At 51.9% G+C, this 70,711-nt stretch overlaps 1 protein-coding gene, 1 non-coding gene and 1 pseudogene across 4 annotated transcripts in view; all 3 read left to right on the top strand.

Moving 5' to 3' along the window:
- The first annotated feature begins 30,693 nt into the window (after positions 1-30,693).
- LOC138466444 (5.8S ribosomal RNA) lies at positions 30,694-30,844 on the top strand. The gene has a single exon (XR_011267965.1). It is a non-coding gene; the product is annotated as a 5.8S ribosomal RNA (ribosomal RNA).
- A 478-nt stretch (positions 30,845-31,322) lies between these two features.
- LOC138462395 (28S ribosomal RNA) lies at positions 31,323-35,746 on the top strand (annotated as a pseudogene).
- Positions 35,747-62,059: 26,313 nt separating this feature from the next.
- MSTO1 (misato mitochondrial distribution and morphology regulator 1) overlaps positions 62,060-70,711 on the top strand; it is a 1,020,943-nt gene continuing 1,012,291 nt past the window's right edge. For 2 of the 3 annotated variants that reach the window (XM_069649984.1, XM_069649989.1), the window contains exon 1: positions 62,061-62,249. In XM_069649984.1, the coding sequence (XP_069506085.1) occupies positions 62,166-62,249 (84 nt within the window). In that variant the 5' untranslated portion in view covers positions 62,061-62,165. Of the gene's footprint in view, positions 62,250-70,711 lie in introns of all 3 variants that reach the window. The other variant, XM_069649995.1, reaches the window with a different exon arrangement.

Below are 70,711 nucleotides of genomic sequence, written 5' to 3'. Positions count from 1 at the left end.
AGAGAGAGATGGGGCACAGTGGGTCTGGATGGTGGCATTGGGTCATCTAGGTGTGGTTTGGGAAGTGGGATGGGGCATCTTGGTGTGGCTCTGGAGGGAGGTGGTGGGGTCACATTGGTGTGGCTCTGGAGTGAGTTGGTGGGGGCACATTGGTGTGGATCTGGGCAGAGGGATGGTGCACATGGGTGTGTTTCTGGAGGGAGAGATGGGGCACTGTCGGTCTGGAGGGTGGCATGGGTCACCTAGGCGTGGGTTGGGCAGCGGGATGGGCCATCTTGGTGTGGCTCTGGAGGGAGGTGGTGGGGGCACATTGGTGTGGCTCTGGGTGGAGGGATGGTGCACATGGGTGTGTTTCTGGAGGGGGAGATGGGGCACAGTGGGTCTGGAGGGTGGCATGGGTCATCTAGGTGTGGGTTGGGAAGTTGGAAGGGGCATCTTGGTGTCGCTCTGGAGGGAGGTGGTGGAGGCACATTGGTTGGCTCTGGCGGGAGGTGGTGGGGGCACATTGGTGTGGCTCTGGAGGGAGGTGGTGGGGGCACATGGATGTGTTTCTGGAGGGAGAGATGGGGCACAGTGGTTCTGGAGGGTGGCATTGAGTCATCTAGGTGTGGTTTGGGAAGTGGGACGGGGCATCTTGGTGTGGCTCTGGAGGGAGATGGTGGTGGCACATTGGTGTGGATCTGGGTGGAGGGATGGTGCACATGGGTGCGTTTCTGTAGGGAGAGATCGGGCATAGTGGGTCTGGAGAGTGGCATGAGTCATCTAGGTGTGGGTTGGGAAGTGGACGGGGCATCTTGGTGTGGCTCTGGAGGGAGGTGGTTGGGGCACATTGGTGTGGCTCTGGGTGGAGGGATGGTGCACATGGGTGTGTTTCTGGAGGGAGAGATGGGGCACAGTGGGTCTGGAGGGTGGCATGGGTCATCTAGGTGTGGGTTGGGAAGTTGGAAGGCACATCTTGGTGGGGCTCTGGAGGGAGGTGGTGGAGGCACATTGGTTGGCTCTGGCGGGAGGTGGTGGGGGCACATTGGTGTGGCTCTGGAGGGAGGTGGTGGGGGCACATTGGTGTGGATCTGGGCAGAGGGATGGTCCACATGGGTGTGTTTCTGGAGGGAGAGATGGGGCACAGTGCGTCTGGAGGGTGGCATGGGCCATCTAAGTGTGGTTTGGGAAGTTGGACGGGGCATTTAGGTGTCGCTCTCGAGGGAGGCGGTGGGGACACATTGGTGTGGATCTGGGCCGAGGGATGGTGCACATGCGTGTGTTTCTGGAGGGGGAGATGGGGCACAGTGGATCTAGAGGGTGGCATGGGTCATCTAGGTGTGGGTTGGGAAGTGGGACGGGGCATCTTGGTGTGGCTCTGGAGGGAGGTGGTGGGGGCACATTGGTGTGGCTCTGAAGGGAGGTGGTGGGGGCACAATGGTGTGGCTCTGGGCGGAGGGATCGTGCACATGCGTGTGTTTCTGGAGGGAGAGATGGGGCACAGTGGGTCTGGAGGGTGATATGGGTCATCTAGGTGTGGGTTGGGAAGTTGGAAGGAGCATCTTGGTGTGGCTGTGGAGGGAGGTGGTGGAGGCACATTGGTTGGCTCTGGCGGGGGGTGGTGGGGGCACATTGGTGTGGCTCTGGACGGAGGTGTTGGGGGCACATGGGTGTGTTTCTGGAGGGAGAGTTGGGGCACAGTGGGTCTGGAGGGTGGCATGGGTCATCTAGGTGTGGGTTGGGAAGTGGGACAGGGCATCTTGGTGTGGCTCTGGCGGGAGGTGGTGGGGGCACATTGTTGTGGCTCTGGAGGGAGGTGTTGGGGGCACATGGGTGTGTTTCTGGAGGGAGAGATGTGGCACAATGGGTCTGGAGGGTGGCATGGGTCATCTAGGTGTGGGTTGGGAAGTTGGAAGGGGCATCTTGGTGTGGCTCTGGAGGGAGGTGGTGGTGGCACATTGGTGTGGATCTGGGTGGAGGGATGGTGCATATGGGTGCGTTTCTGTAGGGAGAGATGGGGCACAGTGGGTCTGGAGGGTGGCATGAGTCATCTAGGTGTGGGTTGGGAAGTGGACGGGGCATCTTGGTGTGGCTCTGGAGGGAGGTGGTGGGGGCACATTGGTGTGGCTCTGGGTGGAGGGATGGTGCACATGGGTGTGTTTCTGGAGGGAGAGATGGGGCAGAGTGGGTCTGGAGGGTGGCATGGGTCATCTAGGTGTGGGTTGGGAAGTTGGAAGGGGCATCTTGGTGGGGCTCTGGAGTGGAGGGAGGTGGTGGAGGCACATTGGTTGGCTCTGGCGGGAGGTGGTGGGGGCACATTGGTGTGGCTCTGGAGGGAGGTGGTTTGGGTACATGGGTGTGTTTCTGGAGGGAGAGATGGGGCGCAGTGGGTCTGGAGGGTGGCATGGGTCATCTAGGTGTGGGTTGGGAAGTTGTATGGGGCATCTTGGTGTGGCTTAGGAGGGAGGTGGTGGGGGCACATTGGTGTGGACCTAGGCAGAGGGATGGTGCACATGGGTGTGTTTCTGGAGGGAGAGATGGGGCACAGTGGGTCTAGAGGGTGGCATGGGTCATCTAGGTGTGGGTTGGGAAGTGGGACGGGGCATCTTGGTGTGGCTCTGGAGGGAGGTGGTGGGGGCACATTGTGTGGCTCTGGAGGGAGGTGGTGGGGGCACATTGGTGTGGATCTGGGCAGAGGGATGGTGCACATGGGTGTGTTTCTGGAGGGAGAGATGGGCACAGAGGTTCTGGAGGGTGGCATGGGTCATCTAGGTGTGCGTTGGGAAGTTGGACGGGGCATCTTGTTGTTGCTCTGGAGGGAGGTGGTGGGGGCACATTGGTGTGGCTCTGGAGGGAGGGGGCGGGGCACATTGGTGTGGACCTAGGCAGAGGGATGGTGCACATGGGTGTGTTTCTGGAGGAAGAGATGGGGCACAGTGGGTCTGGAGGGTGGCATGGGTCATCTAGGTGTGGGTTGGGAAGTTGGACGGGGCATCTTGGTGTGGCTCTGGAGGGAGGTGATGGGGGCACATGGGTGTGTTTCTGGAGGGAGAGTTGGTGCACAGTGGGCCTGGAGGGTGGCATGGGTCATCTAGGTGTGGGTTGGGAAGTGGGACAGGGAATCTTGGTGTGGCTCTGGAGGGAGATGGTGGGGGGACATTGGTGTGGCTCTGGAGGGCGGTTGTGGGGGCACATTGATGTGGATCTGGGCAGAGGGATGGTGCACATGGCTGTGTTTCTGGAGGGAGAGATGGGGCACAGTGCGTCTGGAGGGTGGCTTGGGTCATCTAGGTGTGGGTTGGGAAGTGGGACAGGGCATCTTGGTGTGGCTCTGGCGGGAGGTGGTGGGGGCACATTGTTGTGGCTCTGGAGGGAGGTGTTGGGGGCACATGGGTGTGTTTCTGGAGGGAGAGATGGGGCACAGTGGGTCTGGAGGGTGGCATGGGTCATCTAGGTGTGGGTTGGGAAGTTGGAAGGGACATCTTGGTGTGGCTCTGGAGGGAGGTGGTGGTGGCACATTGGTGTGGATCTGGGTGGAGGGATGGTGCACATGGGTGTGTTTCTGGACTGAGAGATGGGCACAGAGGGTCTGGAGGGTGGCATGGGTCATCTAGATGTGGGTTGGGAAGTTGGACGGGACATCTTGGTGTGGCTCTGGAGGGAGGTGGTGGGGCACATTGATGTGGATCTGGGCAGAGGGATGGTGCACATGGGTGTGTTTCTGGAGGGAGAGATGGTGCTCAGTGGGTCTGGAGGGTTGCATGGGTCATCTAGGTGTGGGTTGGGAAGTGGGACGGGGCATCTTGGTGTGGCTCTGGAGGGAGGTGGTGGGGGCACATTGTGTAGCTCTGGAGGGAGGTGGTGGGGGCACATTGGTGTGGATCTGGGCAGAGGGATGTGCACATGGGTGTGTTTCTGGAGAGAGAGATGGGCACAGAGGGTCTGGAGGGTGGCATGGGTCATCTAGGTGTGTGTTGGGAAGTTGGACGGGGCATGTTGTTGCTCTGGAGGGAGGTGGTGGGGGCACATTGGTGTGGCTCTGGAGGGAGGGGGCGGGGCACATTGGTGTGGACCTAGGCAGAGGGATGTTGCACATGGGTGTGTTTCTGGAGGGAGAGATGGGGCACAGTGGGTCTGGAGGGTGGCATGGGTCATCTAGGTGTGGGTTGGGAAGTTGGACAGGGCATCTTGGTGTGGCTCTGGAGGGAGGTGATGGGGGCACATGGGTGTGTTTCTGGAGGGAGAGTTGGGGCACAGTGGGTCTGGAGGGTGGCATGGGTCATCTAGGTGTGGGTTGGGAAGTGGGACAGGGCATCTTGGTGTGGCTCTGGAGGGAGGTGGTGGGGGCACATTTGTGTGGATCTGGGCCGAGGGATGGTGCACATGGGTGTGTTTCTGGAGGGAGAGATGGGGCACAGTGGGTCTAGAGGGTGGCATGGGTCATCTAGGTGTGGATGCGGAAGTGGGACGGGGCATCTTGGTGTGGCTCTGGAGGGGGGTGGTGGGGGCACATTGGTGTGGCTCTGGGCGGAGGGATGGTGCACATGGGTGTGTTTCTGGAGGGAGAGATGGGGCACAGTGGGTCTGGAGGGTGACATGGGTCATCTAGGTGTGGGTTGGGAAGTTGGACGGGGCATCTTGGTGTGGCTCTGGAGGGAGGTGGTGGGGCACATTGGTGTGGATCTGGGCAGAAGGATGGTGCACATGGGTGTGTTTCTGGAGGGAGAGATGGGGCACAGTGGGTCTGGAGGGAGGCATGGGTCATCTAGGTGTGGGTTGGGAAGTGGGATGGGGCATCTTGGCATGGCTCTGGAGGGGGTGGTGGGGCACATTGGTGTGGCTCTGGAGAGAGGTGGTGGGGCACATTGGTGTGGATCTGGCAGAGGGATGGTCCACATGGGTGTGTTTCTAGAGGGAGAGATGGGGCACAGTGGGTCTGGAGGGTGGTATGGGTCATCTAGGTGTGGGTTGGGAAGTGGGACGGGGCATCTTGGTGTGGCTCTGGAGGGAGGTGATGGGGTCACATGGGTGTGTTTCTGGAGGGAGAGATGGGGCACAGTGGGTCTGGGGGGGTGGCAAGGGTCATCTAGGTGTGGGTTGGGAAGTGGGACAGGGCATCTTGGTGTGGCTCTGGAGGGAGGTGGTGGGGGCACATTGGTGTGGCTCTGGAGGGAGGTGATGGGGGCACATTGGTGTGGATCTGGGCAGAGGGATGGTGCACATGGGTGTGTTTCTGGAGGGAGAGATGGGGCATTGTCGGTCTGGAGGGTGGCATGTGTCACCTAGGTGTGGGTTGGGAAGTGGGACGGGGCATCTTGGTGTGGCTCTGGAGGGAGGTGGTGAGGGCACATTGGTGTGGCTCTTGGTGGAGGGATGGTGCACATGGGTATTTTTCTGGAGGGAGAGATGGGGCACAGTGGGTCTGGAGGGTGGCATGGGTCATCCAGATGTGGGTTGGGAAGTTGGAAGGGGCATCTTGGTGTGGCTATGGAGGGAGGTGGTGGAGGCACATTGGTTGGCACTGGTGGGAGGTGGTGGGGGCACATTGGTGTGGCTCTGGAGGGAGGTGGTGGGGGCACATGGGTGTGTTTCTGGGGGGAGAGATGGGGCACAGTGGGTCTGGAGGGTGGCTTTGGGTCATCTAGGTGTGGGTTGGGAAGTGGGACGGGCATCTTGGTGTGGCTGTGGAGGGAGGTGGTGGTGGCACATTGGTGTGGATCTGGGTGGAGAGATGGTGCACATGGGTGCGTTTCTGTAGGGAGAGATGGGGCACAGTGGGTCTGGAAGGTGGCATGAGTCATCTAGATGTGGGTTGGGAAGTGGACGGGGCATCTTGGTGTGGCTCTGGAGGGAGGTGGTGGGGGCACATACGTGTGGCTCTGGGTGGAGGAATGGTGCACATGGGTGTGTTTCTGGAGGGAGAGATGGGGCACAGTGGGTCTGGAGGGTGGTATGGGTCATCTAGGTGTGGGTTGGGAAGTTGGAAGGGGCATTTTGGTGTGGCTCTGGAGGGAGGTGGTGGAGGCCCATTGGTTGGCTCTGGTGGGAGGTGGTGGGGGCACATTGGTGTGGCTCTGGAGGGAGGTGGTGGGGATACATGGGTGTGTTTCTGGCGGAAGAGACGGGCGCAGTGGGTCTGGAGGGTGGCATAGGTCATCTAGGTGTGGGTTGGGAAGTTGGACAGGGCATCTTGGTGTGGCTCTGGAGGGAGGTGGTGAGGGCACATTGGTGTGGATCTGGGCAGAGGGATGGTCCACATGGGTGTGTTTCTGGAGGGAGAGATGGGGCACAGTGCGTCTGGAGGGTGGCATGGGCCATCTAGGTGTGGGTTGGGAAGTTGGACGGGGCATCTTGGTGTGGCTCTGGAGGGAGGTGATGGGGCACATGGGTATGTTTCTGGAGAGAGAGATGGGGCACAGTGGGTCTGGAGGGTGGCATGGGTCATCTAGGTGTGCGTTGGGAAGTGGGACTGGGCATCTTGGTGTGGCTCTGGAGGGAGGTGGTGGGGTCACATTGGTGTGGCTCTGGAGGGAGTTGGTGGGGGCACACTGGTGTGGATCTGGGCAGAGGGATGGTGCACATGGGTGTGTTTCTGGAGGGAGAGATGGGGCACTGTCGGTCTGGAGGGTGGCATGGGTCACCTAGGTGTGGGTTGGGCAGCGGGACGGGGCATCTTGGTGTGGCTCTGGAGGGAGGTGGTGGGGGCACATTGGTGTGGCTCTGGGTGGAGGGATGGTGCACATGGGTGTGTTTCTGGAGGGAGAGATGGGGCACAGTGGGTCTGGAGGGTGGCATGGGTCATCTAGGTGTGGGTTGGGAAGTTGGAAGGGGCATCTTGGTGTCGCTCTGGAGGGAGGTGGTGGAGGCACATTGGTTGGCTCTGGCGGGAGGTGGTGGGGGCACATTGGTGTGGCTCTGGAGGGAGTTGGTGGGGGCACATGGGTGTGTTTCTGGAGGGAGAGATGGGGCACAGTGGTTCTGGAGGGTGGCATTGGGTCATCTAGGTGTGGTTTGGGAAGTGGGACGGGGCATCATGGTGTGGCTCTGGAGGGAGGTGTGGGGGCACATTGGTGTGGCTCTGGAGGGAGTTGGTGGGGGCACATTGGTGTGGATCTGGGCAGAGGGATGGTGCACATGGGTGTGTTTCTGGAGGGAGAGATGGGGCACTGTCGGTCTGGAGGGTGGCATGGGTCACCTAGGTGTGGGTTGGGCAGCGGGACGGGGCATCTTGGTGTGGCTCTGGAGGGAGGTGGTGGGGGCACATTGGTGTGGCTCTGGGTGGAGGGATGGTGCACATGGGTGTGTTTCTGGAGGGAGAGATGGGGCACAGTGGGTCTGGAGGGTGGCATGGGTCATCTAGGTGTGGGTTGGGAAGTTGGAAGGGGCATCTTGGTGTCGCTCTGGAGGGAGGTGGTGGAGGCACATTGGTTGGCTCTGGCGGGAGGTGGTGGGGGCACATTGGTGTGGCTCTGGAGGGAGGTGGAGGGGGCACATGGATGTGTTTCTGGAGGGAGAGATGGGGCACAGTGGTTCTGGAGGGTGGCATTGGGTCATCTAGGTGTGGTTTGGGAAGTGGGACGGGGCATCTTGGTGTGGCTCTGGAGGGAGGTGGTGGCAGCACATTGGTGTGGATCTGGGTGGAGGGATGGTGCACATGGGTGCGTTTCTGTAGGGAGAGATCGGGCATAGTGGGTCTGGAGGGTGGCATGAGTCACCTAGGTGTGGGTTGGGAAGTGGACGGGGCATCTTGGTGTGGCTCTGGAGGGAGGTGGTGGGGGCACATTGGTGTGGCTCTGGGTGGAGGGATGGTGCACATGGGTGTGTTTCTGGAGGGAGAGATGGGGCACAGTGGGTCTGGAGGGTGGCATGGGTCATCTAGGTGTGGGTTGGGAAGTTGGAAGGGGCATCTTGGTGGGGCTCTGGAGGGAGGTGGTGGAGGCACATTGGTTGGATCTGGCGGGAGGTGGTGGGGGCACATTGGTGTGGCTCTGGAGGGAGGTGGTGGGGGCACATTGGTGTGGATCTGGGCAGAGGGATGGTCCACATGGGTGTGTTTCTGGAGGGAGAGATGGGGCACAGTGCGCCTGGAGGGTGGCATGGGCCATCTAGGTGTGGGTTGGGAAGTTGGACGGGGCATTTAGGTGTTGCTCTGGAGGGAGGAGGTGGGGGCTCATTGGTATGGATCTGGGCCGAGGTATGGTGCACATGGGTGTGTTTCTGGAGGGAGAGATGGGGCACAGTGGGTCTAGAGGGTGGCATGGGTCATCTAGGTGTGGGTTGGGAAGTGGGACGGGGCATCTTGGTGTGGCTCTGGAGGGAGGTGGTGGGGGCACATTGGTGTGGCTCTGGAGGGAGGTGGTGGGGGCACAATGGTGTGGCTCTGGACGGAGGGGTGGTGCACATGAGTGTGTTTCTGGAGGGAGAGATGGGGCACTGTGGGTCTGGAGGGTGATATGGGTCATCTAGGTGTGGGTTCGGAAGTTGGAAGGGGCATCTTGGTGTGGCTCTGGAGGGAGGTGGTGGAGGCACATTGGTTGGCTCTTGCGGGAGGTGGTGGGGGCACATTGGTGTGGCTCTGGACGGAGGTGGTGGGGGCACATGGGTGTGTTTCTGGAGGGAGAGATGGGGCACAGTGGGTCTGGAGGGTGGCATGGGTAATCTAGGTGTGGGTTGGGAAGTTGGATGGGGCATCTTGGTGTGGCTCTAGAGACAGGTGGTGGGGGCACATTGGTGTGGTACTGGGCAGAGGGATGGTCCACATGGGTGTGTTTCTGGAGGGAGTGATGGGGCACAGTGCATCAGGAGGGTGGCATGGTTCATCTAGGTGTGGGTTGGGAAGTAGATGGGGCATCTTGGTGTGGCTCTGAAGGGAGGTGATGGGGGCACATGGGTGTGTTTCTGGAGGGAGAGATGGGGCGCAGTGGGTCTGGAGGGTGGCATGGGTCATCTAGGTGTGGGTTGGGAAGTGAGACAGGGCATCTTGGTGTGGCTCTGGAGGAAGGTGGTGTGGGCACATTGGTGTGGCTCTCGAGGGAGGTTGTGGGGGCACATTGGTGTTGCTCTGGGCGGAGGGATGGTGCACATGGGTGTGTTTCTGGAGGGAGAGATGGGGCACAGTGGGTCTGGAGGGTGACATGGATCATCTAGGTGTGGGTTGGGTAGTTGGACGGGCATCTTGGTGTGGCTCTGGAGGGAGGTGGTGGGGCACATTGGTGTGGATCTGGGCAGAGGGATGGCGCACATGGGTGTGTTTCTGGAGGGAGAGATGGGGCACAGTGGGTCTGGAGCATGGCATGGTCATCTAGGTGTGGGTTGGGAAGTGGGACGGGCATCTTGGTGTGGCTCTGGAGGGAGGTGGTGGGGGCACATTGGTGCAGATCTGGGCAGAGGGATGGTGCACATGGGTGTGTTTCTGAAGGGAGAGGTGGTGCTCAGTGGGTCTGGAGGGTTGCATGGGTCATCTAGGTGTGGGTTGGGAAGTGGGACGGGGCATCTTGGTGTGGCTCTGGAGGGAGGTGGTGGGGGCACATTGTGTGGCTCTGGAGGGAGGTGGTGGGGGCACATTGGTGTGGATCTGGGCAGAGGGATGTGCACATGGGTGTGTTTCTGCAGGGAGAGATGGGCACAGAGGGTCTGGAGGGTGGCATGGGTCATCTAGATGTGGGTTGGAAAGTTGGACGGGACATCTTGGCGTGGCTCTGGAGGGAGGTGGTGGGGCACATTGATGTGGATCTGGGCAGAGAGATGGTGCACATGGGTGTGTTTCTGGAATGAGAGATGGTGCTCAGTGGGTCTGGAGGGTTGCATGGGTCATCTAGGTGTGGGTTGGGAAGTGGGACGGGGCATCTTGGTGTGGCTCTGGAGGGAGGTGGTGGGGGCACATTGTGTGGCTCTGGAGGGAGGTGGTGGGGGCACATTGGTGTGGATCTGGGCAGAGGGATGGTGCACATGGGTGTGTTTCTGGAGGGAGAGATGGGCACAGAGGGTCTGGAGGGTGGCATGGGTCATCTAGGTGTGGGTTGGGAAGTTGGACGGGCATCTTGTTGTTGCTCTGGAGGGAGGTGGTGGGGGCACATTGGTGTGGCTCTGGAGGGAGGGGGCGGGGCACATTGGCAGAGGGATGGTGCACATGGGTGTGTTTCTGGAGGGAGAGATGGGGCACAGTGGGTCTGGAGGGTGGCATGGGTCATCTAGGTGTGTGTTGGGAAGTGGGACGGGGCACCTTGGTGTGGCTCTGGAGGGAGGTGATGGGGGCACATGGGTGTGTTTCTGGAGGGAGAGTTGGTGCACAGTGGGTCTGGAGGGTGGCATGGGTCATCTAGGTGTGGGTTGGGAAGTGGGACAGGGAATCTTGGTGTGGCTCTGGAGGGAGGTGGTGGGGGGACATTGGTGTGGTTCTGGCGGGAGGTGGTGGGGGCACATTGTTGTGGCTCTGGAGGGAGGTGTTGGGGGCACATGGGTGTGTTTCTGGAGGGAGAGATGGGGCACAGTGGGTCTGGAGGGTGGCATGGGTCATCTAGGTGTGGGTTGGGAAGTTGGAAGGGGCATCTTGCTGTGGCTCTGGAGGGAGGTGGTGCTGGCACATTGGTGTGGATCTGGGTGGAAGGATGGTGCACATGGGTGTGTTTCTGGAGGGAGAGATGGGGCACAGTGGGTCTGGAGGGTGGCATGGGTCATCTAGATGTGGGTTGGGAAATTGGACGGGACATCTTGGTGTGGCTCTGGAGGGAGGTGGTGGGGCACATTGATGTGGATCTGGGCAGAGGGATGGTGCACATGGGTGTGTTTCTGGAGGGAGAGATGGTGCTCAGTGGGTCTGGAGGGTTGCATGGGTCATCTAGGTGTGGGTTGGGAAGTGGGACGGGGCATCTTGGTGTGGCTCTGGAGGGAGGTGGTGGGGGCACATTGTGTAGCTCTGGAGGGAGGTGGTGGGGGCACATTGGTGTGGATCTGGGCAGAGGGATGGTGCACATGGGTGTGTTTCTGGAGGGAGAGATGGGCACAGAGGGTCTGGAGGGTGGCATGGGTCATCTAGGTGTGTGTTGGGAAGTTGGACGGGGCATCTTGTTGCTCTGGAGGGAGGTGGTGGGGCACATTGGTGTGGCTCTGGAGGGAGGGGGCGGAGCACATTGGTGTGGACCTAGGCAGAGGGATGGTGCACATGGGTGTGTTTCTGGAGGGAGAGATGGGGCACAGTGGGTCTGGAGGGTGGCATGGGTCATCTAGATGTGGGTTGGGAAGTTGGACGGGACATCTTGGTGTGGCTCTGGAGGGAGGTGGTGGGGGCACATTGTTGTGGCTCTGGAGGGAGGTGTTGGGTGCACATGGGTGTGTTTCTGGAGGGAGAGATGGTGCATATGGGTGCGTTTCTGTAGGGAGAGATGGGGCACAGTGGGTCTGGAGGGTGGCATGGGTCATTTAGGTGTGGGTTGGGAAGTTGGAAGGGGCATCTTGGTGTGGCTCTGGAGGGAGGTGGTGGTGGCACATTGGTGTGGATCTGGGTGGAGGGATGGTGCATATGGGTGCGTTTCTGTAGGGAGAGATGGGGCACAGTGGGTCTGGAGGGTGGCATGAGTCATCTAGGTGTGGGTTGGGAAGTGGACGGGGCATCTTGGTGTGGCTCTGGAGGGAGGTGGCGGGGGCACATTGGTGTGGCTCTGGGTGGAGGGATGGTGCACATGGGTGTGTTTCTGGAGGGAGAGATGGGGCAGAGTGGATCTGGAGGGTGGCATGGGTCATCTAGGTGTGGGTTGGGAAGTTGGAAGGGGCATCTTGGTGGGGCTCTGGAGTGGAGGGAGGTGGTGGAGGCACATTGTTTGGCTCTGGCGGGAGGTGGTGGGGGCACATTGGTGTGGCTCTGGAGGGAGATGGGGCGCAGTGGGTCTGGAGGGTGGCATGGGTCATCTAGGTGTGGGTTGAGAAGTTGGACGGGGCATCTTGGTGTGGCTTAGGAGGGAGGTGGTGGGGGCACATTGGTGTGGATCTGGGCAGAGGGATGGTCCACATGGGTGTGTTTCTGGAGGGAGAGATGAGGCACAGTGCGTCTGGAGGGTGGCATGGGCCATCTAGGTGTGGGTTGGGAAATTGGACGGGGCATTTAGGTGTCGCTCTGGAGGGAGGTGGTGGGGACACATTGGTGTGGATCTGGGCCGAGTGTTGGTGCACATGGGTGTGTTTCTGGAGGGGGAGATGGGGCACAGTGGGTCTAGAGGGTGGCATGGGTCATCTAGGTGTGGGTTGGAAAGTGGGACGGGGCATCTTGGTGTGGCTCTGGAGGGAGGTGGTGGGGGCACATTGGTGTGGCTCTGAAGGGAGGTGGTAGGGGCACAATGGTGTGGCTCTGGACGGAGGGATGGTGCAAATGGGTGTGTTTCTGGAGGGAGAGATGGGGCACAGTGGGTCTGGAGGGTGATATGGGTCATCTAGGTGTGGGTTGGGAAGTTGGAAGGAGCATCTTGGTGTGCCTCTGGAGGGAGGTGGTGGAGGCACATTGGTTGGCTCTGGCGGGGGGGTGGTGGGGGCACATTGGTGTGGCTCTGGACGGAGGTGGTGGGGGCACATGGGTGTGTTTCTGGAGGGACAGTTGGGGCACAGTGGGTCTGGAGGGTGGCATCGGTCATCTAGGTGTGGGTTGGGAAGTGGTACAGGGCATCTTGGTGTGGCTCTGGCGGGAGGTGGTGGGGGCACATTGTTGTGGCTCTGGAGGGAGGTGTTGGGGGCACATGGGTGTGTTTCTGGAGGGAGAGATGTGGCACAGTGGGTCTGGAGGGTGGCATGGGTCATCTAGGTGTGGGTTGGGAAGTTGGAAGGGTCATCTTGGTGTGGCTCTGGAGGGAGGTGGTGGTGGCACATTGGTGTGGATCTGGGTGGAGGGATGGTGCATATGGGTGCGTTTCTGTAGGGAGAGATGGGGCACAGTGGGTCTGGAGGGTGGCATGAGTCATCTAGGTGTGGGTTGGGAAGTGGACGGGGCATCTTGATGTGGCTCTGGAGGGAGGTGGTGAGGGCACATTGGTGTGGCTCTGGGTGGAGGGATGGTGCACATGGGTGTGTTTCTGGAGGGAGAGATGGGGCAGAGTGGGTCTGGAGGGTGGCATGGGTCATCTAGGTGTGGGTTGGGAAGTTGGAAGGGTCATCTTGGTGGGGCTCTGGAGTGGAGGGAAGTGGTGGAGGCACATTGGTTGGCTCTGGCGGGAGGTGGTGGGGGCACATTGGTGTGGCTCTGGAGGGAGGTGGTTTGGGTACATGGGTGTGTTTCTGGAGGGAGAGATGGGGCGCAGTCGGTCTGGAGGGTGGCATGGGTCATCTAGGTGTGGGTTGGGAAGTTGTACGGGGCATCTTGGTGTGGCTTAGGAGGGAGGTGGTGGGGGCACATTGGTGTGGACCTAGGCAGAGGGATGGTGCACATGGGTGTGTTTCTGGAGGGAGAGATGGGGCACAGTGGGTCTAGAGGGTGGCATGGGTCATCTAGGTGTGGGTTGGGAAGTGGGACGGGGCATCTTGGTGTGGCTCTGGAGGGAGGTGGTGGGGGCACATTGGTGTGGCTCTGGAGGGAGGTGGTAGCGGCACAATGGTGTGGCTCTGGATGGAGGGATGGTGCACATGGGTGTGTTTCTGGAGGGAGAGATGGGGCACTGTGGGTCTGGAGGGTGATATGGGTCATCTAGGTGTGGGCTCGGAAGTTGGAAGGGGCATCTTGGTGTGGCTCTGGAGGGAGGTGGTGGAGGCACATTGGTTGGCTCTGGCGGGAGGTGGTGGGGGCACATTGGTGTGGCTCTGGAGGGAGGTGGTGGGGGCACATGGGTGTGTTTCTGGAGGGAGAGATGGGGCACAGTGGGTCTGGAGGGTGGCATGGGTAATCTAGGTGTGGGTTGGGAAGTTGGATGGGGCATCTTGGTGTGGCTCTAGAGACAGGTGGTGGGGGCACATTGGTGTGGATCTGGGCAGAGGGATGGTCCACATGGGTGTGTTTCTGAAGGGAGTGATGGGACACAGTGCATCGGGAGGGTGGCATGGTTCATCTAGGTGTGGGTTGGGAAGTAGATGGGGCATCTTGGTGTGGCTCTGAAGGGAGGTGATGGGGGCACATGGGTGTGTTTCTGGAGGGAGAGATGGGGCACAGTGTGTCTGGAGGGTGGCATGGGTCATCTAGGTGTGGGTTGGGAAGTGGGACAGGGCATCTTGGTGTGGCTCTGGAGGAAGGTGGTGTGGGCACATTGGTGTGGCTCTCGAGGGAGGTTGTGGGGGCACATTGGTGTGGCTCTGGGCGGAGGGATGGTGCACATGGGTGTGTTTCTGGAGGGAGAGATGGGGCACAGTGGGTCTGGAGGGTGACATGGGTCATCTAGGTGTGGGTTGGGAAGTTGGACGGGCATCTTGGTGTGGCTCTGGAGGGAGGTGGTGGGGCACATTGGTGTGGATCTGGGCAGAGGGATGGCGCACATGGGTGTGTTTCTGGAGGGAGAGATGGGGCACAGTGGGTCTGGAGCGTGGCATGGTCATCTAGGTGTGGGTTGGGAAGTGGGACGTGCATCTTGGTGTGGCTCTGGAGGGAGGTGGTGGGGGCACATTGGTGCAGATCTGGGCAGAGGGATGGTGCACATGGGTGTGTTTCTGAAGGGAGAGATGGTGCTCAGTGGGTCTGGAGGGTTGCATGGGTCATCTAGGTGTGGGTTGGGAAGTGGGACGGGGCATCTTGGTGTGGCTCTGGAGGGAGGTGGTGGGGGCACATTGTGTGGCTCTGGAGGGAGGTGGTGGGGGCACATTGGTGTGGATCTGGGCAGAGGGATGTGCACATGGGTGTGTTTCTGGAGGGAGAGATGGGCACAGAGGGTCTGGAGGGTGGCATGGGTCATCTAGATGTGGGTTGTAAAGTTGGACGGGACATCTTGGTGTGGCTCTGGAGGGAGGTGGTGGGGCACATTGATGTGGATCTGGGCAGAGGGATGGTGCACATGGGTGTGTTTCTGGAATGAGAGATGGTGCTCAGTGCGTCTGGAGGGTTGCATGGGTCATCTAGGTGTGGGTTGGGAAGTGGGACGGGGCATCTTGGTGTGGCTCTGGAGGGAGGTGGTGGGGGCACATTGTGTGGCTCTGGAGGGAGGTGGTGGGGGCACATTGGTGTGGATCTGGGCAGAGGGATGGTGCACATGGGTGTGTTTCTGGAGGGAGAGATGGGCACAGAGGTTCTGGAGGGTGGCATGGGTCATCTAGGTGTGGGTTGGGAAGTTGGACGGGGCATCTTGTTGTTGCTCTGGAGTGAGGTGGTGGGGGCACATTGGTGTGGCTCTGGAGGGAGGGGGCAGGGCACATTGGTGTGGACCTAGGCAGAGGGATGGTGCACATGGGTGTGTTTCTGGAGGGAGAGATGGGGCACAGTGAGTCTGGAGGGTGGCATGGGTCATCTAGGTGTGGGTTGGGAAGTTGGACGGGGCATCTTGGTGTGGCTCTGGAGGGAGGTGATGGGGGCACATGGGTGTGTTTCTGGAGGGAGAGTTGGTGCACAGTGGCTCTGGAGGGTGGCATGGGTCATCTAGGTGTGGGTTGGGAAGTGGGACAGGGAATCTTGGTGTGGCTCTGGAGGGAGGTGGTGGGGGGACATTGGTGTGGCTCTGGAGGGAGGTTGTGGGGGCACATTGATGTGGATCTGGGCAGAGGGATGGTGCACATGGCTGTGTTTCTGGAGGGAGAGATGGGGCACAGTGGGTCTGGAGGGTGGCATGGGTCATCTAGGTGTGGGTTGGGAAGTGGGACAGGGCATCTTGGTGTGGCTCTGGCGGGAGGTGGTGGGGGCACATTGTTGTGGCTCTGGAGGGAGGTGTTGGGGGCACATGGGTGTGTTTCTGGAGGGAGAGATGGGGCACAGTGGGTCTGGAGGGTGGCATGGGTCATCTAGGTGTGGGTTGGGAAGTTGGAAGGGGCATCTTGGTGGGGCTCTGGAGGGAGGTGGAGGAGGCACATTGGTTGGCTCTGGCGGGAGGTTGTGGGGGCACATTGGTGTGGCTCTGGAGGGAGGTGGTGGGGGCACATGGGTGTGTTTCTGGAAGGAGAGATGGGGCACAGTGGGTCTGCAGGGTGGCATTGGGTCATCTAGGTGTGGGTTGGGAAGTGGGACGGGGCATCTTGGTGTGGCTCTGGAGGGAGGTGGTGGTGGCACATTGGTGTGGATCTGGGTGGAGGGATGGTGCACATGGGTGCGTTTCTGTAGGGAGAGATGGGGCATAAAGGGTCTGGAGGGTGGCATGGACCATCTAGGTGTGGGTTGGGAAGTGGACGGGGCATCTTGGTGTGGCTCTGGAGGGAGGTGGTGGGGGCACATTGGTGTGGCTCTTGGTGGAGGGATGGTGCACATGGGTGTGTTTCTGGAGGGAGAGATGGGGCACAGTGGGTCTGGAGGGTGGCATGGGTCAACTAGGTGTGGGTTGGGAAGTGGGATGGGGCATCTTGGTGTGGCTCTGGAGGGAGGTGGTGGGGGCACATTGGTGTGGCTCTGAAGGGAGATGGTGGGGGCACAAAGGTGTGGCTCTGGGCGGAGGGATGGTGCACATGGGTGTGTTTCTGGATGGAGAGATGGGGCACAGTGGGTCTGGAGGGTGACATGGGTCATCTAGGTGTGGGTTGGGAAGTTGGACGTGACATCTTGGTGTGGCTCTGGAGGGAGGTGGTGGGGCACATTGGTGTGGATCTGGGCAGAGGGATGGTGCACATGGATGTGTTTCTGGAGGGAGAGATGGTGCTCAGTGTGTCTGGAGGGTTGCATGGGTCATCTAGATGTGCGTTGCGAAGTGGGACGGGGCATCTTGGTGTGGCTCTGGAGGGAGGTGGTGGGGGCACATTGGTGTGGCTCTGGAGGGAGGTGGTGGGGGCACATTGGTGTGGATCTGGGCAGATGGATGGTGCACATGGGTGTGTTTCTGGAGAGAGAGATGGGCACAGTGGGTCTAGAGGGCGGCATGGGTTGGGTTGGAAAGTTGGACGGGGCATCTTGTTGTTGCTCTGGAGGGAGGTGGTGGGGGCACATTGGTGTGGCTCTGGAGGGAGGGGGCGGGGCACATTGGTGTGGACCTAGGCAGAGGGATGGTGCACATTGGTGTGTTTCTGGAGGGAGAGATGGGGCACAGTGGGTCTGGAGGGTGGCATGGGTCATCTAGGTGTGGGTTGGGAAGTTGGACGGGGCATCTTGGTGTGGCTCCGGAGGGAGGTGATGGGGGCACATGGGTGTGTTTCTGGAGGGAGAGATGGGGCACAGTGGGTCTGGAGGGTGACATGGGCCATCTAGGTGTGGTTTGGGAAGTGGGACAGGGCATCTTGGTGTGGCTCTGGAGGCAGGTGGTGGGGGCACATTGGTGTGGCCCTGGGGGGAGGTGGTGGGGGCACATTGGTGTGGATATGGGCAGAGGGATGGTGCACATGGCTGTGTTTCTGGAGGGAGAGATGGGGCACAGTGGGTCTGGAGGGTGGCATGGGTCATCTAGGTGTGGGTTGGGAAGTGGGACAGGGCATCTCGGTGTGTCTCTGGACGGAGGTGGTGGTGGCACATTGGTGTGGATCTGGGTGGAGGGATGGTGCATATGGGTGTGTTTCTGTAGGGAGAGATGGGGCACAGTGGGTCTGGAGTGTGGCATGAGTCATCTAGGTGTGGGTTGGGAAGTGGACGGGGCATCTTGGTGTGGCTCTGGAGGGAGGTGGTGGGGGCACATTGGTGTGGCTCTGGGTGGAGGGATGGTGCACATGGGTGTGTTTCTGGACGGAGAGATGGGGCACAGTGGGTCTGAAGGGTGGCATAGGTCATATAGGTGTGGGTTGGGAAGTTGGAAGGGGCATCTTGGTGGGGCTCTGGAGTAGAGGGAGGTGGTAGAGGCACATTGGTTGGCTCTGGCGGGAGGTGGTTGGGGCACATTGGTATGGCTCTGGTGGGAGATGGTTGGGGCACATTGGTGTGGCTCTGGAGGGAGGTGTTGGGGGCACATGGGTGTGTTTCTGGAGGGAGAGATGGAGCACAGTGGGTCTGGAGGGTGGCATTGGGTCATCTAGGTGTGGGTTGGGAAGTTGGATGGGGCATCTTGGTGTGGCTCTGGAGGGAGGTGGTGGTGGCACATTGGTGTGGATTTGGGTGGAGGGATGGTGCATATGGGTGTGTTTCTGTAGGGAGAGATGGGCACAGTGGGTCTGGAGGGTGGCATGAGTCATCTAGGTGTGGGTTGGGAAGTGGACGGGGCATCTTGGTGTGGCTCTGGAGGGAGGTGGTGGGGGCACATTGGTGTGGCTCTGGGTGGGGGAATGTTGCACATGGGTGTGTTTCTGGAGGGAGAGATGGGGCACAGTGGGTCTGGAGGGTGGCATGGGTCATCTAGGTGTGGGTTGGGAAGTTGGAAGGGGCATCTTGGTGGGGCTCTGGAGTGGAGGGAGGTGGTGGAGGCACATTGGTTGGCTCTGGCGGGAGGTGGTGGGGGCACATTGGTATGGCTCTGGAGGGAGGTGGTGGGGGTACATGGGTGTGTTTCTGGAGGGAGAGATGGGGCGCAGTGGGTCTGGAGGGTGGCATGGGTCATCTAGGCGTGGGTTGGGAAGTTGGACGGGGCATCTTGGTGTGGCTCTGGAGGGAGGTGGTGGGGGCACATTGGTGTGGATCTGGGCAGAGGGATGGTCCACATGGGTGTGATTCTGGAGGGAGAGAGGGGGCACAGTGCGTCTGGAGGGTGGCATGGGCCATCTAGGTGTGGGTTGGGAAGTTGGACAGGGCATTTAGGTGTCGCTCTGGAGGGAGGTGGTGGGGGCACATTGTTGTGGATCTGGGCCGAGGTATGGTGCACATGAGTGTGTTTCTGGAGGGAGAGATGGGGCACAGTGGGTCTAGAGGATGGCATGGGTCATCTAGGTGTGGGTTGGGAAGTGGGACGGGGCATCTTGGTGTGGCTCTGGAGGGAGGTGGTGGGGCACATTGGTGTGGCTCTGGAGGGAGGTGGTGGGGGCACATTGGTGTGGATCTGGGCAGAGGGATGGTGCACATGGGTGTGTTTCTGGAGGGAGAGATGGGCACAGTGGGTCTGGAGGGTGGCATGGGCCATCTAGGTGTGGGTTGGGAAGTTGGACGGGCATCTTGTTGTTGCTTTGGAGGGAGGTGGTGGGGGCACATTTGTGTGGCTCTGGAGGGTGGCGGTGGGGCACATTGGTGTGGACCTAGGCAGAGGGATGGTGCACATGGGTGTGTTTCTGGAGGGGGAGATGGGGCACAGTGGGTCTGGAGGGTGGCATGGGTCATCTAGGTGTGGGTTGGGAAGTTGGACGGGGCATCTTGGTGTGGCTCTGGAGGGAGGTGGTGGGGGCACATTGGTGTGCCTCTGGAGGGAGGTGGTGGGGGCACATTGGTGTGGATCTGGGCAGAGGGATGGTGCACATGGCTGTGTTTCTGGAGGGAGACATGGGGCACAGTGGGTCTGGAGGGTGGCATGGGTCATCTAGGTGTGGGTTGGGAAGTGGGACAGGGGATCTTGGTGTGGCTCTGGAGGGAGGTGGTGGGGGCACATTGGTGTGGCTCTGGGTGGAGAGATGGTGCATATGGGTGTGTTTCTGGAGGGAGAGATGGGCCACAGTGTGTCTGGAGGGTGGCATAGGTCATCTCGGTGTGGGTTGGGAAGTGTGACGGCGCATAATGGTGTGGCTCTGGAGGGAGGTGGTGGGGGCACATTGGTGTGGCTCTGGGTGGGGGAATGTTGCACATGGGTGTGTTTCTGGAGGGAGAGATGGGGCACAGTGGGTTTGGAGGGTGGCATGGGTCATCTAGGTGTGGGTTGGGAAGTTGGAAGGGGCATCTTGGTGGGGCTCTGGAGTGGAGGGAGGTGGTGGAGGCACATTGGTTGGCTCTGGCGGGAGGTGGTGGGGGCACATTGGTATGGCTCTGGAGGGAGGTGGTGGGGGTACATGGGTGTGTTTCTGGAGGGAGAGATGGGGCGCAGTGGGTCTGGAGGGTGGCATGGGTCATCTAGGCGTGGGTTGGGAAGTTGGACGGGGCATCTTGGTGTGGCTCTGGAGGGAGGTGGTGGGGGCACATTGGTGTGGATCTGGGCAGAGGGATGGTCCACATGGGTGTGATTCTGGAGGGAGAGAGGGGGCACAGTGCGTCTGGAGGGTGGCATGGGCCATCTAGGTGTGGGTTGGGAAGTTGGACAGGGCATTTAGGTGTCGCTCTGGAGGGAGGTGGTGGGGCACATTGGTGTGGCTCTGGAGGGAGGTGGTGGGGGCACATTGGTGTGGATCTGGGCAGAGGGATGGTGCACATGGGTGTGTTTCTGGAGGGAGAGATGGGCACAGTGGGTCTGGAGGGTGGCATGGGCCATCTAGGTGTGGGTTGGGAAGTTGGACGGGCATCTTGTTGTTGCTTTGGAGGGAGGTGGTGGGGGCACATTTGTGTGGCTCTGGAGGGTGGCGGTGGGGCACATTGGTGTGGACCTAGGCAGAGGGATGGTGCACATGGGTGTGTTTCTGGAGGGGGAGATGGGGCACAGTGGGTCTGGAGGGTGGCATGGGTCATCTAGGTGTGGGTTGGGAAGTTGGACGGGGCATCTTGGTGTGGCTCTGGAGGGAGGTGGTGGGGGCACATTGGTGTGCCTCTGGAGGGAGGTGGTGGGGGCACATTGGTGTGGATCTGGGCAGAGGGATGGTGCACATGGCTGTGTTTCTGGAGGGAGACATGGGGCACAGTGGGTCTGGAGGGTGGCATGGGTCATCTAGGTGTGGGTTGGGAAGTGGGACAGGGGATCTTGGTGTGGCTCTGGAGGGAGGTGGTGGGGGCACATTGGTGTGGCTCTGGGTGGAGAGATGGTGCATATGGGTGTGTTTCTGGAGGGAGAGATGGGCCACAGTGTGTCTGGAGGGTGGCATAGGTCATCTCGGTGTGGGTTGGGAAGTGTGACGGCGCATAATGGTGTGGGTCTGGAAGGAGGGGATGGGGCACATGGGTGTGGGTCTGGGCGGATGGGGGCATTCTATGATGGGTGGTTTTAGAGGGGGTTGGTTGGGGCTATATGCATGTGATTGAGGATCGGCACATGGGCATCTGATGTAAGGGGAAGGGGCATCTTGCTATGTGGAGGGAGGATAGGGCATTATGGTATTGGACTAGAGGGAGGGATGGGGTATATTGGTGTGGGTCTGAGAGGAAGGGATGGTGCGCATCGGCCTGGAGGGAGGAATGGGGAAATTGATGTGGGTATGAAGGGAGGCATAGGACACATTGGTGTGCATCTGGAGGGAGGGATGGGGCACATTTTTTTATTTTATTTTTTTTTTTTATTTTTATTGGGTTATGTTACAACCCTTTAAAAAAAAGAAGAGACGAGACAAAAGCAAGCCAAGCCAGAGTTTCTACAATCATATCAAAACAGTAGCATCCCTCATCTCAACATCTATTCCCCATGACATGGCCTCTGGTACGCACATCCGGACGTCCCAGCGATCAGATCCACCGTGACGTCGTGTAAATGCTCTTTTATGACACGGAGGAAAGAGACCAGGGCATATAGCACCACTCTGTTTGACCCATCAAACAGGGCTTTCCACCAGTCGTCACGGGTGAGGAACTGATAATTCATTGTTATTGGGCTAAAGATGTTGACTCTTTTGGTCTCAAACTCGGGACACATTAGGATTAGATGTTTAAGCGTTTCCTTCGAGGTGGAACAGAAACGACAAGTAAGGTCCAGGTCCGGAGATTGTGTCCAGTAGCAGAGGCGTTCTTTAGTTGTCATAACATTCAACCTAAAGTGAAGGTAAAGGGCCCGAGCCCACTGGTCCGGAAAACAAGCTAAGTATGATGGTACACATCCATATGCTCTTGCCTCAGCCGGCACTTCAAGCATGGACCTAGAGTTGGCTCGTTTATCGCAGGTCTGGATCCAATCATTTCTCCAAATCTTTAGTTTCGCGGCATCTGGATTTTCGAGCAGCAGTTGCATCGTGATATCATACGTGCTAAGCACATCATGGCATAGCTTGTTCCATTGAAAAGCTATTGTAGGGGCCTTGGCAGACTGTAGGTTGTGGAAAATGTCCAACTGGGGCAATGTGGTATTTGCGTTTAATTTTCTGAAGACGCTTAGAAGATTCCAAGCAACTCTCGCTTGCATAGATATGTATCCAAGTTCATATCTGATACACACTGTAGCGGTGCCTTTGGGAAGATGGAGAACCCTAGACCAGAAGATGTTTTCTAAGGAATTCCACACTTCAGGCCCACACCCGAAAGCGTTTTCGCCAGCATATATGAGAGACGGTACCACCTTCTGCTGGAAAAAAGTTAGCGTCGGTCTTAAACTAAATTTGCCAAATTTTTTATTAATTAAGACTGCTTGGCATGCCAATTGGCGGCATTTTTTCTTGGCTGAATCAACCCAGGGGGCGTCGTTTCTGCTAGCACTTAGCTGCATTCCTAGGTATCTAGTGTCAAGCACTCGCCCAATGGGTTCCTTGTTCACATACCATTTGAATTTCTGTCAAATCAAATTAGATCCTTGAAGTCTTTCAAGGACCATGACTTCGCATTTCCCCCTATTGATAACCAGCCCATTATCTGTTAAATATTTTTCCACGGCATTCAGTTTGCGCTGTAGACCTATAGGAGTTGAGTCTATCAAAATGATGTCATCTGCATAGACTAAATAGTCCACATGGGAGCCATGGAGTTTTGGTGGGAAAGTGCGAAGACCATGGAATACATCCTTGATATCGGATATGAACAAGTTGAATATGATTGCCGCAAGCGGGCACCCTTGCTTAACACCTCGAAAGGTGTCAATAAGTGAAGAAAGGTTACCTTTTTGATCTAGACGAACTCTGATGGTCGTATTCGTGTGGAGTTCATAAATGGCGGCCAGCAGACTAGCAGGGCAGTTCCATTTGGTCAATTTAGACCAAAGCAGTTCTCTATTAATACTGTCGAACGCTTGGGACAAGTCCACGAAGGCAAGATAGATCTTGGAGTTAGATCGTAAAGCTTCCATTTTCAATAGGTTTAGTATTAAAAGGTTAATACCGCAACCCAAACCTTTTACGAAACCAGTTTGTCTAGAGTCCATCTGGGTGCAGTTTGTTGACCATTCCATCAGTTTTTGTTGGAGGAGAGTAGCATAGACCTTGCCCAGTACATCAAGTAGAGCAATTGGTCTATAATTCTTTGGATCGCGACGGTCGCCTTTTTTGAAAATGGGTATAATCACTGCTGATTTCCAAGACGTGGGAGTCTTGCAGTTGTTGACAATCCTTTTGAACAATAGCTCACAAAAGGTGGTCCATATTTCAGGTTGAAGCTTGAGCGTAAAGTTCGTTAGGCCATCAGGACCAGGGGCTCTTGAGTTGTGCAAGTTCTTAATGACTCTCAGTATATCCTCATGGTCGAAGACCAAGTCCCAATGTGACAGTGCAGGAGGCCTCCAAGCAGCGGCCTCATTGTTGTTGCAAAAGAGGTTTGCATAGAAGGATACCCACTCGGCCTCAGAGACCAAGTTAGCCTGGAGGGCATGTTGAGGAGCAAGATTGTCATTTATCAGTCTCCAGTATTCAGCGGCATTTGAACTCTTCATTTTTGAAAACATTAGCTCTGCATCGTTCTGTAACATGATACATTTGTGAGTCTTGAGCCAGTTCTTATAGCCTTGTTTAAATTTTCTGACAAGTCCGTAGGCAACACTAGATATTTGTTTGCGGGCCGACCTTATCTGCCAGCGTAAAAGACGTTTCCGTTTTTGTACCTCAAGATCGAATTTGTGTTTCAATGAGAACAGACTGTTGCCTATGTGGGTCCTGCATTCAAGATATTGGGTTAGAAGATCGCCATATTCCGTGAATTCAGAGGTCTGGAAACGCCTCAAGATGTTACTTGTCTCCGAACAATCTAGATTTAAACGAATCCTACCAGTTCCCGTTCTGATAGGAAAGGCCCAGAGATCTCGAGAGTTTTCAACCGTTTCCGTGAATGTCAGGACCACCATGTCGTGATCGCTATGCTGCATTGTTTGGACAGACAGACTAGTCGTTCTTTTGTGAATTCGACTGGATACAAAAATGTAATCCAAGGTGGAGTAGAGTTCGCCTCGACGCCAAGTAGGAGCAGCAGGAATATCACCCAAAGTTTGACCATTCAACATCATTAGATCACGTATCTCCATTTCTAGACACCATTGGGTTACTGGATGAAGTTCTAGGTTGTTTACAATCTTCTTGTGACCTGATTCATTCGAATGATCAAAGCAGTCAATGTTGAGGTCTCCACAGACAATCAGCTCGTGTAGGGGGCCAGCTTCCATATACTCGTCCAAAGACTTCGTAACTTCATCTATGAAGTTTTTAGTTCCGCTAACCGCATGATTCCAATAAAGATTGAAAATGCAGATGGTGGTCGAAGCTCTAGCAGGTGTGCTTCCCACCCCGATCGTAGTTACTTGGATGTATGGAGAGATATCAATTGAATTCAGAATCCGAAGACCTGAGTTGATCCTGGCAGCTAGAAGGAGGCCGGCCATCGGTCTCCCCCTAGTCTGTTTGAGGGCCGGTGTAAAGGCAATTTCAAACCCTTCCAAAATGGGTTTTTCACTTAGCCATGTCTCTTGTAGGCAAATAAGGTCCAAGTCTTTGGCCCAGGTGGTGTTAAACAGGTGGCTGAAGCCTCTTGTGTTCCAGGAACCCAAAGTGAGGTTTTTTTTGTTGTTAAGCTGTCTGGGGGCCTGGCGTTAACAAGGCATGGTATTGTTTAGGGTTTCAGCAACCCAGGCCCAGTCGTTCCCTTGCACCATAGATGATGTGTCCGACACGGGCCGGTCTTCAGTCGGATATACTTGGCTGACACCTTGGATTGTAATATTGATGTTATTTTGGCTAGATGTCTCATTCATCGGCTTCCAAGTCTTCTGTACCGGGGAGAGTGATCTTGAATGAAAAGCTGCAGTATCCTGCTCGCTTGAGCGCGTTGGAGGGTTTTTGTCGTCTCTGCCGACTTCCATCGGACTCGCGGCTTCATTCAATGCCTTAGCTGGGGCTCGTGTTGAGGCTAGTGAGATATCAAAACCCAGCGACATTAGCACCGGTCCGGCTTGGAGCAATGTATCAGCTATGATTTTTGACTGTACATGTAAAATGACTGCATCATTTTTAGTTTCCTCGAGGAATTCTACAATTTTCAAGTCGCCAGATTCAATTGCCCGAAGGCTTGGGACCAGATGACATAGCCACAGAACATTGTGGCGATTCATTATCAAATCATCAGCAGTGTCGATACGTTCTAAAAGTACCTGATGGTAAGAAGACTCACTCTTCCAATGTTTGCTTTTAAGAGGTTCTTTTGTTATTTGGTTTTTCATTTTAAGATTTCCTTGCGAAACCCCCATGGCCTTAGGTTGCGGCGCATTAGTCTGAAAATGGGCCTGTGAATTAGAACCTGAGGTATCAGTCTTGGAGGCTTTAGGTGGATGCCGGTTAGGGCAAGGGATAAAAGAAGCTTGATTTCCTAGATCTTTCAGTTTAGGAGAACCTTTGTTAGGCTGGCTGCAGGTCTTGCGACGTTTCTCCTCGAGCGTCATGAAGGGTTTAGAGCAGATGTTCATATCATCTATTATAGTAGTAGATGGCCCAGTTGCTTCACATAAAGATATAATTCTAGATGCCTTCTGGGTCGGCACTTTGGGCGGAATGAACTTAAAGCCAGACAAGTTTACTCCGGTGTCGGGCTGGTTAATTATTTGGGGACAGACTGCATTCGAGAGAACAGCGGTGTTGTCAATCTGCTTGGGTACATCAAGAGGGGTAACCAACAACAAATTGTGCTTAGCCGGCCCATCCACGTTCTTGGCTACTTCATCCACATATACCGACATGTTTAACAACTCGTCCGGTATGTCGCATGAGTCGATTATGGGTTCAGTGGCCGAGTCTAGATCGATGGCAGTGTCGTTTGGCAGAGGTTCACACACATCTTTTTTATTGCCTTTTGAAGTTGTCTTGTTGATAATTACATTAAAAGTTTTTAGATTACGCAGGAATTTCCTGGGATCATTACCTCGGTTCCTTTTTTTCATAGGCATGTTTTTTGATTTTTTAGATTCGTTGTCTCTGCAGTTTCCGGCTTTCGAAACACTGATGGGCCGACTCATAGGGTGTTTAAATATGTCGAAAATTGCAGCACCAGCGTCATTTCCTGGTTTTAGTACATCAACCGGCACCTCTGAAACAAGAGCAGGACCAAAAATTAAGTTTGAAGAGGCAGCCAATAGAGGATCGTGGAGAGCCAAATTCTCTACAGCTTGAGTTTCTAGGCAAATGGCTTGGAAATTGGTCAAAACAGGTGGCATCAGATCAATGGCGGAGGAAGCAAGCTCGGCCATTTGTGGGCCCAAAGCACAGGGAGCGAGTAACATCAGAGATTGATCTTGACAATCTTCGGCTGTCGCCTTTTCAGTGCTAGCCAACTTATCTGCACTTGTCTTGCACGCAAGAGCAGTGGCTTCTGCAATCTAGGCACACGTGGCTGTTGGTATCCGAGAAGGTAAGCATGGTACAGGATTATTTGGAATTCGAGAGATCTGGACATCTTTGTCTTCAGGAGCTTCAATGTAACCAGGATTGTCGGCTTTTTGTTGAAAGAGATGTAGAGCCTGTTTAGCCACTTCTGCCAATAATTTTCTGTCTAGGAGTGCGTTTTTGTTGCTGTCTATTAGAGCAACTAATGCCAATTCCACCTGTTTATTGGTGTGCAAGGATGTGTTCATTAGAATCGTTTGAGAATTCTCCAATTCAGCAGTCTTCGCATTTAAACCACTAATTGAAGCTGTTAGGTCTTTCATGTTATCGTTTATATGTTCATACATTTTTAAGAATGGAGCCAAGGCAATTGTGGTTGATGACATAATGAGACTTTGAAGCTCTTGCATACTTGATGTATGGCATACGTTGCCAATACTGTCCATTGTGTGGCCTTTAGATCGCCTTTTGCTTGCTGGAAGGCGTCTGATTTTGGGAAAGGGGCGCTCCATTAGTGATGAGTCCGATGAAGATGACTCTGACTTGTCTTCAGATTGGGAACTCGCACTTAAAGGTCCTTGCGTACGTTGGTATAAGTTAGACGATGAACCGTTTTGTGATGTGATGGGGTCAGCCCTTTTCACCATAGCAGGTTTCTTCTGTGAGCATAGAATGCGCGGTGAAAGACTCAAGCACCTACTTCCTCTTTCTATCAGATTGGCCGTGGAGAGGCTCCGCGGGGGGCTTTTAACCAACAGCGCTGATGGGAACAACCCATCCCCAGGGATAGTGGACGCTCCCGTTGAGGCTGTAGCACCCGGCATACCATTTTTTAATGCCGAGTTGGTCGATCTGCTTTTATTCAGATGCTTAAGGTCCATTAGGAGCTTGTTAACAACTTCTAAGGAATTTCTGCGGTTGGTTGGGTCTTTTTCTTGCAGAACTGGCATCCTCTCCCACTCAGCATTTGCAAAGGATTGTGAGTCCGGATTTTGAACCGGTTTACTTACTTCATTAAATGTGAACGCTGTATCAGGAGAACTACCTTCGAACAGCGTATTTAGTGGAAACGCCGGCGAAGGTAGCAGCTTCTCATGTGCACTGTAGAATCGTGTGCGTGGAGAACCGTTGCTTGATTGTTTTTGTGTTAGGACACCTACTGCATCACAATCATCAGGGCTCGTAAGCAGTACCTGGGCGCCGGGCATCAAACTAGTGAGTTGATAAGGTGGCGTTTGCATGATAGCGAGATCATGTCTCATTGAGCCATTGTCATGTAGTGCAGTTTTAGCTAAAGAATCAGAAGGGCCGTGTGTTAAAGCCGAGTTAGACATAACCATCGGAATTGACTGTACTTCATGTGAACTAGCACACTTATCGGGTGGCCCATCACTTTTATTTTGCCACAGTGAGCAGGATGGAGAAGCCTGGGGTGGGACCATTTCTGGTGGGCTAGGCTGGGCAGTAACAATGTCAGTAGTAGATTTTAAAGCAGTTGCCTCGGCTACTCTCTCAGCCCCCAAACCCTTTGCCGCTCCTCCCATTTGCCGAAAATAAGAAGGAAAGTCTAGATTTGCTTGTGAAGTAGCAGCCACACAATCACTTACGGTCTTTTCAGCGTTGTCGTTGTGTGTGGGTGTCGAGTTCGCGGCTGGCTGCAACAGACGCTCATCTTCATTCTTAGACTGTACGCAGTCGGGATCAGCAGCGACAACAGGGACAGGTGTATGAAGCGCCTCCGAAGACTCCGCCGAGAGCCATGATCATTCGGAGTCAAGGCACGCTGACTCGCGCCCACGTTTCCTTTGGGCTCGAGTCTTTATAGCAGTGCTCACGGTCTTTCCTTTCACCAGGGCCGTGCAAGCGTTTGTTCGCATTGTAGCTGCGGGGATGAGTACAATGGGCAGAGAGCCAGGGGGGTCTAGAGGAGAGTCCCGGATTCCACGGACTTCCTCGGACTCCTCAGACTCTGCCAGACTCCGCGCCCGCTCCGCGGGGAGAAGCAGTTTTTAGGTAGAAAGACACTCCCACAGCAATAGAAAGCGAAGAGTCACTGGACACTCCTGGTCACTCCTCAGACTCTGCCAGACTCCGCGCCCGCTCCGCGGGGAGAAGCAGTTTTTAGGTAGAAAGACACTCCCACAGCAATAGAAAGCGAAGAGTCACTGGACACTCCTGGTCACTCCTCAGACTCTGCCAGACTCCGCGCCCGCTCCGCGGGGAGAAGCAGTTTTTAGGTAGAAAGACACTCCCACAGCAATAGAAAGCGAAGAGTCACTGGACACTCCTGGTCACTCCTCAGACTCTGCCAGACTCCGCGCCCGCTCCGCGGGGAGAAGCAGTTTTTAGGTAGAAAGACACTCCCACAGCAATAGAAAGCGAAGAGTCACTGGACACTCCTGGTCACTCCTCAGACTCTGCCAGACTCCGGCACATTGGTGTGGGACTGGAGGGAGGGATTGGGGCTCATTGGTCAGAGGACGGATAGGGGCATCTTTCTGTGTGGAGGGAGCATGGGGCATCATGGTATGGGTCTTGAGGAAGGGATTGGGCATCTGTCTGGAGAGAAGGATGTTGGTTTATTGGAGTGGTGGGATCATGTGTGTGTCGAAAGGGTTGGGGTCATCGAGTGTGGGTATAGAGAGAGGGCGAATGGCGCCTTCTGAGTGTGAGTCTGGAGGTAGAGGGGAAGCATATGGGTGTGGCTCTGAGGGGTGCAGCATCTCGGTGTAGGTTTGTAGGGACGGATATTGGTGTCTTTGTGTGGGTTTGGATGGAGGGATGGTGGCATGTGGGTCAGGAGGGAGGTGGCATTTGAATCTGGAACGTGTGTCTGGAGGGAGAAATGGGGCATTTGAGTGTGAATGGTATCTGCTTGTGAATGGGGGCGTGAAGGATCATTAACAGCGGAGCAGCGGGAGAGAGAGCCGTGGGCCAACCTCGGTTGCATCCCAGACGTGCACACCCGCAGCACGGGGCACCTCTTGCAGAGCGTACAGTGTGTGTGGTCAACCAGGTTCCAGGGAGCAGGGATTCCCTTCCACCGGAGAGGGGTCCGCGACCCAGCAAATTACCGGGGATGCCTGGCAGGGTTGGGTTAACCTGCTGGGGATGTCCCCAACCACGCATTGGAAAGGGAGCCCTGCGCAGCCACCTCGCCTGACTGAGCCCGCCTCTGTGCTGGCCGGAGGCGCGCACTCCTCTCTCTGACCTACCAGCGGGTGGGCATTGGTGGGCACACCCCGGTCAGCAGGGAAGACCCGAGTGGGGGCAGCCGGGAGCCGAGGGAAACCTGACTACTCTTGAGGGGCGCCTCAGGCAGATAGGGGCCCGGAACGCCAGACATGAGCCCCGAGCCGTGGGGCAGCTGGCTTACTCGATGGTGGGCGCCAAGGTTCCAGCCGCCCAAATCTGTGGGCGAGCAATGGCCAGGCCCGCTTGCAGAATGGGTGACTTTCCCTCTTGCCCAGGTACCTGGAGCTGAGCCCTATGCGGCCAGGCTTGGGTTTGAAGACTCGAGTGGTCCCACCCGACCCCCTGTCCGTGCCGTCTATCGCCTGCCTCGCTGTCCGTCTCCCAGGCCCCCCCTCCAAAAGGGAAGCGGAAGGGGTCGGAGAAGGATGACTGGATCGGGCTGGGTGGGCAGTTGGCAGAGCGGCCTAGCTCCACCCCCCTGGGAAGCGCTTTGCTGCTGCAGGTGGCGGTCAATTTTTGGAGTGAATTACTGTTTTAATTACAGTGTGATTTAAATTGAATTCTATTGTTCAACAATGTAATGTTTTATGACATTGTACCAGTTGAGAATGAATGAATGAATGCATGATGTTAGGATGTCTTTTTTTATGAAAAAATTAACTAAAAATATTCTATGATTTTGATATTTTTATACTTAAATCAGAATAAAATAAAATAATGAATATATACCTCCTGCTTCCTTTCTCACTTCAGTTTTTTCCGTTTTACCCTGGTACCACTTCCTGTTTCATGTGATGGCCTTACCTCAAGGTACCAGTGGTTTATGAGGTTCCCACTTTTGGGTCGGTTCCCAGGCTGAGCACCTGGATTAAATTATTTCTTTTTTTAACCACAATGGATTCGTCCAAGCTAGACAGGGCGCTGGGCTGTCCCGCCACAGGCCGCGCTGCCTCCCCCGATCTCTCCTGCACCGGCAGGGTGAGGCCGACGTCTGGAGAAAAAGAAATTGCCTGTGACTCTTGGTGGTGGATCACTCGACTCGTGCATCGGTGAAGAACGCAGATAGCTGCGAGAATTAGTGTGCATTGCAGGACATATTGATCAACACTTTGAACGCACCATGTGGCCCTGGGTTTTTGCCAGGGCTACGCCTGTCTGAGGGTCGCTTGTACATCAATCACCCTGGGGTTCTCTCCCAGGAGCGAGGCTGGGGCTGTCGCAGGGACCCCCATTCCATTCATCCCCCTAAGGTCAGACCCCGATCAGCACCGTTGCTGCATTCTTGGATCTGGCGTGCAAGCTCATTGCCGACGTGTCCTGGCCTCCCCAGTTTCCCCGCCTCATGCTGGTTTTGGTGGGGGTGGGTGGACGGCGCACCCTGGATGTGGTGGTGGCGGCGGCAGCAGGCTTTTAAAAAGCCTGGCGCACCTTCACCCTACCACGGGGCACCTGGCCGTGCTGTGTGTGGCTGTCTTTGGTGTCCCACGGCTGCCGGCGCAGGATGACCATGGAGAGCGGACCTCGTGACCATGTGGGCTTCGGTCGCAGATTGGGACAGAGCACCCTCGCCTGCGCCAGAGGCACAGGGCTGGGGCAACCCCCCGTACGGGCCCGAGGCCAGCTGCCCTGAGTTTTGTGCTCCACAACCTCAGATCAGACGTGGTGACATGCTGAATTTAAGCATATTACTAAGCAGAGGAAAATATACTAACCAGGATTCCCTCAGTAACGGCCAGTGAAAAGGGAAGAGCCCAGCGCCGAATCCCCATTCAGCGGCAGGCGTGGGAAATGTGGCGTACAAAAGACTGACTCCCCAGCATCGCTAAGGGGGCTCAAGTCCTTCTGATCGAGTCTCACCACGCGGATGTTGTTAGGCCTGTAGCGGCCTCTTGCACACCGGGATCAGGTCTTCTTGGAGTCATGTTGCTTGGGAATGCAGCCCAAAGTGTGTGGTAAACTCTGTCTAAGGCTAAATACGGGTGCGAGACTGATGGCCAACAAGTACCGTAAGGGAAAGTTGAAAAGAAATTCAAGTTCAAGAGGGCGTGAAACCGTTGAGAGTTAAACCGGTGGGGTCTGTGCAGTCCGCCCACAGAATTCAACATGGCAGGAAGGTTGGTCACCTTGAACGGTGTAGGCCCTTGCGGATCTGCAGCCCGGGCGCATCCAGCCCCAGCAGGGCGCATTTCCTCTGTGGCGGTGCACCACGACTGGCTGGGAAGGCCCCAGGGGGCAGGTGGCTCTCTGCTCCAGCAGAGAGTGTTACAGCCCCCTGACAGCAGTTTTGCTGTGCCCACTGGGCTGAGGGAGATAGACCGCCACCGCGCCCTTATCCGGCAACCGTCCTGGCCCCTCTTGGGGGTCGCTAGAGTGGCGATGGTAGACAGGGCTCCCATGCGACTGTGGTGGACTGCCCTCAATACGCAACGACCACGTCGTTCTGCCGGGCGGGTCAGCCCACAAAGGGCGCCAGGGGTCAGAGGTGATGTTGGTTAACCACCCGACCTGTCTTGAAATACCGACCAACGAGTATAACACGTGTCCGAGTCAGAGGGCTGAATGAAACCCTGTGATGTAATGATGGTGAGGGCCGGTGCTTGCCGATTGCAGTGGCATCCTGTCACAGTGGGCCCTCCAGCGACCCGTCCCGCCCGCTCTGCCAGAGAGATGATGTATGAGCGTGTGTGACAGGACCCGAAAGATAGTGAACTCGGCCTGGTGGAGGTCCGTAGCGGACCTGATGTGTAAATTGGTCATCCAACCTGGGTATAGGGTCAAAAGACTAATCGAACGATATAGTAGCTGGTTCTCTCCGAAGTTACCCTCAGGATAGCTGGTGCACAGAAACCCCAGTTTTATCTAGCAAACCGAATGATTAGAGGTCTTGGGGCCAAAATTATCTCAACCTACTCTCAATCTTTAAATTGGTATGAAGCCCGGCTCGCTGGCGTGGAGCCGGGTATTGTATGAAAGTGCTCAGTGGGCAACTTTTGGTAAGCAGAACTGCCGCTTCGGGATGACACGTCAGGGTCAAGGCACGTGACGCTCATCAGACCCCAGAAACGGTGTTGGTTGATATAGACAGCAGGGTGGTGGCCATGGAAGTCGGAATCCGCTAAGGAGTGTGTAACAACTCACCTGCCGAATCAACTAGCCCTGAAAATGGATGGCGCTGGAGCGTCAGGCCCATACCCGGCCGGCGCTGAGAGCCGCGGGGGCAAAGTCAGGCGAGTAGGAGGGCTGCTGCGGTACGCAAAGAAGCCCGGGGCGAGGGCCCGGGTGGAGCCGCCTCAGGTGCAGATCTTGGTGGTAGTAGCAAATATTCAAACAGGAACTTTGAAGGATGAAGTGGAGAAGGGTTCCATGTGAACAGAAGTTGAACATGGGTCAGTCGGTCCTAAGAGATGGCCGAGCGCTGGTCGGAAAGGGATGGTCCATGGCCTCTGTTGCCCTCAGCCGATCAAAAGGGAGTCGGAGATGGGCGCCCTTGCGGTGTCCAGTGCGGTAACACAAATGATCCTAGAGAAGCCGGCGGGAGCCGCAGGGAGAGTTATTATCTTTGTGAAGGGCAGGGCACCCTGGAAGGGGTTTGCCCTGAGAAAGGGGCCCGAGCCTTGGAAAGCATTGCAGTTCTGGCAGCATCCGGTGAGCTCTCGTTGGTCCTTGAAAATCTGGGTGAATCTCGTGCCAGGCTGTACCCATATCCGCAGCAGGTCTCCAAGGCGGACAACCTCTGGCATGTCAGAACAATGTAGGTACGGGAAGTCAGCAAGTTAGATCCGTAACTTTGGGATAAGGATTGGCTCTAAGGGCTGGGTCGGTCTGGCTGGGGCTCGTGCAGCAGGGCAGGGTACACCATGGCTGGATGAGCCGTCTTCCCCCCCAGCCCCGAAGTGGGGAGGCACTGCCTCTGGATGCGAGCCTGGCCATTCCTGTGGATCACCCCAGCTGCAGTGTTCGCCTCTCTCGTTCCCCCTCCTGTAGTTCAGGGCCGGCATTCTGCCTCAGCCAACACCTAGCAGCGGACTTGGAACTGGTGCGGACCAGGGGAATCTGACTGTTTAATTAAAACAAAGCATTGCGAAGGCCCGTGTCATGATGCCTACCCCAGAGCATCCAGACCAAGTCCATCAACCCCGGAAGCAGGCATCATGTTACCCAGAGAAAGCCCAGCAACCCCTGTTAGGGGCTATATGGGTACAGTCCGGGCGTCTATAGCGCCCGGCTCATATGGGGCATCTGTCCGGGCGCCATAGGCGCCCGGCTAATATGTTAAAACTTACCTGATGCAGACCATGCTACAAGAGATCCAAGCCCATGTGAGGCTTGGAAGGGACTACTTTACCTTAGGGACTATTTTGTTACTCGGAGGTGGTTGTGGAGGAATACTTACCTGGGACTACTTTGGAGGCTATTTAAACCACACCCGAAGAGCAGCACACGCTTCGCGTTATTCTGCATCCTGCAGCGTAACGCTCACCGTGCCTGCAATCAGCATCCAGCATCTTGCCACGCCCGCCTCGAGTCCGGAGCGCCTAGAAAGAAGGGAAAGAAGAAGAAAGGTTAGAACAAGAACATTATTGGGTTTCTTACCTGATTCCGGATTCATCGCATCTTTGAACAAGAAACAGACTTTATTTTAAACGCGTCGCAGCGCCGCGCCATACTCACCGTTCCTCGCATCATCTCTACGATCCGGCGCTGTCTCCATCAATATGTTGCCACATTTCAGCACCTAAGGGGGACAAGAAAACAACAACGTGAGCACTATGCATCACGTTGGTGGAGACCGTGGCTGCCCAGTTCCGCTCGACACCCCCAGGTGAGCGTAACAGCCCATGGAGGGTGTTGACACGATGTGATTCCTGACAAGTGCTCTGAAAGTCAGTGAAGAAATTCAATGAAGCGTGGGTAAACGGCTGGGGTAACTATGACTCTTAAGGTAGCCTTTAAGGTAGCCAAATGCTTCGTCATCTAATTAGTCAAGTGAATGAATGAGATTCTCACTGTCCCTACCTACTATCTAGCGAAACCACAGCCAAGGGAACAAGCTTGGCAGAATCATCAGGGAAAGAAGACCCGGTTGAAGTTGACTCTAGTCTGGCACTGTGAAGAGACATGAGAGGTAGGATAAGTGGGAGGCCCTCCGGCTGCTGGTGAAATACCACTACTCTTATCATTTTTCCACTTACCCAGTGAGTCAGGGGGCAAGCCCCGTGGGGCTCTCGCCTCTGGCTCCAAGTGCCCGGCACCTGCCGGGCACAACCCGCTTCGGGGACAGTGGCAGGTGGGGAGTTTGACTGGGGTGGTACACCTGTCAAAGGATAACGCAGGTGTCCTAAGGCGAACACAGGGAGGACAGAAACCTCCTGTGGAGCAGAAGGCGAAAGCTAGCTTGATTGAAATTTTTTAGTATGAATACAGACCGTGAAAGTGGGGCCTCACGATCCTGCTGACTTTTTGTGTTTCAAGCAGGAGGTGTCAGAAAAGTTTCCACAGGGATAACTGGCTTGTGGGGGCCAAGCCTTCATAGCAACGTCGCTTTTTGATCCTTCGATGTCGACTCTTCCTATCATTGAAACAGAATTCACCAAGCGTCGGATTGTTCACCCACTAATAGGGAACGTGGAGTGGATTTAGACCATTGTGAGACAGGTTAGTTTTACCCTACTGATGATGTGTTGTTGCAATAGTAATCCTGCTCAGTACGAGAGGAACCGTGGGTTCAGACATTTGGTGTGCATGCTTGGCTGAAGAGCCAATGGGGCGAAGCTACCATCTGTGGGATTATGAGTGAACCCCTCCAAGTCAGAAATCCTCCCCCACAGACATTGATACCGCAGCGCTGTCGAGCATCGGTTGGCTTACGATAGCCGGCCTCGGGGGCCGGTGTGTAGAGGTGGACAGAAGGGGGCCACCTCTCTCCTGTAGTGCACCACATGTTTGTGGGGAATCTGCTGCTAAATCATTCGTAGACCACCTGATTCTGGTTCAGGGTTTTCGTAAGTAGCAGGGCAGCTACCTCGCTGCAATCTATTGGAAGTCATCCTCTGAGCCAAGCTTTTGTCGCAAGGCGGCACCGCCACCATGTTTCTCCATCCTTCCTCCTGGGGCCCGCGTGGCGCACAGGAACATACCACCCACCCTAGGTGCGCACCTGCGTGGATGTGCGGGCTGGGCGGGGAGCACTCTTCTCACCTTTCCTGGTCAGCCTGGCGGACCAGATGGCCTCGGCCTGGGCCTTTCAGGTGGTGCCTTAAGCCCCCGGACAGGGCAGGGGAAGAGAGGGTGCAAGCCACCCCTGGGCGCGGGGGTGGTACCTAAAGCCTGTGCCCCTGGACGGTGGGGTTGGGGCAGGCACGGCCAGCCTCTGGGCCAACTGGCTTGGTAGTAGGCCCAGATGGCCTGAGTTGTGGTTGCCGCGGCTGACTCCTGCATTTGTCTCTGGTTGGCATGGAAGTGCCACCCTGCCGCCTTCAGTTCAATGGCGTTCGTGGGTTGCTCCCGGTCCTCTGCCAAGTATCAACCATGTGTGATCAGGTCCAATACGAGGTGCGTGTCTCAAGGGGCGTCCTGAGCGGGTCCCTTTCCTCCCTGTGGGAGTAAATGTGCTTGCAGTGGCTGGCCCTGAGTTCCACAGTGTTTGTGCGTTAGTCCTGAAGGGAAAGGCTCTAATGTGGTGGGAGAAGCTGTGAGGGGGGCCTGGCCAGAGCTCCAGGGTGAAAGCCCCCTAACCCAGTGGTAGTCGCATGGAGCCCTGGTGGGGTTCCCATCGATACCCACAGGGAAAAGCTCTAAAGGGGCCCTGCTAAAGCTCCAGAGTGGCAGGCGGTGGGAGGAGGGGGTCCTGGCCTTGGGCACCTGTCTCACGTCTGGGTTGACTGTCTCCAAGCCGGTGGTGATTGTGGGGAGCCCTGTCCCTCCCCGGAGGGTAAAGCTCTAATGTGGTGGGAGAAGCTCTAAGGTGGCCCGAGCCAGAGCTCCAGGGTGGCCGGCGCTGCTGCCCCTACTGGCCTTGGGTGCCAGTCTTGTGCGTGTGGGTCGAAAGTCCCCAAGCCTTGCGTCAGTCGTGGGGAGCCCCGGAGGGAGAAGCTCTAAAGGAGCCCTGCTAAAGCTCCAGGCTGGCTGGGGAGGTGCTGATCCCCACCCCAAGCACCCAGCCTGTCCCTCCCCAGAGGGATAAGCTCTGAGGTGGATGAAAAACCACTTAGGACTAAGGTGGCCTGGCCAGAGCTCAAGTATGACGATTGGTGCTGGCCCATGCCTTTGGGCACCTGCCGGTACCCTGACCTTTGTCAGGCAGGGGTGTGGGGGGCAAAGGCCCTTCCCTTCCAGTCCCATTGGAATGCATTGACCTACCAGATGGCCGCTCTCTGAGCCCAGCCGTCTGGTCATTGGCCAGAGGAATGTCTGCAAGGACCAGACGGCTGGGCTGCTCTGGAAGTCCCAATGGGCGTCAGTTTTAAATTTTTCTCCAGTTGGGTCTATAAGGAGCCCGACCTCTTTTGCTGTCACTCTGGATACACAGATGACAAAGCTTAATCACCTTCCTCTGGATTACTATAGACTGGGTGAGAGGGACCCTGTCTGCACTCCTCTTGGTTTTCGCTGCCCAACCCGGGCTCCATGGTGAAACCACAGCACCTCCCCAGGCCAGGCGGGGGGCGTGCCCCAGCAGAGACTAGCCTGCTGGGGGTGCTCTTCAGAGCACTCCATGGGATCGATTTGGTGTACTTAGTCCGTCTAGGGTTGGACTACTTGGCCAGCCTCGGCTGTTTCAAGTAATTTGCTTCCACCCACCTTGGGACCATGACTGGTGTGGGCGGCTCTAGAGCAAAGGCCGAGCAACCCGGCAACTCCACAGTGGTCAGATCAGACGGGATCCCCTCGCAAGCCACGATGCGGCCCCTCCACCAAGCACGTTTCTCCAGCAGTTCGGAACGCATGTTGGCTGTTGGCTGCTGACCCCCTCTGTCGCCATACCAGTGGCAGCGTGCTGGCGAACCCCCCTACTGGTTCAAGTTGTGCCTGGGCCTGGCTTCTCCCTCCCACCCACCCTGTGGCATGGCAGACCCGGCCGCCGGTGCCCGCGTGACCAACCTGTCCACCCGACCCGCACACGTCTAGGGATGCTCTTTGGCGCTAGTGTCCTGCAGACAGCCTCCAGCAGGTGCGGCTACCTTGTTGATCCTGCCAGTAGCATATGCGTATCTCAAAGATTAAGCCATGCATTTGTAAGTACAAACGGCTGGTACAGTGAAACTGCAAATGGCTAATTAAATCAGTTATGATTCCTTTGATCGCTCCATCTGTTACTTGGATAACTGTGGTAATTCTAGAGCTAATACATGCCGATGGGCGCAGACCTCGCGGGGTGCGTGCATTTATCAGACCAAGACCAATCCGGGCTTGCCCGGCCGCTCTGGTGACAGGCCGATCGCACATTAATATGACTGCGACAATGCATTCAGGATGTCTGCCCTATCAACTTTCGATGATACTTTCTGTGCCTACCATGGTGACCGCGGGTAATGGGGAATCAGGGTTCGATTCTGGAGAGGAAGCCTGAGAAACGCCTGCCACATCAAGGAATGCAGCAGGCGCCCAAATTACCCAATCCCGACTCCGGGAAGTAGTGACGAAAAATAACAATACAGGACTCTTTCGAGGCACTGTAATTGGAATAAGTACACTTTAAATCCTTACACGAGTACCCATCGGAGGGCAAGTCTGGTGCCAGCAGCCGCGGTAATTCCAGCTCCAATAGCATATATTAAAATTTCTGCAGTTAAAAAGCTCGTAGTTGGATCTTGGGATCGAGCTGGCGGACCGCCACGAGGTGAGCTACCACTGCCTGTCCCAGCCCCTGCCTCTTGGCGCCCCTTGATGCTCTTGATTGGTTGTCCTGGGGGTCTGAAGCGTTTACTTGGAAAAAAGTACAGTGTTCAAAGCAGGCCGGTCGCCTGAATACTTGAGTTAGGAATAATGGAATAGGACACTGGTTCTATTTTGTTGTTTTTCGGAACTGGTGCCGTTATTAAGAGGGACGGCCGGGGGCATTCGTATTGTGCCGCTAGAGGTGACATTCTTGCACCAGCGCAAGACGAACCAAAGTCAGAGCATTAGCCAATAGTGTTTTCATTAATCTACTGTCGTAGTTCCAAACATAAACTATGCCGATTAGTGATGTGGCGGTGTTATTCCCATGACCCGCCGAGCAGCTTCCGGGAAACCAAAGTCTTTGGGTTCTGGGGGGGGGGGAGAGTATGGTTGCAAAGCTGAAACTTAAAGGAATTGATGGAAGGGCACCACCTGGAGTGGATCCTGCGTCTTGAAACCTCACCCGGCCCGGACACGGAAAAGATTGCCAGATTGATTGCTCTTTCTCGATTCTGTGGGTGGTGGTGCATGGCCATTCTTAGTTGGTGGAGCGATTTGTCTGGTTAAATCCGATAACGAACAAGACTCCTTCTTGAGAATGTTCGGTGCACATGTGAGAGGTAAGTATACCCCTTGGAGCCCCCTTTCAGTTCATGCCATGTATCTGCTAATGCCATTCTGTTATGCTAGCCTGTAGTTTACTAGATTGGCCTTTAAATGTGGGTGTCCTGTCCGCGCTTCTGTCTGTGGATTGGCACCACGCCAAGTTAAAATCCCTTGTCAGTATTAGCTGGCTCGTTGCTAACTGGTCTAGCTTCTCCAAAACCCCCTGCAAGTATCCGTCCTGCCCTGAGTTGGGGGCATACACTGTGGCGATTGTGAGAGGCCACCCCCCATTGTAGCTGGACAAAGAGGAATCTACCTTCCTTGTCGGCTTTTGTGCCTATTACTTCGATGTCAGGTATGTGTCTAAACGCTATGAGGACCCCTCAAACTTTGCTCTTGTCGTTGGCCTGCAGAACCTGGGGTACCCTCTCAACTTCATTCTGTGTCTGTCTTGCTTACGGATATGGATCTCCTGGAGCATCACAATGTCGGGCTTGGTATCCTGGAGGAGGTTCTCCAGTTTCCGTCTCTTTAGTCGGTGTGTTTAGTCCTCTAACATTGAGTTTTTGTGTTTGGATCCCTTGTCTGCTACCCATACCCTGTTATGTCCTGAGAGTAACCATGTCGAAGCGATCCCCCTCGATTTAAGCCCCCCACCCTCCCTCTTGCCCCCTCCGGCGGGACTCGGCTCAACTTCCCCAGGCCGTAACATTGCCCCCTCCAGCTGAACGCGGCTCAACTTCCCCAGTCCGTAACGTCGTCCTAGGTTGCTGGATCTCGTTCCCATCCCAGAGAATAACTGTGTGGGAAGAGCCATTCCTCTGCTCTCCCCTGTTTCCAAGATCTGTCACCTCCCGTCTCCTGGAGCCGACCCTTAGGCTGACATTCCCTGTGTAACTCCACCGGGTCTTAACCCTTGTCTCGTGATCCGCTGTTAAGTGGACAGCCTATTCAGCCTGGGGCTTCGGTTGCTGCCCTCCTCCCCCGTCCCGCAATTGTTTGCATCATGTCTTTGACCTCTCTACTCATCTCCGCTCCCATGTCTTCTCTTGGTGGCCTTCATGTTCCGGCCTTCAATTATGTCCTCCCCCTGCATCCCCTTCTTCTTCAATATTCAGGATCTTGAGTCCCTCATCCAACGCAGTGATGTGGGGTTGGCCCCTTTCCCACTTGAAGACCATTCCAAAGGGGAATGTCCCCCTGGATCATATCTGGGCTTTGGTAAGGGCTTTGGTCACTGGGCCCATTTGCCTCCTCATTGTTAGTATGGATTTGGCCAGGTCCTGGAAAAGTTCTATGACTGCGCTGTTCACTTTTATCAGGGTTGCTTTCCTCGCCGCTTGGAGGGTCCATTTGTTTTGATCGTATCACTGTAAAGCCATTGCCACTTCTCTTGGCCTGGCCCCGGGTTCTTCTCACTGCAGACCTTCTATCTATGAGAATTTCTCCCCCAGCCATGTCCAGCAAATCTTTGAACATGTGCTGCATTGTTTCCCTGAGGTCGGCATCGCTCACACTTTCTGGCAGCCCCTTCACCCTGATGTTGGACCTTCTAGAGCGGTTCATCAAGTCCTTTGCTTGAAGCTCCAGGTTGTGTTTCTACCGCCTGCTGCTTTGCTAATACATCTGTCTTCCGGGTGTTTTCAGTGAGTTCTTGAATGGTGTTTTCATTTGTATCAATTCAACTGTTGACTTTGATTTCCTGCAGGGATTGTGCAAGTTCTGTGCGTATTAGGCTTAATTGTGTCAGAAGGGTAGCAGTCATTTGGTCACTGAATGCCTTAAAGCACTGTTGCAGCACCTTGCTCATGACCTCTTGCCCCTGTGGCAGCGTTGGGGGTTCCTCCGACTGCTGCCTCTCTGTCACCGCTGGATCCTCTTCCTCCGGGGCTTCCCCCTCATTTCTCCATAGCTTTTGGAGGGTCCCTTCCTATTTTCTTGAGATCTTGGCCCTTGAGGGGCCCTTTTTGGCCTCCTTGGCCTTGTTGTGCAACATTGCCTGGTGCTGGCGAATGCCTGCCTGCACCTTACTGTAGGGGGCTTCTCCCCAGGCCTCTGAGGTTCCTCCTGACCCCGGGGTATTGGCCAGTTGTTCTGTATGAAGGGGATGCTTCTCTCTCCCCCCAATGCGCAGCGTGGGTCTAGCTCCCCTTTAGAGCCTGGGTTGGTTGCCCCCTGGGGGCCGTGGGCTAGTACGCTCAAAGGTGAAAGTGGTCATGGTCACAGTGTCACACTGGCCCGGTGCCCAGGAGATTCTTGAATTTATTCCCAGGGTGCACCCATGCTCCCACTGCTCCTGAGCCTCTAAGTATGCTCTTGCACCCCTGGAGGTTCCTTCTCGGTTAATCTTGCATGGCAGGGTTAGTTTTCATAAGGGTGAGTGGTGGAGCGAAGAAGCGCTCTCCTGCGGAGTCTGGGGGTTGGGAGCATGCGCCTCCCCCACCCATCACCCCCGGGTTCCTTCCCAGGCCGTTAGTGGGGGGGATGCTGCAGGAGACTTAGGGCCTCATTACACGGTAGGCGGTGGACCAAGGTGCTGTTAGCACCTTGGTCCATGCCGGTAAAATACTGGCACCGCCTTGAAGGAAAGGGGAATTACCCCTGTATTCTAAGGTTGGCAGGGCGGTAATTCCCCTTCCCCCATTCCCCATTCCCATTTTTGCCCCATAGGGCATAATGGGAATGGGGAAGGTGCTAAGGCGGTAGGGGTTAACGGTCACCGGTACCATTACCGGTGACCGTTAACCCTTACCGCTGTCCGTGTAATGAGGCCCTTAGTGCTGTCACCCTTCTATTACTGCAGTTTGCCTCTGATGTTGCTGAATGCTATGGGCTTGGAGAAAACGAAACAGCCCAGAGTGACTACCCCTCTCTATATGCAGTAGAAGAAGGCTGGATAGATCTCGAAGAAAAAGATTTCTTGATCAATCAGTATCCAACCACCCCAGCCTTTTATATACTTCCGAAAATTCATAAAGATGACAAATGTCCACCTGGTAGACCGATAGTGGCCGCTATTAACTCTATTCTTGAGCCTTTGTCTATATATTCTGATTGGTTTCTGAGACCATTTATACCTAAAATGTTATCATATGTGAAAGACACCACTAGCATGATAAAAAAGCTGGAAAACATCTTATTGAATCCGCTCGATATTCTGGTCACTTTAGATGTGATAAGCTTGTATACTGATAAGCTTGTATACCAGTATCCCTCAAGGTGACTGTCTTAGAGTGATGGCCAAATACTTAGATAGCCGCACCACCACGCTCAATCGAGTTCCAACAGCATTCATTTTAGAATGCATTAGGTTAGCATTGACAGAATTCTTTTTTCTGTATAAAGACCATTATTACAACCAGTTAAAAGGGACAAGTATAGGAACTACATTTGCTCCAGATTTAGCGAATCTATACATGGATGACATTGAACAACAATTCATATATGGTTCGCTCAACCCTTATGCTACCTTTATCAAAAAGTGGCTACGATATATAGACGATATTTGTCTTATATGGAGTGGCACCTCTGATCAGCTTTCTCAGTTTTATAAGTGGTTGAATCTTCAAAATCCACACATCCAATTCACCATGCACACGGATCAACACAAAATTCCATTTCTAGACTTAGAAATACGAAAAACTACAAGTGGCAACATAGAGACTGCTTTATATAGGAAACCCACGGACAGAAATACATTACTGAACTATCAAAGTTTTCATCCTTTGAGCCTCAAAGAAGGCCTCCCTTATGGCCAATTTAAACTGTACAGATGTCGAAATGTATAAACAACACGGGAACAACTTAAAAAGCCGATTAAAAGACAGAGACTACCCTAAAACTACAATACACAGAGCATATAAAAGAGCGCTACACATGAATCGAGCCCTCACTTTAGAACCATCTCAGCGTCAACATGAGGAAGATAAAATCACGTGTGAGCACATGCAGTCCAATCAGCAATAACTTGAGAAAGATTATCCGTAAAAATTGGAAAATGTTATACACTGAAGATTTCAACCCCTCAGTACCAAGATTCGCATTCAAACGACAACAATATATCAAGGATAACTTAGTACACACATATCAGTACAATAAACAAATGAAGACCTCACAGACATCCCTTTGGGGATTACGCCCTGTAGTTGGTCACCATCGATGTGGACATTGTTCTGTGTGTGCGCAAACAGCCACTATGAAGGAAATCACTCTCTGTAACACTGTTGTTAATCTAAAAGACTTTACTAACTGTCTTACTCCCTGGGTAGTGTATGCTATTAAGTGCCCTTGTGATCTGGTATATATTGGCAAAACAATAAGGCCTGTACGCCAACGAATTAGCGAGCATAAATCCTGCATTCGCAACCAAGTAGAAAATAAACCACTAGTAGCCCACTTCTTGAAAAAACAACATAAATGCACTGACCTAATATGGTGTGTCATTCAATTCATCAAACCATCCCCTAGAAAAGGGAACAGAGATCAAACGCTGACTAGATGTGAGCAAAAGTGGATTTATAATCTCAAGACAGTGAAATATGGGTTAAATGTATCAGTTGAATGGAGTGCATTCCTTTGACATCTGGAATAGAGCGAGTAATTCTACAATGTTGTAGCCCTATCTTATATTCAGTCGCTTTTAAGATCGACCTTTGCCTAAACCAGTTTTAATCATTTATGGCTGCCCGATGGGAGGGCACATAAGATGGTCACGATCGTTGGCATACACTCTACCTACCACAGGTTTCCTAACATTAAGCTTTATGGGCAACTAAGGTTAAAGGTTTTCTCCGCCTTCCCTTTCCCTGTTACTTTCTTTAACAGGGGTCACCTTTTCCTAACAGGTGACATCTCTACGAGGTATGCTTACTCCAAACATAAATTTAGTCCGAAAGGACTTAAGTATGATTATAGAACTAGGGGCCCTATATATAATCTCTGTGCCTTTGCTAAACGGGATTCATTAATAAAAGCGGCAGTCCTTTGCATTCGCCACTGTATAGATAAATCTAAATATGGATTAATAGTCATTAAAGAGCCCATTGGTGGTTGGACACGTTTTTCTTGTATTTCTTTTTTCACAAGAATCAGTCACTTTTCTTACCAAGTGGCTATTTACACGCCCCTTTCTGAATTTTAGATCATTAGCATCTTCAGATTTTTGATGCAATTTTTTCCGCGCCACTAAGCCGGGCGCTTTCATTCTCCATGTCTAAGCGGTCACGTGTTTTTCACGTCTGCGCTTTCCGAGTCACCTGACCGATAAATAATGGTCCCGCCCCCTTTCTCAGCGTTACCGGCAACTTACACGCTGGACGGGCGCACGAGTGAGCAGCCGACGAACTGCAGGTAAGTGAATTGCCCCCGCTCCTGAGTACTCTTGTTCTAGTTATAGAATCTTGCAGACACGTGTTAAGCGTGCATTAATATCTTTATGGTTTTAAACACAGGGTCTTTGCCGGGCCTGCTACTGTTAAGCCTTTGTAGCCCTCTCTCGAGCTGTTGCTGCGGCTCACCAACATTGTTAACCTCGGGCGCAGCCCAACGTAAATAAATACGGTGAACTAGCACCTACAATGTCGAAACATCTGACAAGTGCCAGGCTTCTTATTCATGAGCCCCTGTCCTTTCTTGTGTTGCCGTTGCGGTGACACGCCGTGATTACCAACCTAGGGCACGAGAATAAGTAAACAAAGGGAGAAGTCCCCATTTTTAATTTAAGTGTTTGATTACACTCAAAATGAAGTCAACCAAATTAAATCGTTGCGTACAGCATGCTTGTTATCATGCTGTCTCAAACACCACATATTGAATGAAAAAATAGGAGAAGTGATGTCATTTTGAAATCACATCACTGATTTATTTTGCCTTTTTTTATAGGCAAAATTACAGATGAAATGTGCAGGACCAAGCTTGAATTCAAGACAGCTGTCCATGTTTAATCTTCTTTTTGAAGATTTTGAAGACTCCCCTACACAGAGGTGCCACCCGTAAGTGCTTAATTATTTTGGCTTACCAGAACTCTTCTTAGCATCGTAATGATGTATAGACGACTCAGTGTCTTTCCTGTGTTCCCTGTAAATAGGGTTCCTGCTCCTGGTACACAGAGCACAGTTCCAGCAGCCTCCACTCCATGTTCTTTAACCACTCATGCCGACCACAGGTGGGTGCATTATATAGGCGCAGTATACTAACATAACTGGCCATCACCCTGAGATTAGTCAGGTTGGGGAAGACTGGTTCAAAATGTAACATATGTATATTTATGTTTTTAGATTTGACAGGGGAAAGAAACTAATCTTCTCAATAAGCAAGATCGTCCTGAAGATGGCCGAATAACTATTTTATTGACCACCGCTGACCACGATGGTATTCTAAGAAAGGCCGAAACATATGTCGACTTATAGGAAAACCCAATGTGTTTTTTCCGGTGTCTCGCATATTGTAATTAACAATCATGCTTTAAATATATGTTAATTGTGGAACCCCGTACTTATACAATGCACTGAATGGTATGAAAGGTTTGCTGAATGCATGTCTGAATTTGTAATTGTCTTTTTTAACAAAAATACTTTAAAAAAAAAAGAGAATATTAAAAGAAATGTATACATTTGTAATCATGTATCCAGTCTAAAATAATTTGTTCCCTAACAGTTGTTGTTCCTGCTATATCAATAAACAGAGTTTTGTGCACCCTCACCTGTGTTTTGACAGGCCTAAGAGAGAGGGGTAGTCAGTCTGGGCTGTTTCCTTTTCTCCTGTAGAACCTCCCTTCCTCCAGTCCTGACCCCCCGAAAACAAAAAACTTTGGGAGTACCCATTTCTATAAATATGCTATGGGCTTGGGCCTTTGCCTGGGTCCGCGTATGCTGCTGGTCTCCTGCCGTAGGGGGTCCCCTTCCATATGTAGGTTATGATGCGCTGGGGCAGATGCTTTCATAAACCTCCATGTCTGTTGTTTGGGAGGGGAGTGTCTTGCGTGCGCCTGCTTCATGGCTGCCAACTCCCTTAATTATGCCTACTTACCCTGCGCCAGCTGGGGCGCCTCACAGCCCATGGAGGCCCTGTGCTGCGTGGTTCGTGGAGGCGCTGCGTGGAGCCAGGGTTGCTGTATGGGGCAGAGGCAGGCGCAGGATTTCAGGGGAGTAGTACTTGATCCCTCTCATTTGTAGCTGGGTGTCCGGGCTGCACCGGTTCTGCTGTATTTCTGCACTGCAGCGGTTGCGCCAGTGTGTCCCGGCAGGCACGCTGGTCCGGCAGCCTCGGCTGACCCCAGGTCGGCCGCTGCTATGTTGCCTTGGCTGAATGGGCACCCTGCGTCTTCTACACCACCCACGTGGATTCTCTGATCTCCTCCGGTTCGACTGCCAGTCCCCACACAAGCATCGCTGCTGGCGGTCTCAGGTCCACTAACTCTGCCCCCAAACGCTCCAGTTGGAGTTTTCTTGGGGACCGCTCAGTTCACGGGTTGTCCCCTTTGCTTTTGCTGCCCTGGGGTCTTGTAACGCTGCTTATTGCTCCTTTTTCAGGCGGCCGGGGAGGAGCGCGCTCCTCGCGGTGGGGTGGTCACGGGGGCCATCTTCTTATGAAGCTTTTTGAATCTTTCGTCTGCCCTTTCTTGAGTAATCTTTCTTCTTCCACACTTCTCAATCCATTTTTAGTCCAGGATGTGGCACAGAGGGGGTGCTGGTCTCCAACGTTGTGGCTTGGCTGCACGACTCGGGCAGCGTCGGTGCTTATTACTTGATTTATCTGCCGCATTTCATACCGTTGACCATGCCGCCTTGCTCATCTGGGCCGACCTTTCTGGTGCTGGTTTTTCCTGGTTTTCTTTGTTTCTGTCTAACCGAACAGTCAATTTCCATCCCCCCTTTTCACTCTGTACCGTCTGCCTTGAGATGTGGAGTCCGTCAGGTTTCCTCCATCTTCCAGGTTTTGTTTAAAACTCTTACCAAGCTTATCTGCTCTTATGGCTTCCACTGTTATTCTTAACAGATGACACAGATCCTGGTCCATTTAGATCTATCTTGTTGAGACAGCGACCAGATTTAGGGCCTGTCTCGAAGCTGTGGGTGCATGGATGTGTAATAGCTGGTTCAGGGGGAAAAAATGAGGTGTTGGTGGTGGGCCCTCCTTCCTCTACTGCCTTTTGGACCCCCTCTTTTTGGCCATCTTTAGGGGTAAATATTTTAGCTTTTCTGTCTGCGGAATCTCAGATAAGTCCAGTATGTCAAAGGGGCTATCTTCAACTGAAAACCCCATAGGAAGGTTCTTTGTTTACTCCTTTCTCAGTTACATGCCCCTGTGGTGTCCTTACTTGTTATGTCCTCCATGGACAACTGCAACGCCTTATTTCTGGCACAAACTGTCTACTTCTTATGGCACCTTCAGGTCCTGCATAACTCTGCAGCCAGAGTATCCACTTACACACCTAGTTGTGCTCACATTACTCCATGTGTGCACCATCTTCATTGGCTACCCATGGCCAAGCCCATTCAGTTCAAGGGCTAATGTCTAGTTCATCATGCCTTTTATGGAACTGAGGCAGAATATCTAGAGGCCAAATTCCTGCTCGACCTGCTCGACCACTCCGCTTGGTAAATGCCTGATATTAAATACTGACAAAACTGCCTTGTACATATAAATCCATTATACATCCATATAAAAGTGCTGTGTGCAAAATGCGTCATAACGTCAAAGCAGAACCATATTACTTCAAGGCAAATCGTAACTATAGGAAATGCCTGACTAAAGTGCAAAGAGTATAACGGATTCATTAAGTGCCAGGTGCGCTTGAGAAAAGTGTCAATTGTTTCTGAGTTCCTTCCACTCTAATCGCATTTTTAATTTTAGGCAGTGTGAGTTGCTTTTCTTGTTATTTTACCTCACTGTCATATAAATCCATATTTCGAGTGACATTTTTAACTTGGAAATGTTCTGAGACCTTTAGTTGTCTATAGTTTACCTGTACTTGTTCACACTACAGCACCATTATGAAAAGCAAATCATTTATAGATCGATAATTGCGTTACAAACCTCCGGCACTGTGTATCAGTGTGCCCCTGCTGAAAGTGTGAAGAGACGATATCTGTTGAGCCCTTACAGGAAATATTTTGAAAAAAGATTGTGAACATTTGCAATAATAACAGTTTACTTTTTCTGTTATCTAATTCTTGCAGCTGTTCATGTGCAGTTATGAGAACTGTTTTTCCATAAATGTTTCACTATTCAGCTTCTTTTTCTTCCAATCCCCCAGGTAAAGCTCGTTCACTCCAAATGGCTCCACCAATTTGATCTTTGGTTTGTATATGTATTATTTGTTGCTTTACAGTGTAAGCACTTGTCATAATAAAAAAACTTAAATTACCCAATTGTCTATTTCTTTTAGCTAATGTGTTATTTGTTATTAAACCCTTAACTGCCAATGCCCCACCCCCCCACGGCAAGCCCTTTTTTGGTAGTTTCGGTATGTCGCCATTCAATCCCTTGTAACTTTTTTTTTACATGTGATATCTCGCCCAAATTTGTCCCCCTTTCTTCCCACATGTAGGTGATCATAACGCCACCCAGGAATCCTAGTTTGCTGTATGGGGGGGGGGTGAGAGAAAATATCCAAAAAAGGAGCACGTTTTGTGTTTTTTCAGAAAATGTCAATAAAATGATGTACAAAGAAGCCTGTGGTTGTTTCCTTGTAAGAGCTAGGAACAAATGGTTTGCTTTGCTGAATTTGCCAATTTCTAGGCTTTCAAGAACCAAAAAAATAAGGTTACCATCAATTTTGTGAGAGCTATGCGAGTTTACCCTTTCCCCCCGACCCCAATAGTCCATGTGTGGACGGAATGGAAGAGGAGGGTAGGAAAGCTAAAAGGGAAGACAAAGGCATACATTTCTGAAAAGTAGCCAAACAATTCCAAGTTTAGGAAAGGGTGATTTGCGCAGTTCAGGCAACATCTGTAGGGAAAATGCCCATAGTTTGGGGAAAGATTTGAAAAATGACAGTTAAAAAAGGTATGTGCTGGACATGGTTGGACCTGTAAGGTAATGGCTTCTGTGAATATTGAGAAAAGCAATGCCCCGCTACATTCCCCTGACTTTTCCAGTTAGGAAATCACATAATTTTTGTTGGTTTCACAAAACAAGCAATACTAATAGCTAAAAACCGAGCCATAGTACGCAGGAATTTTATGCTGACGGCCCAAACAGACATACTTAGCATGTGTAAATATGGAAAATAAATGCGAGGAATGGCAAGCATACAATTTTTGAAAGAGCACAGGCAGACCTTTTTGAAGAGTAGGTGACTTGAGCAGGTTACAAAAGCATACAGTGCCTAAATCAGCAACTACATGTAGTTCACATTTGGGAAATTAAAGGGTTGTGTAACAAAGTGCAGTAGCAAATGTATAAAAGTGTTAAACCAAGAGAAAACAACAAATGTCCTACCTTCCCACATGTGTCCTGACGAAAACTGTACCTCATGTGTCGGTGCACCTAACTGGGGGCAAATGGAAAAGGCTAAACCACTGGTAACGCAAGTGTTTCAGGAGAGCAGACTCCCGTAGGAACCCACAGAGGTCTGACTTGCGCTAATTGCCCTAGAATTTATTACCCAAAAGCCCGGCAAAGTCTGAAATTTAGGGAAAATAAACACAATTTTCAGACATTTCCAACCTGGAAACTACTGAAACATACCGCCGACAACGCATGGCCTACCTTCCCACAGGTGTCTGGATGAAAACAGTACCTCATGTGTGGGTGTACCTACCTGGGTGAAAAAAAAAAAGTGTTGACCATCCCCAAGTCCAACGGCAGTCCCAAGGAGCACCAGCAGGGTCTCCATCCGTTCTCTGAGGGGAAATTCTGTAATGCTGACTAGCCTGAGCTCCAGGATGGTTGGGGATGATGTCCCCGGCCTTGGGTGATTCTACCATGTGGGTCCACCATCCCCAAGCGCAGTGGCACTCTCAGGGAGCCCTGACCGGATCCCTGACCTTTCCCAGAGGGAGAAGCTGTAACACAGGCCAGCCAGAGCTCCAGGATAGTTTGTTTCCGGCCTTGGGCAGCTGTCTCCCATATGGAGTGACCATCTCCAAGGGCAGCGGCTTTCCCAGGGAGGCCTGACAGGGTCACCTTCCCTGAGGGAGTGGGACCCTTCTGAGGCATCCTGGAACGGCTGGTGGGCTGCGGGACGGTCAACCCACATGGGAGACAGCCGCCCAAGGATGTGAGAGGATGGCCTCTTACAGCTTTCCCCCACCAGGAGCCCTGGCAGTGTGCCAATACCTCCACGAAGGGAAAAGCTGTAATGTAGCCAAGCCAAAACTCAAGGACGGCTGGAGGTGATGTCCCCAGCCTTCGGCATCTGCCTCCCATGTGAGTCCACCATCCCCAAGGGCAGTGGCAGCCGAAGGGGGCCCGGCAGGGTCCCCCTCACGGAGAGAAATGTTATAATGCAGGTCAGCCCAGAGCTCCAGGATGGTCAGGGGTGCTGTCCCTGGCGTTGGGTGGCTGTCCCTCGTGTGGTTTGACTGTCCACAAACCCAGCAACGGCTTCAGGGAGCCTCGGCAGAGTCCACGTCCTTCCCAGAGGGTGAATCTGCAACGAAACTCAGCCAGAGCTCCAGCGCGGTTGGGGGTGTTGTCCCTGGCCTTGAGCATTCATTTCCCATTTGGGTCTACCGTCCTCAAGCACAGCGGCTGTCCCAGGGAGCCCTGGCAGGGTCCCTGTCCTTTCCCAGAGGGAGAAGCTGTAATGCAGGCCAGACAGAGCTCCAGGAAGGTCGGGGTGATGTCCCTGGCCTTGGGTGGCTGACTCCCATGTGGGTTGATTGTCCCCAAGTCCAGCTGCAGTTCTGGGGAGCCGTGGCAGGTTCTCCATTCCTCCTCTGAGGCGAGGGGTCCCCATTTTTCCCTGGAGGTGAAATCTGTAACGCAGCACAGCCAGAGGTGCAGCCTGGGCTTGCGGACAGTCAACCCACATGGGAGACAGCCGCTCCCAGGGAAACACCAATGTTTTGCTGGCATGGTGGGAATTTGTGGTCTGACCCTGCATTTGTGTTCCAGTCCACCAAACTACCTCCCCAGACTTCCCAATCAAAACTACTCGCATAACGTTGCAGCTCCTTGTGTAAAGAAACTTGTAAACAAAACAAAAAACATTCATTACCTATGTTCAGCCCAGCAAAAACAAATCATAACTATCACGCTCCGATCACCTCCCCCCCTTTCAAGCCATCCCTGGTGGTCTAGTGACCCTCATACTCCAGTAAAAACACATTTGCCCTTTCCTAGGGGCCAATTATTATTAAGACTATAAGTGACCATAACACCTTTTAACAGTATAATTATAGGTTTATGGATTTTGGTCGCCTCCCCTCATCCCCCAAACTGGTTGAAAATCCCCTGCCCCCTCCCCTCAATTTCTTGACATTTTTTTATACCACTGATGGTGGATGGTGGGTTGGGGTCAGGCCATATTGGATTGTGTAAGGGGTCGGAGGGGGTGGGCGGTGGCGGGGCGACCTACCCAAAATCTGACACAAAAAAAAATGTGGTACAAAACATTTGGAAAAAATTCAACTAGTTCAGGTTCAATTTGAACACATAGATCCATAATTTTGCCAACGGCTAAGATATTTCACACTTTGGTCCAATTAAATGGTTATAATAAATCTTGAATATGATAAATATGTAAGAACCATGAACTGATAACTCGAGTAATATAATAAATGAAAATAAGGCCTACTTTAACAATATAAATACTTTCATGGAATATAAATGACTGAAAATATGAAACTGTCAATGAAAAGAATAACAAATTGAGTACAACAATGAACTGAGTGACAGCATAAAAAAGGAGAGAATTGTGACCATGTTTCTAGGTGGACATATGGGAATGGAGCTACACGACCCTGGGGGGGCCTGTGCCTTCAGAAAGATAATAGCCAGTATATAAGGTATTCCCAAGGGGTCTACCCTATCCACTTTATCATTTGCCAGGTACCAGTCTGTAATTCAAGACTGGTAGAGTTTTGAGGAATGAACAACTCTGCATTAGAAGGCCAAAAGATCTGTGGGTATCGTCTTTGATCCCAATAAAAGTACATTTGAATACACAGTCTGCAGGATGGCCTGTGGAAAAGACCTACTTGAGCTTGGGTTTGCAATGAAGGTGGCAGATGAGGTTCAAGGTTGGCAGAGTTATTGTGCAGCTGCCTGCAGAAGGCACCATGGTTGGGTCAGGCAGCTACCATGACAACGCTGCTTGACTTCAAGTTGGCAGCTGACAATTTATAACTGATACAAATCACTAGATCTAAAGATGGTGAGTTACTCAGAAGAGCCAATCACTTTGTCACGTACACACAAGGATTTGGGCACATTAATTAACACCCTTCCTTTTCCAGTATCAAAAGGGGCAGGACTATACAGGGAGGCTTTGGTAGAAGGCCTAGTATTTTTTATTTATTTTTACATTTGTAGAGCGCACTACAGCCCGTGGGCATCGAGGCGCTGTAAACGGTGCGTAAGAAGGCTTATTTAAGGGTTACAGAAAAACCGCCCAACAGAAAGTAGTCTTAGAAATACGGGTTACATATACATCAGTACATCAGTTAGCGAAGAATACATACAGGTTACTTGGGAAGCAAAGGAGAACCTGCAGGTTTACACGAAAAGCCTGGTTTTGATGGCCTTGCGAAAGGCGCCATGAGATTCAATTGGCCTAAGGTGCGGTGGGAGGGTGTTCCAGTGGGTGGCAGCCATGGTGGGGAAGCTGGTACCTCCAGCACGAGCTTTGTTCGTTTTGGGAACAATAATCATGTTTGAGTATGCTGTTCTGGCTGGCCGGACGGCACAGGGTTTAGAGGTCCTTTGGACAAGGTAAGGAGGGGCCAGGTCGTGAAGGCACTTGTGCGCCAGGACAAGAGTTTTGAAGATGATTCTTTCCTTGACCGGAAGCCAATGGACTTGTCTTCTGAGACCAGAGATATGGTCCCTGGGTGATAGGCCGGTGGCGGCCCTAAGGGCATTATTTTGAACTAGTTGCAGTTTAGGAAGGTTTTTGCCTGAGGCTCCTATGAGTAGGGCATTGCAGTAATCATGCCTCGAATCAATTATTGCCCTGGCGATGGTGAGGCAATTCTGTTGGGAGAGGTATGGTCTCAAATGGTTCCAGTGATAGGCTGAGGGGGATGCTATGGCGTTGACCTGCCTATCCATGGTCAGGTTGGGATCCAAGTAGACACCAAGGGTCTTGACTGTTTGGGATACAGAGATGGGGATGTTGTCAACGGTGAAGGAGTTGTATTGCTTGTCCAGCCTGCCCAAGGTGGACGGGGATCCAATCAACAGAAGTTCGGTTTTCTCAGTGTTGAGGCATAACCAGTTTTTCGCCATCCAGGTTTGGATCGTACAGTATATGGAGTTGAGGGTGTAAAGGTCAGACATGTAATCACCCGAGAGGGGGATGAGCACCTGGGTGTTATCAGCATAGTTAGTGTATGAGATGCCCAGGGCATCCAGGATTTTGAAGAGGGGCCTCGTGAAGAGATTGTAGAGGGTGGGGGCAATGCAGGACCCCTGCGGAACGCCGCACTGGATGAGGCTTCAATTGTCAGAGGATGAGTCAGAAAAAATCTTCATTGCTCTTTCCTGCAGGAATGAGGATATCCATTTACAGGCACTGGGGGAGAAGTGAGTTGCGGTGGCGAGATGGTGGCAGAGGGTCTTATGGTCTACCAAATCAAAAGCAGCAGATAGGTCCAGAAGGAGAGGTACTGCAGGTTTGCCTGCATCTCTGAAGTCGTCCATCTGGTTTTTGAGGTCAAGGAGGGCCATTTCAGTACCATGTTGAGGCTGGAAGCCTGATTGCCGAAGACCAAGAAGGTGGTTGTCCTCCAGGATTTTTTTGCTCTTGCAGGTATGCTGCTTTGTCCAGGATTTTTTGTAAAAATGGGACAGTGGTGATGGGTCTGTATTTCCCAGGGACCGATGGGTCTAGGGTGGGTTTTTTAAGGAGCAGACGGACCCACGCTTCCTTAAGTCCAGCTGGGACATGGCCAGACTGGAAAGAGGCATTCATGAAGGCAGTGATAAAGGGGGCAAGGGAGGGTGGACAGTCCTTGTGACCTATGCTGGGCAGGCATCCCCTTTGCAGTTAGATGGCTTGATTGACCTAAGGAGGGCATGACTTCTTATTCAGTCATATCCTTACATTCAAATAAGAGGGGTTGGTTGGTGTCAATAGCCGGTGAGGGTGAGCTGTGGCTCTTGGCTATGATATTGGTAAGAGCCTTTAGGTGGGCAAGGATCTTGGTGTGCAAAGTATCCAATTTATCGAACATGGCAGATTGAATTTTGTTGCACCAAGCCTTGTCTTTAACAAGAGTGGGAGGAGGGCAGGTAGGGGTCTCCAGCTCTCTGAGAATGGCGAAGATTTCTTTGGTGCCAGATTTGGCGTTAGCTATCCTTGTGTTAAAGAACAAGGCTTTGGCCTTGATGATGGCAGTCTTATATTCAGTGGATAAGGCCTTGAAAGCAGCTTTAGCGTTGCAGTAAAGAGCAGAGTAAAGGAGGAAGAACAAAGGCGAAGGGAGTTCAAGGAGAGTAAGACTTGAGGTGGATGCGAGAGGAAAGTGAAGATACGTCAAAAGAAGGGAAAGGGGAGAGCAGCGTGAAGAGGGGAAAACTAGCAAGGGGGAAAAGGAGAGATGGAAGGTGAGACACAAGAGAAAGAAGGAAATTACTTGGAGAACAGTTTAAAAGGTACCGACAAAATCGGTGGAGGAAGATGAGGGCCACCGATGGAGGAACATTTTGGGAGAGGTACTGAGGAAGAAAAGGAAGGTGGAGGAAGGAAGAAGTGCAGAAGGTGGAACCTGAAAATAAGGTAAATGCTGTGGAAGAAGGCCTGTGTCCATTAAGAAGTATGCTAGCTGGTGCCTGGTTGTACATCTTAACCTAATAACCTAATAACTAGCCTATCGAAAGTAGAGAGGGGTATTGGAAAGACGAGGAGGAGTACCCTGGGTAAACCCACTTGACCGTGGTTTAACTCATAACACCAAGCTGAGAGGGCCTCTCTTCAGTTTCTGGCCCTGCCGATGCATCACATCATCAGTTTCTGGCACCTGGAAGGGCCTATCTTTGTCTTCAAGCCTAGGAGTGCCAGCGCATCTTCAAGCTTACGACAGACAAATGGTCTTTCTGGCCAGGAGAGCAAACAAATCTTCATGCCTAATAGGGCCAATGCATCGTCAATCTGAGGAGGGTCAACCCATGCTCATATAGAGCACTAGAGGGGGACTAACTGAACCATTCCCACTTGGCAATACCACTCTTGTTGAGTAATATTAGAATACCGAAAGTGGCCATGGGAATAAAGTCCTCTAGAAGAAAGGGGGACTCCTTACAGTGTTAGGAATGTCAGCAGAGGGAATGTTATGGGTGTGGAATGTGAACAGAGAACACTAGAAGATAATGCAAGGCAAGTTGTATGATGGTTGGTGTAAGGGTGAGGACAGAGAGAGTTGTTACAGCTTAAAGTGGAACTTAAAAGAAATTAAGTCACACATACTGTGTTCTGGTTCACTTCCTTAACTGGTGATGAGTTGCGGCAATGACAAAGAGCCTGCACTTGCCATTGATTGTGGTTGCCCTGGCTGAGCAGGTACAGGGTTAGTTGGACAGTCGAATGGTGGCTCAGTGGGACAATCCAGGCATCTATTGAGGATTATCTGGGCTGTGCGTGAGCCTATGAGGACACAGGAAGCACCCTAGCAGCATAGCCGTGCATGCAGACGACAGAACACATGATCCAAGGACGCATCGTCCGGTGTTGCAAGTTGTTACCTGGCAATTTTAGACATGATAAGGAGTTGACATGTCTGTTGCTTAGCTATGTAACAAGCTGAAGGCCTTCACTGCGGGCACTGCGCTCTGTGCTGTGCCTGTCCCACATGCAGTGTAGCGACCGAAAGAAACACTTGCACACATAAAGAAGGGAGCATGCCGTAGCACAATTGACTGTTACTCTGAGAGTTTTTTTTTCGTTGCACCTTAAAAGGGAGATTACAGACATTTGTCCCTGTGAACAAGGTGACAAATACCAAGAGCACGAAAATAGGGAAGCAACAGAAACAAATTCAAAGATACCAGGCACTGGGTTATTCCTAGGTTATTAAATGGAAAGATAGATTCCAGAAGTATATACGAGCAGTAAATGGTCCTAATTATTTGAGTAAAAAGAATGAGTAACTGTTTCATTGCCGAGGTCGGGCTGGACAACAATTTCTTAAAACTAGCTGAATGCATCAAAATGGGCAACTAGTTTGATATATGCATAGCCAAGATGGACAAGCGTTACGAGGTGAAGGGGAATAACATTTTGGCTTGTTATCAATTTGCCATCAGACAACAGAAATATTGTGAGACCATTGAGGAGTTTGTTACAGCACAGTGAGGGTTGGCTATAAAGTGTTGTTTTGAACATTATTGTTAGGCAGAATCCTGTGCAGTGCCCTTGGGGACCACTACACACAATTAAGACTACAGGTGGCAATACTAGTTTTACCTTTGGTACACGCCCGTACTACTAAGTTATAGTGGTAGCAGTAGCAGAGCAGCCAGGCTTATCTCAAGATTATATGAGCAGTAGCAGAGATTACACAAAGGGACCACAATTACTGTGACTCAAGCAAACACTGACTCAAGGTTTCAGGTAAAAAATATAAGTACATTTATTTTTAAACCATCAGTTATAAACACAACACCTCTATTAAACTGTAAACAAAACCACACGTTAAATATACTACAACTAACCAATTCACTTTGTACAGTAAGTCTCAAGGTAAGTACCCTGTGTTTGAATGAACCGGTGTTATGAACAAAACACGATACCGCGGATACGGTCGCGATCACTTTTTGACAGTTCGGTCTACTAAATAAACACGTATCCGTGACATGAAATGCTACCGGGGCAAAAACACACTTAGCATCTGAGATACCCAGAGGGAGTTGGAGGCAAAAATCACAGGCAATATTTAGGTTAGGTAGACAGTATCGAGAAACACTCAGAAACAGGAGTTCAAAAGTCAAAGGGTCAGAGCCAGGTTTAGATGACACCGGAGGCCTGTGCCCTAGATCACACCGTTAGACATTTCACGATTCCGTATAGCCCAAGAGTACTTGAATATTGTCAATGTTCGGAAGCAAAAGTTATAAGAAGGAGGGAAGACAAGGACGAGCCTTGGAGATTAAGAAAAAGGGTTCACCCAGTTTCCTCGAGTAGAACACAGTAGCTTATTTCCACGATGCAGCTGGAGCCCTGGCAGTTGTTCCTGTTGGTTTCCCGCAGACCCACGATTCCTGGAGCTTCGTTGTGAAGGAGGACATCTGAAGGGGGTCTGCACCACACAGGGATGAAGCCGACAGCAGCGACAGTGAAAAGGTGTGCTCTGTAAAAACAGGAGAGGCTCAGCAGGTGGCTATCTGGACCACTACAGCAGTGTGCAGCGATTTCGACCACGGTAGAGGTCTCTGGCTGAAGAAGATGAGCTGGTTATCCCCACCAGGCTCAAGGGAAGAAGACTCCGGACTGGATCTCCTCTTAGTCGTCGAAGGGTAGATAGCTCAGGACTGCAGCAGGGCTTCACCGGGACGGGGGTAGTTGCAGCAGCCGTCGTTCTCTCTGCTTCTCTTCGGTTCCTTGTAGTTCCAGAGGGGACTCTGACTTCTAGCCCAAGAGACTTGCCTTTTATGCGCAAAATCCCCATTCACAAAGCCTGGCTGTCAATCACGCAGCATGGGGGTTGTCCAGCCGGGACAACCACCTCAGCCAATCATGGCAAAGTGCGACTTGGGTTTCCTAGGATACCCTGTGCAGGGGGTGAGTACACCCCTCCCTCCCATTCAGCCCAGCTAGACACCCAGGCGCCTTGAGGAGGGCTTCTCTGCAGAAGCCTGCCAAAAAGACGGTGAACAAAGAAGGCGAACCTAGTTTGCCGCGCAAAGTAAAACACAAGAAGGACTTTAACAAAAAGAAATGGCGAATAAACCCAACCGGAGCCAAAAGAAAGACGATTTGGTCAAGCGGGTTTATGTTCGAGGCTAATATAATAGCCAAGAACAGTACCACGTTTATCTAATATAAACGCGGTAGAAAGGTTAGGGTAGATACCACTGCCACCAGCCAAGTCTAAATGTTAAAAGAGCAAAACAATGCTCAGGGAGGTACAGACAGAAAAGGGGTACCGATTAGCCCTTTCCAGTACTCCATGTAAGATGGGGTGTACTGGGTCTGTGGTAAAAATGACTATGTAAAGTAAATGGCAACTTTACCTTTCTCTGGGGGACAGTAGTCAGCCCCAGCGAAATGGAGTCAGAGGGAAGTCTAAAAGACAACCCTGGGTTACTACACTAAAGGTGCTGTGTAACCCACACAAGAACAGGGGCACCTGGAGTGGTGTGCTCCAGTGCCCAAGATCACACAATGAGTAAAACACATAGGCCAGAACACATGTAAGAGTGGAAAAAGATGTACACTCTTACCAGGTGGAAAAAATAAACTCCAGAAATCCAGCAAAGCTGCTGGGGGATTCATTAGGTGAGGGAAATTAGCCCTAGAAGGAGAATTCTCCCTAACAATTATCAGAAGGACTACATTCGGACAAGTTGATGATCAACAGGAGATCAAGAGGTCCCCTCGTCTAATGGGAACTAGCCCACTCACACTGAAGCAGCTATTTCCCATTAGAGAAACGGCCCTCCGACCTGGTGACCTTTCTGCCTCTGCAGGTCAGAGGGCCGTTTCTCTAATGGGAAATAGCCGCTTCAGTGTGGGTTGATACTAGTTCCCATCCGAGAAACGGACCATCGGTTGTTAGGGCCATTTCTCAGATTGGAAATAGCTGCTTCAGTGTGGGTGGGATAGTTCCCGTTAGAGAAATTGCCCTTTTTTGCCCCCTAGTGGCCAAGTCCTGCATAATAATGGGAACTAGCCCACTCACACAGAGAAGGCTAGTCCCACTCACACTGAGAAGGCTAGTTCCCATTAGACGAGAGGACCTTTCTGCCTCTGCAGGTCAGAGGGGCATTTCCCTAATGGGAAATAGCTGCTTCAGTGTGAAGGGGCTAGTTCCCATTATACAAGAGGACCTTTCTACCTCTGCAGGTCAGAGGTCCGTTTCTCTAATGGGAAATAGCTACTTCAGTGTGGGTGGCATAATAATGGGATGGAACTAGTCTACTTAAATAGAGAAGGCTAGTTTCCATTAGAGAAATGGCCTTTTTGCTCCCCTAGTGGCCAGGTCCTGCATAATAATGGGAACTAGCCCATTCACACCTAGAAGGCTAGCTCCCATTAGAGAAATGGCCCCTTTTGCCCCTACTGGCCAGGTCCTGCATAATAATGGGAACTTAATAATGGGAACTAGCCTACTCACACTGAGAAGGCTAGTTTCCATTAGAGAAATGGCCCTTTTTGCTCCCCTAGTGGCCAGGTCCGGCATAATAATGGGAATTAGCCCATTCACACCTAGAAGGCTAGTTCCCATAAGAGAAATGGCCCCTTTTGCCCCTACTGGCCAGGTCCTGCATAATAATGGAAACTTAATCATGGGAACCAGCCTACTCACACTGAGAAGGCTGGTTCCCATTAGACAAATGGCCCTTTTTGCTCCCCTAGTGGCCAAGTCCTGCATAATAATGGGAACTAGCCCACTCACACTGAGAAGGCTAGTTCCCATTAGACAAATTGCCCTTTTTGCCCCTAGTGGCCAAGTCATGCTATTTCCCATTAGATAAATGGCCCTTTTTGCCCCTAGTGGCCAAGTCCTGCCTCTGCAGGTCAGAGGGCCGTTTCTCTAATGGGAAATAGAAGCTTCAGTGTGAATGGGCTAGTTCCCATTAGACGAGAGGACCTTTCTGCCTCTGCAGGTCAGAGGGCCGTTTCTCTAATGGGAAATAGCTGCTTCAGTGTGAAGGGGCTAGTTCCCATTATACAAGAGGACCTTTCTACCTCTGCTGGTCAGAGGTCTGTTTCTCTAATGGGAAATAGCTGCTTCAGCGTGAGTGGGCTAGTTCCCATTAGACGAGAGGACCTTTCTGCCTCTCCAGGTCGGAGGGCCATTTCTCTAAGGGGAAATAGCTGCTTCAGTCTGAATGGGCTAGCTCCCATTAAACAAGAGGACCTTTCTGCCTCTGCAGGTCAGAGGGCTGTTTCTCTAATGGGAACTAGCCTTCTCAGTGTGAGTAGGCTAGTTCCCATTATTATGCAGGACTTGGCCACTAGGGGAGCAAAAGGGCCATTTCTCTAATGGGAACTAGCCTTCTCTGTGTGAGTGGGCTAGTTTCCATTATTATGCAGAACTTGGCCACTAGGGGCAAAAAGGGCCATTTATCTAATGGGAAATAGCATGACTTGGCCACTAGGGGCAAAAAGGGCAATTTCTCTAATGGGAACTAACCTTCTCAGTGTGAGTGGGCTAGTTCCCATTATTATTCAGGACTTGGCCACTAGGGGAGCAAAAAGGGCCATTTCTCTAATGGGAGCTAGCCTTCTCAGTGTGGGTAGGCTAGTTCCCATTTTTATGCAGGACTTGGCCACTAAGGGAGCAATAGGGGCCATTTCTCTAAAGGAACTAGCCTTCTCTGTGTGAGTGGGCTAGTTTCCATTATTATGCAGGACTTGGCCACTAGGGGCAAAAAGGGCCATTTATCTAATAGGAAATAGCATGACTTGGCCACTAGGGGCAATTTGTCTAATGGGAACTAGCCTTCTCAGTGTGAGTGGACTAGTTCCCATTATTATGCAGGACTTGGCCACTAGGGGAGCAAAAAGGGCCATTTGTCTAATGGGAACTAGCCTTCTCAGTGTGAGTAGGCTAGTTGCTATGATAGTTTATTTATATCGCGCCTATACACAATGTGTTTCAAAGCGCTTGAAGGCAAGGAAGGGAACAAGGGAAAATACAACCACATTCTTACAGGCCATGAACAGTAATGATGTGAAATTAACTATCGTACTCTGCCTGACGACATTTCAGATAGTGCAAGAGCTAAGACTTAGATAAGGAAGGGAGGGGGAGAGTGGGAAGGAAATGGAAACAGACAGGCGACTACTGTACTAGGCCTGACGACATTTCTGGTAGAGCCGGAGAAAAACAAAAGGTGAGGGAGAGGGGTGCAGAAAGGGAGGGGAGGAACAAAACAAGCGACTATCATTCTAGGCCTGACGACATTTCAGATAGTGCTGGAGAGGTGGTGGGGAGGAAAAAAACGGTAATGGGAGGATGGAGGAAACAGACAAGGTTGCTATCATATTAGGTCCAGGGACAATCTGATAGAGTAAGTGCATAGAAGAAAGTAAGGGGAGGAGATAGGAAAAGGGAGAAGGGAAAGGAGGAGAGAAAAGAGAGTAATCAGTCAAAAAGAGTGGAGAAGCAAGAGTGGAGAGCGAATACAATTGCAGAAGTCAGTAGTAACACATAATGTTACAAGCCAGAATACAAGAGTTCCCATTATTATGCAGGACCTGGCCAGTAGGGGCAAAAAGGGCCATTTCTCTAATGGGAACTAGCCTTCTCAGTGTGAGTGGGACTAGCCTTCTCTGTGTGAGTGGGCTAGTTCCCATTATTATGCAGGACTTGGCCACTAGGGGGCAAAAAAGGACCATTTCTCTAACGGGAACTATCCCACCCACACTGAAGCAGCTATTTCCTATCTGAGAAATGGCCCTAACAACCGATGGTCCGTTTCTCGGATGGGAACTAGTATCAACCTTTCCTCTAGGCCACGAGGCTGCTCCAGCCGTCCTGCTTTTACCACGCCTAGTAAAAAATGACACGTTGGGGAAGTGCGCAACTTGAGGCACATGACTTCCCAGACACGCTCGAACGTGAAATCCACGTGATGAAGAGGGGACGGCTCGTTGCTAAGGTCCCTTTTTCGGACGGGACCTAAACACTACACTCTACAGCTTTAGCGGTGACTGAACTAGCACCATGGCACACGCGCATAGGGAGGTGCTCACCTTGCAACTGGGGCACTATGCCAGCTGCGTTGGGACCCACTGGTGGAACCTGCAGGTGAGTGTGTCTCTGGTCTCGTGGCCAGTAAACAACCATGCGTTCGGGCATGATATTCATTATTACCCAATGGGAATAAGGTAGTGCAGCCAATAGGAAACAAGATAGTGTACGCAGCCAATAGAAAAGTAGTAGATGTAAACGAAAGAAGGCTGCATACGCTAATGCATTCTCAGAGAGACATGGTCGCTCGTTAAGAAGCCAGTGATTGTGGGGTGTCAATAAATAGGCCTTTAATCTCCCTCGTTACAGTACTTGTGTGGGAGGTCCCCACTTCCACTACGGGGATCAATTCCATCTTTTTAATTTACTATATATGCACCATCCCTCTCCCCTATGTACGACACGCCCAGCCTCCCACAAAGTGTCATTTCAATACCTCCTAACATATGGCACATTTTCAAGTTGAAAACGTTTTATTGTGCTTTTACAAGAGAGATCAACAACCATTTAAGCAATTGCTAAATCCCTCGCAGAGGGAGAAGAAACAATTAAGACAAGCATTTGATGAAAGCATGGGTGTGACCTCTTAGATAAGTATTGGATTAGGTCGTTGGTACGAGCCACAATATCGCTGAGTAATGCTTTGAGAAAGAGAATATACACGTATATTAGACAAAGAGTAGAAGTACCTCTATTAACATAATATAGGTCGAATGAAACAGCATTTTGTTTAATATAGAAGGAGAAGCAATATGGATACACAACACGTGTTTTTTCTAAATCAGATAATTTAAATTATGAGCGTGTGGGCACCCAATGCATTCCTTTATATAAGTGGTTTAATTGACAGCTGTGAGGTGAAATGTTATTAATCAAACCTAGCGATGCGAGGAAGAAAGGTGGGCAATGAGGAAAAGAGTCGTCAAATAGAGAAGAGAATATCCTGCAGAGGTATTTTTGTTTGTCTGGATTGGGCAGCCAGGAGTGGTTAAGATTAACTATTGCCCCTTATTAATATTGTATGTTGGAACGAGCAGGGGCTGTACTGACATTTCTATCATTATAGATTGTGTGGGGGCTTGCGAACTTCACGGAATTCATTCTTGGATGTTGTGTTGGGATGATTGGTATTGAGGAAGTTTTCTAGGGGACTCCAAATTAATTAGAATTTTGTTAATGCGTTTATATGTGCATAGTTGCAACATATTCTGTGGGATGGTGGATCTTGGTTCCTCCACTTGCATGCAATGCATTGGATGGCTGCCGGTGGTAGAGTGTCTAAAAGCTTGGCTTGTTTGGTAGTAAGTGTTTCTGGTGTCCAAAGTGCTCTATGCAAAACGAAAAGTAGAGTTTGGGATTTGCTAGCCGATCTTGAAGCTCTCCCTATCCTTTTGAATATATGTTATCATTGGTTTGCATCTAAGTTGATGGCTAGACATTCTTCCCAATAATTAGCGGCTGTGGAATTGATTGTTGCTGTATTGTTTGTAAAATGCACTGCCTTGCTAAATTTGATTACCGTGAGTAATCGGCTCATTACCTCTTCCTCGTCCCAGTACCTACTTGTGAGTCATACCAAAGACAGCAGTGAAAAAATGATCCATAAAGAAAAATGCTGGCCAACAAAGTGCGTTTGCAACACTGCATCATCTATTTATTACTACGCACTACAACAAATCACTCTTGAACATATGTACCAGCGCTCAATTTCCTTTTCCCCAAAGGAAGTCGATCCAAGCATACAAGTTGAGGCAATGGTGTCTGGTGAAAGTATTTGGGTTGGCCTGTGTCGCTGCCTTGCAACTGTCCTGAATAGGCGCTCCATGAGCCCAAATCTATGTCACTGTCATACCTCTAGCCGAGCAACACTGAATAGAGGCCGGAAATGAAACCTGCACCAATGAGTAGGCAAAAACAATCACCTGCAGAATATATCCGCTACCAGTACAAACAGTAGCCCGCATACTTGGATTTGGACCCCCAAAAAGTGACAAACTGTTTAATGGAAGCAGATATGTCAAGACAGACCTCTTCATATCCAACTTGTTTCACTGCTCCTTCATACATGACAAAATTCTGGAGCACCTGGAAGGGAGGATCAGCGAAAGCAGGAGAATTCAATTATTTTTAAAAAATATGTATTATTTGTAAATTGGTTTAACATGTGAACCTTATACAATTTTATAGTCAGATTAATCAATTCAAAAAGGAGAAAAGAGAGAAATGAAATAAAACTCCATATAAGTTTAAGAAAGAAAAATTTGACAAAAACATTACATTTACTTCAGGTATTAAATAGTTAAAAACTGTCCAGGAAACCGCGGCTTTGCGATTTGTAAAAGCACTAATTGCCATCAGATTTGCGGGCCTACTAAAATCTTATACCATAAGACCTCAGGGTATTAAATTCTCCCATTGGATTGTTTTGGAGTAACAATCATTTGGGGAGGGAGAAATAAAGTGGCAATATTTGTAATTTAAAAATCGGTAGTCTCCTGCATAAATTGGGAGGGTTGGCATGTGTGCTCCTTCTCTCTTCTCCCGAGAAGAGGGACTGGGGGGGTGGAAGCTGGAAGCACAATATCCTTTGCCTGGTGAAACTACAGAAGAAATCCTGGATCGCACAGGATAATTAGTGAATCAGAGAGTGCTGGTGAGTGCAGTTGCCAGCAGGTCGTGCTTTTCTGCAATCCTTATTGGACCTGAATGTTAAGGCTTTAAAACACCAGTACCTGCACAGAGCGCTGGTGAGTGCAGTTGAAGGCAGCCAGAGTGGGCGAAGCACCCCTGCAAAACAGCGAATATATATTTATACAACGGACTAGAGTACCCCCCTCTAAATCGTTGGGTCCATTGGCTTCAAAATGTATTATCTCACAAGCAAGCATATGGGGGCAGAGGATAATAGCACAGGAGAGCATGGCCCCCTGGACAATCGCAGAACTCACACGCAAGAAGCCTAGCCACAGCCCTCAACCACACCGGCTTTGCTCAGCGAACCACTGAATCTACCCACATTCAGGGCCGTACCCTCAATTGGATTGCTGACCTCAACTGGAACGTGACCGGCCTCCCCACCACAACCTGCCCGTGGTCTGACCACCACACCATCACATTCAACCTCCCGAACAAGAGGCCCAGCCCCTGTCATGCAATGAAACCCGAAGCCCTTGCCCGCCATACCTATAACCTGAACAATGACCGCCTCACGCCCCTCCTCTCAGCCCTAAATAACCCATCCAACACGGACACGAACCCAGAGTCCTTGGTCCAACTGTACAACAACTCCATTGCTTTAGCTATTGACACTCTAGCCCTGCTAAAAAAAGCGCAAAGCCAACCAAGCTTTAAAAAAGAATGCCTGGTTTGCCCCAAAGCTCCTTTCCTCACGCGCCAACAAATGTGCCGCAGAGTGTGGAGAAAAGGCCCATCCACAGTTTCCAAAGCACTGTCATCATCCCTAGCCAAAGACCTCATCATGGATGACACCTGGTGTAACAAGATACAAGCAGCCCTCTGCACCAAGCAACTGGCCATCCTTGCCAAAACGCTACCAGCCACCACCACGCCCCTCCCTCCTCCTACCAGTTGACCCATCGCCCAAACCCTGGGCATCTATCTAAACGCCACCCTTGACCTCTCGCAACAGGTCAACACCACTGTCACCTCTGCTGCCTACACAGCAAAACTACTGAAAGCCAACCGACTCGCCATCACCGGAGCCAAACTGGATTACTGCAATGCTCTCTTTGCAGGAACCTCTGAACGTAACTTCTGCAAGCTACAAACTATCCAAAACAATGCCCTCCGAGCAGCCCTAGGCTTGTCCAAGCACGACCATGTCACAAAAACCAGGAAAGACATCCACTGGCTCCTGATCCGTGAACTGATTACATTCAAGACCCTCTCCATCGCTCACAAGTGCATCACGAACACTGCCCGGCCTACCTTTCAGGTTGGGTAGAGAAATACACCTCCGCCCTCTTAAGTTTCATGACCAGCCATCTCCTCAGAGTGCCCCCTTTCACCAGAAAGACCGCAAGACGACAGAGCTTTCCCATCATTGCTGCCAAACTATGGAACAATCTCCCCATCACCCTGAGAAAGGAACCCTCCTACTGGACAGTCTGAAAAAACTTAAAAACTTGGCTTTTCGGCAAAAAGCTCCCCTAGCTAACAGACTAGGACAATCGGATACCCCTCCTCGTTGAACTAAGACTTTAGCACACCATGGCACCCCTCCCACTCCGGTGTGTTTCGTGCCTGTTTCCTGTAGTCTACGTTCTAGAATGGAGGAAAACGCAATGATGAGAGTCCAACACAGAGGCACAAGGTGCATGCTGCAAACATCATTTATTTCACTTAAGTGGGAAAGGTACGACAAGATAGCTTTCGTAAGTCTTTCTCTCTCTCTCTCAATGCACAGATGGTCTCATATTCATACCGTCTTTTCTAGACACTGCTCGCAAAGATGTAGACATTACGTGTTGGTCTTAATTTGCTACGAAACCACGAACATTGCTTGTGTCAAGGTCTTGTGTATAGAAATATATTGCACGTCAGCAGTATATAATATTGATCAATGATTCATTCTTTACAGTTAGTTCAAAATAGCGTACGGTTTGCGCAATAGTTCCTTATCCTACAACAGTTAGCAAGATTCCCTTGTGAAACAGGAAACATGTGCCTGGCATTGATTTATGCTTAAGCTAACATGGGAGTTATTCAGGGATACATCTTGACAGCGTTCCGCAAAATGAGTGCATCTACAGTGTTTAGGCAAGCAAGGTTCAAAGTTCACATCTTTGCATTACTCATTAGCCAAGAAAGTTCTGCCTGGAGTATGCATTTAACGTATAGTAATACATTATGAGGCAAGGCCCAGTAGCTGGTTAGAAATGCATTCAGGTGGCATTAGCAGTTAGAATGTAAGGACTAATGGTCATATAACAAAATCACTTTTCCACAAATGGCGCTTATGAACATCAGTTCTACAAATGTCACAGACCAGTTTCGCGGAACAATCTCATACGTTTGTTCTTCCAGGACAATCACCTGTGAAACATAATCAGTATCCTTGCTAATGGTGAGAGGGGAAGGTGGAGGCAGAATGGGAGCATCAGTGATGTCTATCTGCATCATGTCCTGTATAGCAGTGTCTTGCATCATGAGTGCCATGGTCCTGGCAGAGGTTGGGCAAGGGGCCTTGCCGTTGGCAGCAGACTGTCGGAGAATTAACAAAAAGGCAGCAACCCAAGATTAGTAGGAACACTGTAAACAGCAACATGACTTCGACATGGTCAACCATGCCATCCTGCTCAACCGTCTCTGTGATAACCTTGGGATCACCGGTCAGGCCCTGGCGTGGCTGACTTCTTTTCTCTCCGATTGACCCTCCCAGGTTCAACTCGGGTCCTTCCTCTTCTCTATCTCTACCTGTGGTGTTCCCCAGGGATCTAACCTCTCTTGCTGGCTGTTCAACCAATACCTGGTACTTCTTGCCCATTTCATTGCCGCACTCTGCCCCAACTTCCAGTGCTATGCGGATGACACTCAGCTCATTTTCAGGCAACCCTTTAGCCACCTCTTCTCCCTCTCTCATCTCTGACTGTCTGTCCACCATCCAGGAGTGGTGTGCCACCAATGATCTCTGCCTTAATGCCAGTAAGACTGATATTCTCCTCATCGCCACACCCATACCCTCCTTTCCTGTCACTCTCTGGCCATCCTCTCTTGGCCCTCTCCCTGCTCCCACCTGTGAGGCAATAAACCTCGGGGTCATCGTCGACTCCACACTCTCCTTCTCTCCTCACATCTCCGACATCTCTAAGAAGTCACTACCAACTGCACCTCCTCAGAGGTATTCTTCCTTTCCTCTCCTTCCCCCAGAAGCTCACTGTCTCCAGAGCTCTGGTTCTCTCTAAGCTGGACTATTGTAACAGCCTCTTTCTAAATCTGCCTACTTCTACTCTCCGCCCTCTGTAACTTATCCAGAACCGGACTGCAAGACTTGTCCTTGGTCTCAAGCCCAGGGATCGTATCTCTCCAGGACTGAAATCTCTGCACTTGCTCCCAGTTGCTGCGAGGATCAAGTTCAAAACCCACTGCTTTGTCCACAAGGCCTACTGGGGCCTGGAGCCTCAATACCTTCAACTCTCTCTTCCTAAATATCTTCCTTCTCGAGCTCTTCGCTCATCCGCCTCCAACTCCCTCAGGGTCAGTCGCTTCTCCAAGCAACAAATTGGTGGTAGATCACTTTCCTCGGCTGGGGCCGCCCTCTGGAACAGCCTCCCTGCCCCCCTGAAACTTGAGAACCATCTCTGGTTCCGGAAGCACCTCAAAACCTTTCTCTTTGCTTCTGCTTTTTCTCCTCCTCTCCCCTGCTGATTTTCTGGCTGATACTGAAACTGCACTGCTTTATCTGGCCACCCTCTGATCTAGGGCCCAGGTCCCCTCCTCCGCCAGTCTCACACCGCACTGCCCTCCTGGCAACCCCCCACTTGGGGACTGTATTCTGTATCCCTACAGTCCCACTACCACCACTTGACACCTGATGCCTGCACTTACCTTACTCTTGCACTTGCCATCTGCTGGCCGTACTTTACTATTGCTATTGATTCTATTATCCCATGTACTGCACTCTCCCCTCCCCCTACCCTTTTCCCCCTTCCACCTTCCGATGCACTTGCGCGATCTGAAGGACACCTGGCCTAGTAGGATCGTTGTCTGTCTTCACTCTGTTCCCCCTCCCTTGCCTCATCGCGCCTTGAAGCACTTGTGTATAGGCACGTTATAAATGCCATATCATAACTTTCCTATTTTCCAGCCCCATCAGCCAAGGAAACCCCCAATGGAATGCAAAATGTCCCATGAACATGTGTCCTTGTGGATTTGAAAGCCAATTTCATGGAGCTTTGTAATAGACTCACGCACGGAGGTAGAAGCATTGGGTACGCAAGAGGAACATGATGACCCTATGATTTTGCAGCCACCCCACCCCATGCTCAGCTAGCATCATGTCTAGCTCCATCCTATTCTGAAGGGCCGTTAGCCCTATAGCCTGCATTTCAGCTGTTATGTTCTCCGATGCATCTGCTGTCTCGGCAAGCCTTGCTTCCAGCAGCCGAGCTAATCACCTAATGCTGAGGGAGTTCATAGAGGGGCCATACCAGGGCAGAAATGCTTTTAGTAAGTCACCTGCGATATCAGAAGCAGAGTCCCCTTGGTCCACGACCTCCTTTCAGGAGCATGACAGGGGGTTCATAGAGGGGTGCTTAACAGCAGTGTTGCGTTTAATAGGTATTGCAGGTGTAAGGGTGTGCTTAATTACGTTTCCTCTAGGGAAATAAGGCCAAAAGTCTACAGGAAGCTTTCCAAGGTGTATTAAACGAAGAGTGAACTGATTACCCCGTCCACGCTATTTGTATTGACCAACATCTTAATACTGTGTCATGTTTTTAACACTGTATTTCACTAAGCACCTGTTTTAATCAAAACATTTTATTCAATTCTCTTTTTAAAACATAGACTAACAAATAAAAAACATGATTTCAAAAACAATGTGGACACAAATCGTATTCACATTTGAGTCTCAATAGTGAGGTTTGTATAATGTGTAGTTGCTAGTTTAATTCAACATGTACACTCTTCTTAGTTTAGTAAGAGAAGGAAATCGGGGGACAACTCCTTTGTTTTGTCTTACACACTTTCTATTACAAGTAGTAATACAAGAAGATGTACTCCTGTGAGATTCATCACACCTAGATTGACAGGGCTCTAAATTCTAGCCTCAGAAATAATAAGGCCCTTAACTATGGCCTCGTGCATGGTCGACATATGTTTCAGCCCCTTCTTGTCACTTAGACTTCAGAGATAACGTCTGCTGACAGTTATTCTTGGGCCTGCTTCAGGGCAAACTATTTCTTGATGGGACGGCTGAGTCTCAACACCCGATAGACAGTTTTCTTTTTTAGAAAAACCTCACCTACCAAAAAAGGGAGAATTGACTTGTGCTTGATTAGAAATTCATTAACCGAACAAGTTGGTCACTAACCTGAATAATAGTGTCTGTGGACCTGGGCTAGGACCGCAGAACTGATTACTTCAGTCTGGAAAAATGCAGCTTTTTCAATGTTTTCTGCTGAAAGGGAGGGTTCCTTTTTATGGCCGCACATTTGGAGAGGTACATTCTATTGTCTAATTTCTTTGAACTCCCTAGTTTATTACACACCTACGGTTGCGTACCGACCTTAATTGCACTTTTTTTTCCATGTTCTTGGTATTTTGATGAATACTCTTATTGTTAGAAGGTTCTGTAGGCAGAAATGCACATTTTTGCAATTTATTTTAAATTTTTCCCAGATAAAATAGCAATGACCTCTTTTTCATTTGCATCTTTAGCTGGGCTTTATTCCATATTCCCCAAGTTAGTCGGCTCTATATTCCTGTATTGATTCGGGCAATAATGCGAGGTGATAACGCCTTTGTGCAACGCCAGATTACCATAGCAGTAAGTGTTC

The sequence above is a fragment of the Ambystoma mexicanum genome, chromosome 1p (genome assembly GCF_040938575.1).
Source record: "Ambystoma mexicanum isolate Mex_15411 chromosome 1p, UKY_AmexF1_1, whole genome shotgun sequence".
Taxonomy (NCBI): Eukaryota; Metazoa; Chordata; class Amphibia; order Caudata; family Ambystomatidae; genus Ambystoma; species Ambystoma mexicanum.
The sequence above is the reverse complement of the archived record's forward strand: the minus strand, read 5'-3'. Positions and strand labels throughout refer to the sequence as shown.